This window comes from Arachis hypogaea, chromosome 9, assembly GCF_003086295.3.
Source record: "Arachis hypogaea cultivar Tifrunner chromosome 9, arahy.Tifrunner.gnm2.J5K5, whole genome shotgun sequence".
In the NCBI taxonomy this organism is placed as follows: domain Eukaryota; kingdom Viridiplantae; phylum Streptophyta; class Magnoliopsida; order Fabales; family Fabaceae; genus Arachis; species Arachis hypogaea.
In genome coordinates, this window is record NC_092044.1 from 101575672 (window position 1) to 101647760 (window position 72089).

Sequence of the window (72089 nt, forward strand, 5' to 3'; positions counted from 1 at the left end):
TCAAGAGCAAAATATATTAAAGTGAGATTTCACTCAATTAGAAAATATGTTCAAAAAGGGAATATTGATATTCAATTTGTTAAATCAGAGGAACAACTGACTGATATATTCACAAAATCCTTGGCTGAAGATAGGTTCTGTAAATTAAGAACTAATTTGAGCATTCTCAGTTATGAATCTTTGTTTTAAATATTGCTAATATGATGTTTGAAATTTTTGTCTCATAGGTCGAAATGAGACATTTTTGAACAGATCAAGAGCTTTCAACATAGATCGTTGACTTTGATCTATAATTTTGAATTAATTTCAAGTGGTCGAGCTTTCTTTTCAGATAACAAGTGGTCCTTTATGTTTCCTTAAACACAACCCTTTGGTCATAATATGAGTTTGTTTGTATGTAAGTTAGCCTCATTTTTTTTTGTCATCCATTGAAAATCTGTTTCAAATTTTTGTTTTTTAGGCATTTTAAATTATTATTTAAAATACAACTTTTTCATCTTTAAGTCAAATCCTCTTAAATCAAGTTGTCATAGGATTCTGAACTTCTCTTTTCCTAGGAAGTACTTTAACTTGCTATAATTGTAAAACAAAAACTCTTCATATACCTTGCATGCCTCTTCATCTTTCCATTCTCATTATTTCAATTTTTTTTTGAAAAACTGCAACACCCTGTGTCATTAAGATGAGGGAAAAAACCGCTACCAGAAGAGGCACGTTTACTCATAAAATTTCCAGAATTCCTGAAAGTTCCCGAGCACATTCCCACACTCACGTTCACATACATTCTCATACTACATCTCCATCTCCCTTGCCTCCTCACACTGAACTGATGGCTCGAACTAAGACACTGGCACATCGTCCCTCCTATTTTCAAGCAGCCAAACCATCAAATGCTCTTTCTCGTCCAAGTGCTTCAAAGGTAAAACATCCAATGATCAAAGAAGAGCTTTGTGACCCTCCAAGATCCAAACCCAAGTCTGTTCCTCAATGTTCTTAAAGAGGTAACCCTCGCATCCCTCTTCGTTCAGTCAAAGAACCCCCAAATATTGATCCTTTTGCTTTCAAATCTCACTTTGCAAACATACCTCACTCTCACTTCAACCCTTTTTGTTTTTTCTGCTATGAATTTTGAGTTTTATAAGGGAGTTGTTGTTCATCATCCTCTGTGCCGTACCTATCTTGCTGACTTGCCTGCTTTAGAAAAGAAATGACTTGACTTTGTAAAAAACATAGTGTTTTTGGACTGAAATTATATTTTTAAAATAAAAAAGTCTGTCTACCCTGACCTTGTCCATAAATTCTATACTAACTTGACCTATCACAATGAAAATATTTATTCTTATGTCAAAAGGCGTGAATTAAATCTAAACAGTGAAACTATCAATGAAGACTTAGGGTACTCTGATGTTGGTGTTAATGCATGCACTTCAGCAAAATGAGATGAAGATTTGGGTCTCTTATACCAAGATGCCCTAGCTTTTGCCTGTGAAAATATTTCTCTCATTGATGGTCTTACTCCTACCCATAAGGCTCTAGGTCTTGTTTGTGCACAAATCCATCGCATAGTTAACCACATCATCCTTTCCTCAAAGTGGTTTATATCAAACGATTTCATTTTGTGATACACTGGGGTTGTATGCCATCATTATGGAATTTAAAATTTTCTTTGCTTATTTGATGATGAGGCATATGTATGACTGTATAAAGAGTTATAAAAATGTGTCACTTTCTTATGGTATATTTGTAACCTGTTTCTTTGAATTTTTTGGTGCTGATCTGTCCAATGAAACACTTGAAAATAGAAACTCTTATTTAAAAGGGGATGGTAAAGAGAAACAACAAAAGAAAGGACCTACCAGATCTGAAAGAGTGGTCTTTGATGACGAAGAATAAGAGCTTGATGACATTCCTCCTCAATTCACTACTGGAACATCAGCCTCCACTGGGTACAAATATCTTCTGTACGGAGTTATAAAGGATGTTCTGCAAGAATTTGTGAATTTGTCCAATCATCTCATCTCCACAAGCCAACAAGAGAGAAAACTTGCCGTTCGGAATGAAAATATTTTACGCAAGTCAAGGGATAGAGTTGCAGTTCTTCTAAAGTATATGGAAAACATTCAAGAAGATGACACCATGACAACTAATCAAGAGGAGCCACTGGATACTAAGGATGAAGGCTCGAATGCATAAGGATTCTCATGTTCAAGAATTTTAATTCTGTTGCACTTAGTTTTATGAGACAATTTATTTTTATCTAATGTTCTTTTATTTTCTAGATAATTGTATCCCTTAACTAAACACTTACTTCATTTCTGGATATGTTATCTTTGGAGTCTAACCTAATTTTTGCAGGTCTGAACTGGAAAACACTTCCTTCCTTGATGAGAAAAGAGAGAGTAGTGTAAATAGGATAGATTAAGACATTGAGACATATAAATAGAATAGATTGAGGCATTGAAACATATGATATTTTCTGATTAATATTATACTTTGATGATTAAGTTGCTCTTATTTAATAATAATCACTTATATGTGCTGCTGAAATTCTTGAATGCCAGTATGACACGTGTTTTGTTTGTGAAGAAGCTCACATTAAGGGGGAGTATTTCTTATTAGAGAAAGGGGGAGCAAATCACATTTGAACTGGAATCATCAAAGAGAAGTCTTTAATCTAAATTTGTTATTCATTCCCATTATTTCCATGTTAAATGATGTTTGTCATCAAGGGGGAGATTGTTCAGTTTAGTAAATAATAATAATATTTTTTGTGATGACAAACATAATTGTAAATGGTTTAAAAGCCCAAAAGTGTCTTGATAGTTTATTTGGTATTGTAGGCCCAAATGTTAATGTGCAGTGCAAAAGCAATAAAACCAAGCACCTGAACCTTAGCTACTTAGATCAAGCCTAGTCCAGCCCATTGCCATTCTTGAAAGAAAAGAACATCTTCCTGTTGGTGGTGCTATTCTGCTTCAGGTAAGGCATAAAGAAGAAAGAGAAGTTTACTTTTTTCACTAAGCACAAAAAAGGAAGGAAGGAAAAGTAAATCTTGAAAGCTATGTCAAATCAAAATGAACATAAACAACTTAAACTAAATCAGAGGATAAAGGTATGAAGTTTTCATTAATATGCAAGTCAATTACTTGCTGATTTATTCTTCCCTCTACACAGCCGTTTTGGATAACATGAAAAAAGTGGTGGCTACTTTGTTCTACTGTAAATCAATGGTTGAAAATAAAATTTAGGGCCACTTGATTAAGCTAGAATTTAAACCCATTTGGTATATTAAGCTAGATTTTAATATTATAAAGCTAAATCAAACTCTAAAATTAACAAATTAACTAAAAACTAAACAAATGCAGTAAAATTAGAGAAACAAATTAAGAAAAAACTATAAACAAAAGGATTTTTTTTAATGTGACTTCTAATAAGATTTTCAACTTCAACTATTTCTACTATTCAAACATGCAGTTAAAAATAAAAACCTACCAAATGAAGCTAACAACAAAGAAGAATATGTACAAGAATAATAAAAAGAGGTGAGTTTAGGAAGGTTTTACCATTATGGAGTGTCTTCTATCTAGTGCTTTTATTTATCATTCTTAAGTTAGACGGTTGATGAGGCTCTTGTCAAGGATGCTTGTGCTTGAATTTATCCGTGTATCCCCACTAATGTTTAAACTTGATATGCTCTCTGAGATCCCAAGTCATGTGAACTAAATCATAAAGGGTTGTTAATCAAGCAATGAGCTCCCAAAATTGATGATTAGTGAATTGTATTCCGGGGTCCCAAACCTTGATTGTCCACCCGCCTTGTTGTTGATCTTTAAGCTTCCATTTGAATGAAACAAAATTTGAATTCTCCTTTAAACTCAAATTTCTCGTTTGAAATCCCATGAATTGAGCCTTACACCACTTCTGGAACTCAAGTCTTGAAATATCTTTCATCATGAGCCTTGGTTCTTATTGCTAATCAACATTTAACTCTTTCTTACTCTTCAATCCACAAAAAATTCAAAGTTGACCATCCATTTTTAACAAAGCATATTAATGTGGTCCAAAAATTTTCATAGTAGAAATAATTTTCCACTCAAAAAGTGTGTTGGATGGTTGCTTAGTTAGGGAGATTCCTAAAGGATTTACCAATGTGATTTCTACTCTATTTGACTCTTTTTTAATAACCTCCATCTCTTGATTGTCAACTTTTTTCACATCATCTTCATTGCTCAAGGTGTGTATTAGAAGTTGTGCACATTCCTCCTCAACACCGCTTTCATGCCCAATGAAAGAAAATTTAACAAGCTTATCAACGTCATTAGTTGGTGCAGAATCATCCTCAATGATGGAGTTCATTCCTTGCTTGACTCCAAAAAATCCAACCACTCCATCTAATTCACTGCATGCATATTCCTCTTGTTGCAATTCACTCATCAACTCCTCTTCTGTCAATTGAGGTTCCAAGCTTTGTTTCATGCCACTCTCTTTAGTTGATTCTATTTTCGATCATTTATCCATTGGTCATACAAGAGAAGCAAGGAAGGTATGCTTGCGGCAATGCGGTTCATCAACTCCTTGAGATGATTTAGTTGCTCATCCCTCACTTTGAAGATAGATTAAAGCTCCTTTTATTCTTGGATCAACGGTTGAAAGGCTTCTTCTATCGAGGGTTATAGTAGAAAAGAGGGTTGGTTGTATTGAAAGAAGTCATGGTGCATGGGATGTGGTGTTTTAAGAGGACTATAGGAGTAAGTATGTTGGAATAGTTGTGGTTCAAATGGTGATTGTTCATAAAGCTCAAAGGATAGTGATAAGGTGGATATGGATTTGGATCCCATTGAGGTATTTGGTGGTAGTGGGATGGGATTTGGGAGTACTACGGTTGAGGACAATATTGAGAATGAAAGTTATATGAATATGGTGGTTGAGGTTCATAATCATAGCAAGGACCACCATAGACATTGGGTTGATACGCACTATAGGGAGGATTTTTATTATAGTGGGGTGAAAGAGGTTGATGCCATGGTTCTTGAATATAAGTCTCCTCCATCATTTGATAATTAGTTCCTTAGTGCCAACCATCGTTGAAATTGCGATTTCCTACAATATTTTCAAAATCATACAACTTAAAATCATAAGGATGAGAATTCATAGCAAAAGAACAAATAGAAACAAAGAATATCAAGAAGAAAAAAAGACAAATTACTAAATACTAGCAAAGACAAGAAAACACACTATTCACATATTAACAATAGCCAATAACAAGTACACATTAAAATTTTCCCACAACGGCACAAAAAATTTGACAAGCGCTAAACACTGGTTTAGAATCACAAGTTTAAAACTCAAGATTTATCGTATCTCTAAGATGAAATTCAATGCTCTTCAAAGTTTAGTAAAAGTGTCACAAAATCTAAAACAAATAACTGGGAGTTTAATCCAGGGTCGTTCTCCCTTAGAATCACAATTGAATGCTCAATTATTGGCTATAGGGAAAAGAAGATTTTGATTGTAATTTATGAAAATTTAAATGGCAAAAAACTAAAGAAGCACGCAAGAAATTAAATTAGGATCAATTAGGGCAATTAACTAGAAAATATAAGTAAATTAATTACTAAAAGATCTTGGCAAAGGTTGAGAGTTAAGGATTATTGTCCTTGCTACTAACCACAACATGATAATTACAAAGAACAAACCCCCAATTCGTCAAACTCTACAAATTGAGAAATGTCAATTGGGCTTAATTAATCCTAATTTATAAGTCCTAGCTAACTTACTAATTAAATTAGTAAAAGATTAGCGTTAATAAAAGTAAGATTAGTTATCATGTCTAAATTATCCATCAACTTGAACATTAATGACTCAAGGTCACCCAATTTCTCAATCCAAGTCAAGAATACAAAATCTACTCTATAACTAGTTCAAGTATTTTATCAAATACCTAGAGTGCATAAAAATAAAGCATCATAAATTGCAAGAATTAGCAAAATCTACAACTACCCAATTCAAGAAAATAATAATAATATATCCAATAAGCAACAATAAAACATAAAATATCAAATTCATTAAAGCAAATTAAAATTCAACAAGAGTTCATAAACTAAAATTATAAAAACAAGAAACTAACAAGAAAATGTTAATGAATAAAGGTAGTAGAACAACAAAATGTAAATAAAACTAAACTAAAACAATATTAAAAACTAAAACTAGAGAGAAAATTAAGTAAAACTCTAAGAATTCTAGAAAGAAGTTAGAGATTCTCTCTCTAGAATTCACTAAAACATCATAAAAACTCAAAACCTAAGACTACGTGGTGTTCTTCATTATATTCCTCTTTGAAATACTTCAAAAATCTAATGCTTGGGGACCTTTTTGGGGCCAAATCGCGAGCCCATGTGCTCATTTACCCAAGCACGTGACAGCACTATTGTCTAGGCGAAAAATCTAGTCTGGACAAAATTTCGCTTGGGCAAGACTTCGCATGGGCAACACTTATTTGCTTGGACGAGACCTGAAGTGCTGAACTTTTTGTTTTGTGATTCTTTCCTCTTTTATTCATGTTCCTTGCTTTCTCTTAAACCTAAATTAACCTAAAATATTAACAAACATATCAAGGTACTAAGTGGATGATTATAGATTCAGATATATTCAATTTATGGTAAAAAAATCATACGAATTTGTCATTAATCGCAATTAGAATCAAGAATCACAAATCTAGTCAATTAAGCACAAAAGTAGAGAAAAATTGCTTGAAATTCCTAAAAATATATACAATAATTCACATGAAATTAGACTTCATCATGCTTCTTATAGACATTGATTGGGAGATTAGGTTTATCTCACCACTACGAGACCAGACATATTATTTGCTATTGAAAAACTTAGTCATTATCTTCATTGTCCTACTAAAGCTCATTATCAAGCTGCCATCCGTGTTCTCAAATACCTCAAGTATTCACCAGCCACCTGTCTCTTCCTCTCTGCTTCTTCAGACTTGGTTTCTTTTGATTATTCAAATGCATACTAGACTTCATGCCTAGAAACAAGGTGCTCTATGTCAGGTTACTGCTTTTAGTTGGGGACGTCTCTCATCTTATGAAAAAGCAAGAAATAACCTACTTTGGCAAGATATTTCTCTGAAGCTGAATATCGAACTTTGGACTTGGCCACATGTGAAGCTTAGTGGCTCTCATTCATTCTTGATAATATCCACATGCCCATTTCCAATCCCATTCCTTTATATTGTGATAGCCAATCTACCCGTTATATTGCTGTCAATTCGATGTTCCATGAATACACCAAACACATAGAAGTTGACTGCCATGTGGTGCGAAAAAAGTCAGTTTTGAGATTTATCAAACTCTTACCCATCTCAACCAAAGACCAAAATGCTGATATTCTAACAAAGCCTTTAGCTCCAACTCCTTTCAAGTCATGCTTCACCAAATTGAGCCTCTTTGACATTTACAATACAAATTTGAGGCGTAATATTTGTCCCTGATAAATCTTTTGCTTTGCATTATTAACTAGAACTGCAGTTTGTAATGGTTTAAGATAAAGTAGTTTTAGGGTTAGCTTATAATACAAGTTGTTAATTTTAGGTGTCAAAATTGACAACTTCAAGGAAAATGTCAGTGTATATGTATGATTGTGTAGTAGTTAGTTATAGATAGAAAAATATAAAAGTTGGTTAGGCTCTGCCTTACTCAACACGTGAAGGCATGACTGACTTAGAAAATTCATTTTTTCATCTTGTATATAAATTTTCTCCCATGTTAGAAGAAGTTAACAATTCTATCTGCTCTCAAGATCAGTGTATGAATAATAACTCTCCCTCTTCTGTCTTAATTCTTTATCTCTTCGTTTTCTACACCATATTCAATTAGTTGAGAATAGTTTGAAGGTATGAACTAGGATAGAGTCCATATTATTTTTCTTTCTCTAAATTAACCTAAAACATTAACAAACATATCAAGGTACCAAGTGGAAATTATAGATTTAGACATATTCAATTTATGGCAAAAAATTATACGACTTTGTCATTAATCGCAATTAGAATCAATAATCACAAATCTAGTCAATTAAGCACAAAAGTAGAGAAACATTGCATGAAATCTCTAAAAATATATACAATAATTCACATGAAATCAGACTTCATCATGCATCCTATAAACGATTGATTAGGAGATTAGTTTATCTCACCATTACGAGACCAGACATATCATTTGCTATTGGAAAACTTAGTCATTATCTTCATTGTCCTACCGAAGCTCATTACTAAGCTGCCATCTGTGTTCTCAAATAAGCATTCACCAGTTACTAGTCTCTTCCTCTCAGCTTCTTTAGACTTGGTTCCTTCTGATTACTCAAATGCAGACTGGACTTCATGCCTAGACACAAGGCGCTCTATGTCAGGTTATTGCTTTTATTTGGAGACATCCCTCATTTTATGAAAAAATAAGAAACAATTTACTATGGCAAGATTTTTCTCTGAACCTGAATATCGAGCTTTGGATTTGACCACATGTGAAGCTCAGTGGCTCACATTCATTTTTGCTGATCTCCGCATGCCCATTTTCAACCTCATTCCTTTATATTGTGATAGTCAATATGCCTATTATATTGCTGCCAATCCAGTATTCCACGAACGCACCAAATACATAAAAATTGATTGCCATGTAGTGCAAAAAAAAGTCAGTTTTAAGACTTATCAAACTTTTTTCCAACTTAACCAAAGACCAAAATACTAATATTTCTAACAAAACCTCTAACTCCAATTCCTTTTAAGTCATGCTTCACCAAATTAAGCCTCTTTGATATTTACAATCCAAATTTGAGACGTAATATTTGTCCCTAGTAAGATTTTTACTTTGCATTATTAAATGGAAGTGCAGTTTATAGTAGTTTTAGATAAAGTAGTTTGTAAGGTTAGCTTATAGTATAAGTTATTAACTTAGAAATGTCAGTATACATGTATGATAATGTAGCAGTTAGTTATAGATAAAAAAATATAGAAGTTGGTTAGTCTCTGTCTTACTCAACACGTGAAGGCATGGCTAACTTAGAAAACTCATTTCCTCAACTTGTATATAAATTTTCTCCCGTCTTAGAAGAAGTTAACAATTCTACCTTCTCTCAAGATCTCTCCCTCCTCTGTCTTAATTCTTTATCTCTTCGAATCTCAATCCACATTTTTTACACCACATTTAATTAACTGAGAATAGTTTGAAGGTATGAACTAGGATTAAGTTCTTACGAATTTTTTCTCTAGATTGAGTGAGCAGTTAGAGAAATTTTAAACTAAGTATAACGTAATTGTGAGAAAAGTAGTTAATTTTAAGCTAAGTATAACGTAGTTGTGAGAAAAGTGGTTCGACTCTTATATTAATGTATGTAATAAAAAATTAATTATAATAAAAAAAATTATCATAATTTATAATAAAGATTGAATATAAATTATAGGGAATAAGAGACTAAATCAAAATATATTGTAATATCAATTTTTTTTCTTTTTCTATCTTCTATAAATTTGTGACGAAATAAAACTAAAAATAATCATATGTTTTTGTTGTAAAATAAATAAAAGATATATAAAATAAAGATGTATAAATAGAGACTCTAGTATTAAAATAATTAGCTCAATAATAATTTATATATATATATATAATAATATTATGTGTTGTAATGTGTGTGTATATATATATATATATATATATATAGAAAAGAGTATAAAAAATAAAGAGAGGGAAAATAACATTTGCTTTTATTATTGCTATGTGTATAAAGGGAGAGAGAATAATATTCAGTTGTTGTTGTTGTGTGTAAAAAGCATCTGACCATGCTTAATATTTATACAAGTAAAATAATGCTACTTTCAACTTTTATTTATTACTTCTTGTATTATAAATAGATTCATTCAATTTTGAGAATGAAATCTAAAGTGATCATCCATCTTTATCACAACAGTTTTCATATATTTTACATTAACAATAAAAATTGCTATTAGTCACATTTCTTTAATTCAATCCGCTTCTGAAGTCACTAAAAACTGTGCAAGTCATACTAATCCCTCTATTTAATCTTCTCATTATATTTGAATGTATAGTCAAACGTACTTATGTATAATTTTTTTATCTAGAAATGACCATGTCTTCATCCAATCCTCCTTTGTCTAGTCAATTGTTTTAATTTATATATATTGTCTTCATCCAAATGCACTTATCTCTATTTAACTCTTTTAATTTTCATTTACTTATTTTATTGGCGTTTGTTAGTTCAAGTCAATACATAACTAATATTAACTATCCAGCCATAAAAGCAAAACCAATTAAAGACAAACGAAGAAAATGACATGACCCAAGAACGCGACAGTGAATTAATCACAACCTGATAATATATAAAAGGATGGAGATAATAATGAAAACACGATGATATAAATTCTTATAAAAGAATTTGAAAAATAATTAAAAAATTAGTTTAAATTAAAACAATTTAAAATTATTTTATTTTATATTTTTTTATTATTGTTTATCTTATTTTATATTTTTTAATTATTAAATTAAGTAATTTTAGATCTAATAAATATGTAATTATAGATATTGCATACATAAATATTAAATTAAATAAAATAACTTTGAATTATTATATTATCTCTAGAATTTGAGATTTATATTATTACAAGAAAATATCATTTCTAAAGAGCATATACACAATTCATTAAAATTGCAATTTTTAACAATAATTTAATGTTATAATTCTCAATAGAAATATCATTAGCAAAGAATATTATTTTCATATAAAATGACTATTATATTGAAAATATATATTTATATGAACAGTCATTATCGTAATTATTACCATTAAAAAATGTTATTATATATGAAATAGTTGTTTTCATTATTTTATTTTAAACAACTCCATGCAGCAAGAAAAAAATTTTATAATAATTATAACTCAAAAGATTGATATGTCGAACCAATTTTTTCTATGCCACATGTTTGGAAAAATTAAGAAGGAAAGGAAGATTGATGGCAGAGAAAAGGTATTGCTTTCTAATATATATATAATCACTTAGGCCATATAATTGTAAAGGTAGAAGAATTAGATGCAATTTCTTTCAAAAGTTAACTCATGACCTAACTATATATAGTTAGTTAATACTTAATTAATGAATTAATTAGACAAACAAACCAAAATGTGATTAGGAGAGGGTATGAAATTCAAAGCCTCCATGTGCTTGTAACTTGTAAGGTTCTCGATCGACTTGATCAGAAACTTTTGGTAATAATATAATCTAACTAATATTATATTATATAGAATCGGCGCTGTATAATAATGCATATAATAATGCTGACATGGCATGGCATTAAGATAATTAAAATATTAATTTTATCTCTTAAAACTTACTTGATATTGTGATTTTGATATGAATTATCAATTGATTCTAATAATTTTATATTAGAAAAGTCAGTTTTACAATTAAAATCATGTTATGATTTTTTTTTAGTTTACTTCTTTTATTCTTTATAAAATCTCAATTTTTACTTCTTGAACATAATAAATTAATAATACGTTAATTTCGGATCAAACAAAATCAATAATTATATTAACCAGAAAATACAAGTTAATTAATAACTTAAATTATCATATCGACATGCTTTAGAAATCCATATTGTTGATACAAACTAAAGTTTGACTATAATTAGTAGTTTCGACAACAAAATACTAAATTGGTACAATGTTATGTGTGTCGATACAAAGACATTTTAACTCATTAAATATTGACTAGGACAATTGAAATGAAAAAAATGAAAATATAAAAGTGAAATAAATAGTCGATTCGATAAAAAATGGAATGTAATTAACATGTGTAGAAATAAATTTCATCTTAATAAATAAGGACTAATTTAAATGTAAAGACTATTACTTGATTCTCAAGATGTGGATAATTAATACTGAAGAAAAAGTAAAGCAAGAATATGAATAAAGTTGATAACGAAAAAAGTTAAATAAAATAAGATTTTCTTTTTTTTAATAAATAAGAGAATCAATAGATTGAGAGGGACTTCAATTCAACACTATAAATCCCATGAAAGTTTTGCAAAATTTCGAATCACACTTAGACGCAGTAGATGATAATAATAAAGTGCAAATACATGTAAGTATTACGAGTCAATTTCTCTATTTATCTATTTATTTGTATTTTTTATTGAGTTTTCAACTTAAGTTTGACGTAACAGATGATAATCGAGTACAAATATATGTGAGAGTTATGAGCCAATTTTTTTATTTATATCTTTTTTTTATGTTTTTTATTGAATTTTCAGTTTAATTAAGTTTTCACAAATTGATTGTTATTTTAAATTTTATTCTTAATTTTTTTATTTCCAACATTTTAGCATTGTTCATTTTTTTTCTTTTAATTTCATGTTTAAGTTAGTTTAATCTAAGTTTTTTTATTTATGTTAAACATCTGTTTGTATCAATCTATTTTTATTAATACAAGAACTTTAGTATTTTTTTCACTTTTTGCAAAATTATTTGGACATTGAAATAGATAAGTTTTGGGTTGAGTTAATTTTTTTATGAAGATTTGTGTCTATTTTTTAAATTGAGATAATTAATATTTGTGTAGAGGTCGAACAAAACTCAAGTGAAACACATATATAACTAAGATATAGTCTTAACAATAATGAATCTTTCCTAAACAAAAGCAGTGTAACGACAACTCACTATTTCCACACATGAAACAAAATATATATGAATTCAAGGAGGTCATGATGTATTTCTTTTGGTGTCTTAGGAGGCCATGATGTATGTTATTGTGGGAAACGCGTTTATATTATTCGTTTAATATGTATAATGTAGAGGCCACCAAATATATATATATATATATATATATATATATATATATATATATATATATATATATATATATATATATAATCTAGAATAGTTAGTTTTAGATTATGATTGACAAAGAAATGTTTATATTTTTAAGTCCGAGTCATCTTTCCAACAACCAATTTGAAATTTGAAATAAACAAAAAGAAAGCACAGTTCATAGGAATGACCTAACTTGTTGGTTTCCCTTGCTATATTCATAATTTCATATTATATGATATATTTTTTGTCTTCTTCACAAGAGCCTAATTGTCATAGTAGTAGTCCAAGTCTAATAGATATATATATTAAAATATTCGTATGTGGAGGGATCCAAAAATTTCAAATCAAAGAACACGATTTTTCATTATTGTACTACTAGTATTCCAATAATAATAATGTTCTTCGCCAATAAAACACGTAACTTTCAATTACGATTTAACAGGGAAATGCCAATCATATACACCATTTTGTGCCATTGTACGCATCAATAAAAACCAAATTCTTATCTCAAATATATTGTAAATTCAAAACATGCACATAATGAAGTTCATTTAGAGAAGCTTCTGCGTGCTACTTCTCTTTGCGTGACGTGTTGGTTTATTATTCTCCTTCATTGAAGTATGTTGTCTGCCACTAAATATATTATCAATCCTTAATTAGACTAAATTAAATTAGCATGTTCATATTGCCTTAATTAATTAACAAGTGACATGGAAAATATTGGTTCATTAGGAATGAAACGACGTGGATGCATGGCACTCTGTAATATGTATGACAAAAGAAAAGTTATATATCCTATAAATTTATTGTACCTCTATTATATATATTATACATATACTATACTATAATATTTTACATTATAATTTCTATAAATTTTAAAATAAATTTTATTTGACCCAAACTTTATGAATAAAAACAATACTTCATATTTATCTTTATTTTAAAGTTACTTTTCAATAAGATTATTTTCTCTACTAGTCCAAACTTTCAAGTTTCAATAAAGTATGTTTAGAAAACTTGGTACAATGAAAAGGATAACAAGTTGTTAGTATGACATAAAGAAAGAACAATTAACTTAGATGAACCAAGGAGGCATAGACAAAAAATAAAGGTGCTGCCATATTTGGCTCTTTGCCCTTGAAATTAACATGATATAGATTTAACAAAAACTGGAAGCAAGCAACTTAATTGGTGTTAGATGAGATACACTAATTTCAAGGATATAGCTAGACTCTGGTTAAGAATACAGAAATGGAAATACCTTTTTTTTATTTTTTTTTTTTTTGTCTTGACACACTCAGGAGTATTTAAATCAAATCTGATCCAATTCAAATAAAAAATTATTTAAAATTGTGCTAATTTAAATTTAATTAAATTTTATTTTTTGTAAATAGCATAGATCAAATCGAATTTAAATTCTACTTCTCAAAAATCAAAATCGATCCAATCCAAACCGAACAATCTGTTATAATATTATTATATTATTATTATATTTATAATTTTATTTATAATATTTTAATTTGTTATAATTTTTATATTATTCATATATTATTATTATTTAATAAATATTTTATGTTTAAAATAAAATTTATTTATTTATTTTAACTAATCTATAATTTTATTTCTATTATTATATTATTGTTAATTTTTAAGATATTGTTAAAAATTTATTATATTATTGTGGGTCATTTAAAATTTGATATTAAAATTTGTTATGTATATTTAATTTTAAAAAATTAGATCAAATTCTTAAAATTAGATTGAATTTTTTTAAAAAAAATTATTCAATCTAAATCGTATCACAAATAAAATTAATGTTCAGATAGAATAAATTTTCGTCTCAAAATTAATTTAAACCGCAGTGCCAACACCCCAAAACACACTCACACACACGCACTACATCATTGAGGCATATAAAGCCTCAAAGCCATGATTTGTATTTCAGTGACATTTTTTTTTTGTCCTAGTGACATTGTTTTTCTTTGTATTTCTGGTCATGTTTTTCAACACACCTTTGGGTCCATACTCAAATACTCAAGTTATAAAATATAGGCCCATGACTCAAATACTCGAGTTCTCTGTAAGGAAAAAAGCCACTGAACATATATACGTGTCCAAGAAAAAAAACCTGGAAAATATATAGAGGAATATTCGTTTAGACCAAAAAAGAATGAAAGAAGAATATTGGTTGCAATGGCAATTGGCAAGCAAGGCATTAGCTGAGTCAAGGAGAAATAATTTGTCACAGATTAAAATTCTATTTAAGAGTTTTTTATTATTATAATTTAATGTTATAATTCTCAATAGAAATATCATTAGCAAAGAATATTATTTTCATATAAAATGACTATTATATTGAAAATATATATTTTTGAACAGTTTATCATAATTATTATTACCATTAAAAAAATTATTATATATGAAATAGTTGTTTTCATTATTTTATTTTAAACAACTACATGCAGCAAGAAAATTTTTTATAATTATAACTCAAAAGATTGATATGTCGAACCAATTTTTTCTATGCCACATGTTTGGAAAAATTTAGAAGGAAAGGAAGATTGATGGCAGATAAAAGGTATTCCTTTCTAATATATATATAATCACTTAGGCCATAATTGTAATGGTAGAAGAATTAGATGCAATTTCTTTCAAAAGTTAACTCATGACCTAATCACCATAGTTAGTTAATACTTAATTAATGAATTAATTAGACAAACAACCAAAATGCGATTAGGAGAGGGTATGAAATTCAAAGCCTCCATGTGCTTGTAACTCGTAAGGTTCTCGATCGACTTGATCAGAAACTTTTGGCAATAATATAATCTAACTCTAATATTTTATTGTATATATAGAATCGGCGCTGTATAATAATGCATATAATAATGCTGACATGGCATGGAATGTGCTTGAAGGGTGTATTGACATATGGCTGATGACAAATTATTCTTACTAAATTATGTATTAAGCAGGATCTGAACTCAATGGGATCAGCTTAATAAGAGAACTTTAGCATTTTTACGGAAAACTATATATAATTTATCCTATTATAATTATTAAGTCTTAAGAGTTTTAGATTGTTTTTTATAACATTTTAATAAAAATAAAATGAGAGTCATATAAAAACGTCTAAAATATTTTATTTTTAAAATATTTTTTAGTAAATAAAATTTAATATATATAATCAATTAAACTGTATTATTTTTATTAAAATTAAACCAGACAATTAATTTGACCTAAAAAATAGTGAATTAAATTTTTAATTAGTCTAAATTAATATTATTTTATATAAAGAATTATTATAATACTCTTATTATAAAAAATGACTAAAATACTTTTATTATATATATATATATATATATTAATTTTGAAAATCCTAAATTCTATCCCTTTATTTCTCTGCCGTCATAGAGTTAGAATTTAGAATTCTTAAAATTAATATATATATATATATATATATATATATATATATATATATATATATATAATATGAGTATTTTAGTTATATTTTATAATAGGGATATTGTAGTTATTTGTTGGGTATTTTTGGACTCCCTTCTTATGTGGAGAAAAAGTCCAAATGTTAGTATCCAAACTCATAAATAGTTGAAATAGCTGAGGTGAGTTAGGGTTGAATGAGAGAGATCTCATTTGTAAGAAGAACACCAAACACTAGAGAGAAGAGAAGAGAGAAAGTCATTTTCGCACATATACAAAGCTATCTTTGTAAATTAGTCGCTGCAGATTCGTTAACCATTGGATCAAGCTCAAATTTGGACAGTATGTTCTACACACTTAGTTCTTTGTTTTCACCGTTCGAATCTTCGATTCGATGTCTGTAGCTGGAGATATTTGCCATGCACAGCTGTTCTGTTTTTGTGGTATTTTCATCTTCTTGTTCTTGTTTTGTAAGTTTTGAAGTTTGGGTTGTTTGGCTTGTTATATGCACGTTTTGTGCAGTAATTTGTGACTCTTTTGTACCCTATTTTTCATCATAGTGAAACTATTTTCTGGTCTTGGTGACCCGTGGTTTTTACTTCTCTCATTGAGGAGGTTTTTCACATTAAAATCTTGGTGTGTTAGCTTGTCTCTAATTTATGGTTTATGTGATTTTTCTGCTGTTATTGGGTATTATTGTGCTGGTGTTAATACTTGTTGCGAGTGAATATTGTTGCTCCTCTAATTCTTGTAAGTAGAAAATTGTGTGTTTTATTCCTGTCATTATTTTTTATAAAAAATATTAATTTAGACCGATTCAAAATTTAATTTATTAGTTTTTTTTTGCTAAACTGATTTATTCGATCTAATTTTAATAAAAATAATACAATTTAATCGATTATATATATTAAATTTTCACTATTAAAAAACATCTTAAAAAAAATATTTTTTACATCTTTATCTGAGTGGCTTCAAAAAAAAATTCACTCTTCAAATATAGAATCAAGATAATTAAAATATTGATTTATCTCTTAAAATTCACTTGATACTTTTGTCACAATTATTTCATTTTATATTCTTTCAAATGAATTATCCAAAAGATCTCCAAGTACGTTCAACTTTAATGTAACAACATTTATTTATTATGGATACATTTTGATATATAATAATTAATAAAATTCATTTATAATTTTATGTTATATTTTTTGTATTCTCATTTTTAATCTTTTTTTATTTTTTCTAATTATCTCCAAACGCAAACAACTAAAAAAATTTTAAAATTATGTTATATAGTATCAATAAATAAATAGATAATTTGACCCTTAAATAATACAACATTTTTAAATTTCTATAATATAATTAGTTTAGCTTCCTAAGTATAGCACTTCTCTTAATCTAGTAAGATAATCGAGATAACACTACAAAAAAAAAACGTATTTTTCGACGCTAAAAATCGACGGTTATTTCTGCCGTTGATAATTTTCAATGACTTACTGTCGATATTACTAAAAAAATAATTAAAAATAAAATATTAAAATCGACAGCCTAGTCGTCGATATTAAAATATCATCGTATTATCAACGTACCAGAAGTCGAAAATAAAATTGACGAATATAGCGTTTATTTTATTATTTAAAATATCGATAACTTTGCCGTCGATAAATTTAAACGATCTAGATTACTTTCTAAAGTGAAATGGACGGTATAAATTTAATCTATAAAATAGACGTTACATTTGTTATTTTTTTTAGATTAAAATCAACGAATATGGCGTCGACTTTATTATTTAAAATATCGACAATTTTGCCGTCGATAAATTTAAACGGTCTTGATTGCTTTCTAAAATGGAATGAACGTTATAAATTTAATCTATAAAATAAATGCTATATGTGTTGTTTTTTTTTTAATTAAAATCGACAAGTATGCGTCGATTTTTATCACTAAAGTAAAAAGTAAAAACTCATCTTCTCGCATCCACTCTCCTAAATTGTTCAGAAATGCAAACTCCCCCAAATTGTTCAGAAACGTAAACCACCACCACCACCTCCTTCTCCCTCTGCCGAAGCTTCCAAGGCAGGTTGTGCCCTCGCCGGTGTAACTGCAGGTTCTGGTCCCTTTGGAACCCTTTCTTGCATATCTCGCATACGAAACGGTTCTTCGCCATCAGCGACTTTGGCGATAGAGCTATTACTTCTATCTCTGGATCTGCATGCTTCAATTCATCAAGCTAGGTATTCTTTAATTTCTTACCTGGTCTTGTTGGTTGACTTCGCTTTCTCTTCACTGCTACTGGAATTGAATTAGGGTTTTGGTAACTGGAAGGAGCTGCTCTGATGAAGACATCATCATGATTGATGAAATATGCTATTTATTGCTTGTTTTGAATAAGCTAAGCATGAGATGCATGATACTAGTTAATTATATGCATATTTTTATTAGCCCTATATTTTCCCCTTCATCATGAAACCGAAATTTATAAATTGTAAGATGTCATTGTGCTTGATTTACATGTCTTGAAATGATCCTAGGAAAGTTGATCAACAAAATTATGTGAAATAAGTGGCTTGTTCAAGGCTGGTTCATAAGAAATGGCTCTAACTATTAAACTCACGTTGTAATTGTTAAACTGATTTTAAACTAATCTAATATATCATGGATATTTCTGAACTGAATGCACTTGAAATCAATAAGATTGGATTTTCCTGACTTTCTATGTGTGAGATTGGAGATTTTCAATGTAATCATTTCTAGACTTGATTTGCTTATTGTTAACTCTTGTGTTTTTGGCTTTAACCATTCTTCGGAAGATTGCAACAAAAAGTTTTCCCTTATCTTCTTAAGCTTTAGTAGGATTCAGGTAATTTAGAATTTAGATAGCAAGTCCTCTTGAATTAATTTTTTCTTCTCACATAAGGTGGCTATAGCATACATAATAAGAATGCTTTATTTATTACAATTACAGATGTTAATATTATTTCTGATGCTCCTTTGCAGAAAGCTCTGACCCCTCTATTAGGAAGACTGCAAAAGGATGCTCATTACTTCCTCAGGTATCAACTTCTCTGCACTCTCAGTACCTTTGTAACCATTCTACAATTTTTTCTGAATTTTTAATAAAGTCACTCAAGGTAATTAAACTCATATATATAGCAGAGGAACATTTATCTTAATTAAAGTGTCAACATAATTATTATTTTGACATTAACATATGCTACACAATCTCTTATGAACATCTAACACCAACTTTTTGTTTATTTGCCGGGCTTTATTACTTAACGAGTTTCTCTTTCTCTCTGTAATCTTCTTTCTTCCTGTCCCGTGGGTTTTCTTCTTCATAGGTCGTTAGTCTTGAAGACTAGAGGGGGGCTTCAGTGATTCCCAGATCTGGAAACTTATTCTCTTTTGAATTCTGGTCGCTTAGGGTAATATTTTCAATCTGATTCTACTTCATCGACATATTTCCATTAATTCCATCTTCAACTTTGTTTTTGTAATTCGTTTGCTACGTGATAATTGGATTGTTGGTTTTCTGTGCTGTTAAGGCTTTCTTATTGTTTCTCGTGTGAAAGTTTCTTCTTATTTGTTTTTCTGAGTTGTTACCAGCTGATTTCACATATCCTTTGCTAAGTTTTGTTTTTTTACAGAATATTTGAACTTGTCTTTGGTAGGTGATGTTACTTTGCAATTGGTTTGTTGGGTTTTGGTCATTCAGATTGTGGTTTTTGAGCTAGGGGACCATTTTTGATACAATTGTTGTTTACTAATTAGTCTTATTCTCCATATTCTTATGTTCTTAGTTGGTGAATTTGCTAGACTTGGTTCTGGAAGTTTTAGTATTTTCTTTGTATGTCTTGCTCATTAATCATTAAGTTTAATGATTGAATTTCTGGAATAAGTAATTAGTCCTTGATGTAATTGATTAATAATTTTCTCTCTTTATGTTGGTAATATGGAGGAAACTTGTTTATTCTTTTAATGATTTACGTTATTTCTTTTTGGTTCAGTTGTTTCTTTTCCCTATTTAATAGCTTAGTTCTAAGGTTCTAAGATTCCAAGCGATGTGTTGTTTTTGTGATTTTGTTATCTTGGATCTACTACTTTGTTACATGGAAGCTGCAAATTTTTCTTACCTGTTGTATCTCTTGTTTTGATCTATTTCTAACATCTTCTTTATGAGCACTATTTATTACTACATACATACATGCTGGTTGTATAACTATCTTATATTATGATATCTTGAATAAGTAGCTGAAGCCATGTAGTAGTGTGTTCTGTGTTGGTTATACTAAGCTTGTTTTCATTCACTGCAAGAGGACTACTCTCTTCTATTGATTTTCTAGCCTGTGGCCTGATATGACTCGTGCTCAAATTTCATGCAGGTGGTCTTTAGCATTCCTTTATATATTTCAAAAGCGAATTGAAAGCTTTGAAAGTAAAATCATATATTGAAAGGATTTTATTATTGCTTTGAAACACGATACAAACAACGCATGAATGAATCTTTCACCAATTAAATTGGCAAAGGTCAGAGAAATCTTCACAGTGTTTTCAGTTTCCTTATCTTTTTGTTTTGTTTTTGTTTGAAGCATTAGTTAATTTCAAGTTCCCTCTTTCTTTTTGGTCTGTTTCAAGGCAAAGATATATTTGACATTTGTCTTCTTGAAAGAATTAAGGTCCTATTTTAATGACATGAAAAACTTTCCTTGTCTATAATCTGATCCTATCCTCTTGTTTTTAGTTCTTGTCATAATTCATTCCTGGTTTTATACATCAAGATGCTTTTATTTCATACTTGCTTGTTACTATTGGTCGTTTCTGTTTTCACATTTTCTTAACATATCAATATAGTCAACTCATTGTGTAAGAATGGACTCATGATTGATGTGAGGGGTAAAAATTTGACTTTTAGTTTTACTTTAGATCATATAAACAGACGCATAGTTAGGGTGGTGAAAGGGCTATCCAAGTCTCACTGGGTTATTAAAACAATAACTATCTCCTCCTTAGCCATTAATTCTCAAAGACTTATGTCTTCCTTCTTTGTCAGGGTTGATGAAGCTTAATGATTTGTCCAGAAGGAGCACGCTAAGCTCCAAAGAACTCGTGACATCAGTACTAGCCAATATTATTAAAGGTTTCTTTCCAAGAAACGTTATAAGATACTTTTGGCAGAATTAGCTTCATTGAAAGAATTTGTGAACTTTATCCTGTATATTGGAAAATGGATAGATCAGATACATTTGGGTTTGTTAGTGGCGGAGGTTGTATGTGGATATATCTTTTTTCAGTATAAACTTCTGAAGGTATTTCAATTTTCTAGTAGCTATGCAGTGACCTGCTTTGCTACCTCAACCTTCAATTAGCTGTATTACACGACATCTGGATAATGGATTTAAACAAGAAAGCTGCACAATCTCCTTATGATGCTGAACTTAGGAAAAATGATAACTTCAGTGATACTACATTATGCTTGAATGGCATTGGATTTGGAGAAACCATGACTAATTATAGATGTACAAAGAGCAATTTTGGGCCCAATCCCAATGGCATATGATGATGACTACAACAATTTGGGGTTTAATAAGAAGAAAAATTGTTGAGTGAACAAGTGTTTTTACATTCAAGTTTTTAGAAGACTTTATGTATTGTTTTTAGTGTTGATGTGCCTATATATATTTTTTTGGCAGGGTTGACATAATCTTAAGTATTATCAAAGTTCTAGTGGCATCCATTTACACTTCTTAGACGATTATTTAGACGAGTATGAGTAGGTTATTTAATTATTTTACTTTGAATATTTTGTATTATTAGCGGATTGCAATTTAAACGAATATAAGTCTAAGTTTAGTTATTTATCTTGTCTTGAGTCTTTATGTTAGAGGGTTTTTTATTATTTTGATAAGTTTGTAAATTCATTATCTAATATTTAGTATAAATTTTATTTTTATATTTAAAAGTTTATTTGTCTTGTTATCTAATATTTTGTATAAATTTTATTTTTATATTTAAAAGTTTATTTGTCTTGTTATCTAATATTTTGTATAAATTTTATTTTTATATTTAAAAATTTATTTGTATTAACGGTTTACTATTTTTCAAATAGAAAAAAATAAAACATATAACTATTAAAATCGATGGCAAAGTTGTCGCTTTTAAAATTTAAAATAGACAAATCTAAACAATTAAATCGACGGCAACTGTGTCGATTTTATTCAATCACATATCGACGGCATTGTCGTTGATTTTATTAAACATATTATAGATAAAAGTGTTGTTGATTTTATTGAGTTAAGTATCGACACAAAGGCTGTCGATTTTATTGAATCAATTATCGACAAAGAAGACGTCGATTTTAAATAATAATATCGACAACAATGTTGTCAATTTTATTAAGAATGTAAAATTCTCACACCTATATTACAGACGAAAAGAACGTCGATTTTATTAAATTATTATCGACGGCCATGAAAGCCGTCGATTTTATTAACATTTTGAAAAATCGACAAGCTTTATAGCGACCAACTGCACCGTCTATTTTGCCGTCGAATTTTAATATTATCAACGGCTAAGCCGTCGATTTGGCCGTCGATTTTAATGACGTTCCTTATAGTGTAAAAAAATCATAATCACCTTTTAAAAAAATACTTTTGATATATTTTTGTCATTTATAGAATTTAGATTCACCATAATTTATTATATGAACCAAATAACTATCTATCTACCCAAAAAAAAAATAATAATAATAACTATCTATCTTGACTGATGTTGGTTAATACTGTAATTATTAACTATAGCAAAAACATAAAAAACTAATATTAAAATTTAAATCTATTAAACTACTACAATATCCAAACACTCATTTTATGTCTAGCTACTATTAAACTATTAATTAATTTTGCTTTTAGTTTTTATAAAAATATTTTTTAGTCCAATTTCCAATACAACAACAACAATAATAAAAAAGTCTTATCTTAGGTGAGATTGGCTACATGAATCAAATGATGCCATTGAGCTCTGTCATATATCATGTCTACAGAGAGACCGTTTATATGTAGATCTTGTTTGACCACCTCATAGATGGTCTTCTTAGGCCTTCCTCTACCTTTCACCCCTTGTCCATCTTCCATCTCATCCACTCTCTTGACTGGGTGCTCTATCGGTCTTCTTCTCACGTGTCCAAACCACCTGAGACACGATTCTACCATCTTTTTCACAATGGGTGCTACTCCAACTCTCTCCCTTATATCTTCGTTTCTTGTTTTATCCAATCGCATATGACCACTCATCCATCTCAATATCTTCATCTCTGCCATACTTAGCTTATGTTCGTGCTCCCTTTTGGCCGCCCAACACTCTGTACCATAAAGCATAGCCGATCTTATAGCAGTGCGATATAATTTACCTTTAAGTTTTAAAGGCACTTTTTTTTCACATAAAAAATCAGATGTGCTCCGCCATTTTGCCAACCTGCTTGGATCCTGTGATTTACATCCTGTTTAATCTCTCCAATATCTTGTATGATGCATCCAAGATACTTAAAATTTTTGAATTTTCGTAGGATATTTTCTCCAATCTTCTCCTCTATATTATGGATTTTCCTTTGCAGACCGAACTTACATTTCATATATTTCGTCTTGCTATGGCTTATGCGCAAACCATACACTTCCAGAGCTTCTCTCCATAAGTCTAACTTCTTATTTAGGTCTTCCCTTGACTCTCTCATATGGACGATATCATCGGCAAAAAGCATGCACCATGGCACAAGCCGTTGGATGTGTTCTGTGAGTACTTTCAAGACTAATTTGAAAAGGTATGGACTTAAGGAAGATCCTTGGTGTAATCATATACCAATAGAAAATTCTTCTGTCACACCACCTTGAGTCTTCACACTTGTTGTGGCCCCATCATACATGTCTTTAATTGCAAGAATATATGCGATTCTTACTCTCTTCTTTTCTAAAACCTTCCATAAGATCTCCCTTGGCACCCTATCGTATGATTTTTCCAAATCAATAAACACCATATGTAGATTCTTTTTATTACTATTATACCTCTCCATCATCCTTCTTAACAAGTATATTGCTTTGGTGGTGGATCTGCTTGGCATAAAACCAAATTGGTTCTCTGTTACTTGTGTCTCTTTTCTCAACCTCTATTCTATCACCCTTTCTCATAACTTCATGATATGGCTCATGAGCTTAATCCCTCTATAGTTTCTGCAACTTTGTATATCCCCCTTATTCTTGTAGATAGGTACCAAGGCGCTCTTTCTTCACTCATCAGGCATCTTCTTTGACCTTAAAATCTCATTAAAAAGTTTGGTTAACCAATTGATACCTTTTTCTCCAAGGCCCTTCCAGACTTCAATCTGGATATTATCAGGTCCTACTGCCCTGCCATTTTTCATCTACTTTAGAGCCTCTTTTACCTCAAAGTCTCAAATCCTTTGATAGTAGTCAAAGTTTTGATCTTCTTCCCTTGTGCATAATCGACCAAGGGTCAAAAGAGTCTTATGCCCTTCATTAAATAACTCGTAGAAGTAGCTCTTCCACCTTTCATTAATTTTCTCCCCTTGAGCCAACACCTCTCCGTCTTTATCCTTTATGAACTTAACCTGATCCAAATCTCTCGTTCTCTTTTCACGACTCTTTGCGATTCTATATATATATTTTTCTCGTTCTTTCGTACCTAAAGACTGGTAAAGACCTTCATATGCTCTTGTTATTGCTTCACTAACAATCACTTTTGTCTTTTTCTTAGCAGCCTTATATTTTTTCCAATTATCTGTATTGCAGCAGAAAGACCACTCTTTAAAGCACTTCCTTTTTACCTTTATATTTTCTTGTACAATCGCATTCTACCACCAGGATTCCTTATCTCTTGGTCCTATCCCTTTAGATTCACTAAAACTTTCTTTTACTGTTCTTCTGATAACTTCTGCCATCTTCCTCTACATCTCCTCCGCGCTTCTATTCCCATCCCGATTTGCCTCTTCTCCTACCCGTCTTAGGAAGCTTCTTTGTTCCTCACCTTTCATCTGCCACCATCTCGTCCTTGGGTTCTTCGTATGATGTCTTTTTCTCAACTTTTACTCAATGCAAAAATTGATAAACCACTATTTTATGGTATATTTTGGATTGAATTAAGTGGATTTTGTCAACTATTCTCACACATATTCATATAAATTGCATGGTTTTGTGAATCCTTCTTAATTTGTGGTTAAGAGTGAAAACATGCTTCCTAGGCCTTAAAATGCTAATTTTTTATTCTCTCTTTTTACGATTCGATGTCGTGATGTGTTTGTTAAGTGATTCCAAGGTTTATAGGGCAGGAATGACTTAGAGGATAGAAAAAGAGCATGCAAAAATGGAAGGAACACAAAGAATTAAAGAGTGGAGAAGATGGTCCCGACGCGTACGCATGGCTGACCCATACACGTGACCAGGTGCAGTAGATGAATGGCGCATACGCATGGCCAGTGCATCGTCCAAGCGACACGTACGCGTGATTGGCGCATACACGTGACGAGTGGCACCTGGCTCACTAAAGGAAAAATGCCGGAGGGCAATTTTTGAGCTGATTTTTGGCCCAGTTTTGAGCCCAAACTGAAGATAAGAGGCTAGGAGTTTATGAGAATGGAGGACACACTTCACACTTCATACATCCAATTAGTTTTAGTTTAAGTTTGAATTCTAGAGAGAGCAACTCTCACTTCTCTCTAAGTTTTAGTGTTCTCAATTCAATTTCACTTGAATGCTTTGGTTAGATCTTTATTAATTTCAATTTTAGATTGCTTTAATTTGTTGTTTCCATTCTCCAATTTCATCTAGTGTTCTTGTTATTCTAGTTATTTTGGATCTTGAATTTGGATCTTGTTGAGATTAATTTCTATTAATACATTGAGGAATTTCATGTTCATTGTTGTTATTTGCTTTGTTATTGTTACTTGTATGTAGTGGATAGCTTTAATTTGAATTGTTTCCTCAATTTTATAATGTCTTTTTGTTCTTGCTCACCAAGTATTTGAAAAAATGTCATTTATGGCTATGGAGTAGATTTCTACTCTTGTCTTGGGGGTTGAGCAATTGGAGACTCTGGAATTGTGAAAGTCTTTTGTTGATTGATAATTGGAAGTTGCTAGTTGACTTGAATGCAACCAAAGCTAGTCTTTCATTAGAATTTGACTAGGGTATGTGGATAAGAGTCAGTTGCACCCACTTGACTTTTCTTCATAGTTAGAGGTTAACTAAGTGGGGCAATAGACAATTCTTGTCACAATTGATGATGATAATGAGGATAAGAATTCCAATTCTCACCCCTAGCTAAGGTTTTTACATGTATTGATTGTTATTCACCCTTATTAGCTTAATCTTTTAGCTTCTTTTTTTGATTGTTAGTTGTCATTGCCTTAATTTCTAGTTGTTTACTTTTCTTGCACTCAATGATGAATGGATAATTTATATGCTTTTTGGCATTGTTTTTAGATAGTTTTTTGTAGGATTTAGCTACTTTTAGGGATGTTTTTATTAGTTTTATGCAAAATTCACATTTCTGGACTTTACTATGAGTTTGTGTATTTTTCTGTGATTTCAGATATTTTCTGGCTGAAATTGAGGGACCTGAGCAAAAATCTAATACGAGGTTGAAAAAGGACTACAGATGTTGTTGGATTCTAACCTCCCTACACTTGAAATGGATTTTCTGGAGCTACAAAACTCCAAATGGCGTGCTCTTAATTGCGTTGGAAAGTAGGCATTTAGGGCTTTCCAGCAATATATAATAGTCCATACTTTATTCGAGTTAGAACAATGCAAACTGGCGTTCAACGCCAATTCCATGCTGCATTCTGGAGTAAAACGCCAGAAACACGTCACAAACCAGAGTTAAACGCCAAAAACACGTTACAACTTGGCGTTTAACCCCAAGAGAAGCCTCTGAATGTGTAAAGCTCAAGCTCAATCTAAGCACACACCAAAGTGGGCCCCGGAAGCGAATTTCTGCACTAAGACTTATTTCTGTAAACTCTAGTAACTAGTCTAGTATAAATAGAACTTTTTACTATTGTATTTTCATCTTTGGACGAGCTTTTGGAACATATTTGATTATTGTTAGTCCTTAGACATTAAGAGCTGGCCTCACAGCCATGCCTGGACCTTTATCACTTATGTATTTTCAACGGTGGAGTTTCTACACACCATAGATTAAGGTGTGGAGCTCTGCTGTTCCTCGAGTATTAATGCAATTACTACTGTTTTCTATTCAATTCATGCTTATTCTCATTCTAAGATATTCATTCGCACTTCAACCTGATGAATGTGATGATCCGTGATACTCATCACTATTCTCACTTTTGAACGCGTGCCTGACAAACACTTCCGTTCTACCTGCGAAAGCTAGAGTGTGTATCTCTTGGATTCCTGACCCACGATGCATGGTTGCCTCGCCTGACAACCGAGCCTCCCATTCCATGAGATCAGAGTCTTCGTGGTATAAGCTAGAATCCATTGGCAGCATTCTTGAGATCCAGAAAGTCTAAACCTTATTTGTGGTATTCCGAGTAGGATCTGGGATGGGATGACTGTGACGAGTTTCAAACTCGCGAGTGTTGGGCGTAATGACAGACGCAAAAGGATCAATGGATCCTATTCCGACATGATCGAGAACCGACAGATGATTAGCCGTGCTGTGACAGCGCATTTGGACCATTTTCACTGAGAGGACGGGAAGTAGCCATTGACAATGGTGACACCCAACATACAGCTTGCATAGAAAGGAGTAAGAATGATTGGATAAAAGCAGTAGGAAAGCAGAGATTCAGAAGGAACACAATATCTTCATGCGCTTATCTGGAATTCCCACCAATGAGTTACATAAGTATCTATATCTCTATTTTATGCTTTATTTATCTTTATATTCGAAAACCGTTATAACCATTAGAATCTGCCTGACTGAGATTTACAAGATGACCATAGCTTGCTTCAAGTCGACAATCTCCGTGGGATCGACCCTTACTCACGTAAGGTTTATTACTTGGACGACCCAGTGCACTTGCTGGTTAGTTGTGCGAAGTTGTGAAGAAGAGTGATATTACAATTATGCGTACCAAGTTGTTGGCGCCATTGAGATCATAATTTCGTGCACCACTCAACTCCAAAAATCTCAAGGAAACTCCTAACCAATAATGCACATCTTATGGCAACTCCTAGGAAAAGACGACCCGAGATTCTACTCCCGATTATTGATTTTATTGTTGTGACACACTTTCTAACTTTGACTTGGGGATATTTCGTCTGTTGGGACTATACTTTGCGACGTTGAATTAGAAAATCTCTTTGTTAATTCCTAACCGACACTTATCCACGCATAAAAAATCCATGACAAGCATCCTATGTTGTGTTCTTAAAATCTCTCCCAGGATAAGTTTACAATTAATGCAAAATTTTCGGTCGACTCTCCTCAACAAGAAGAAGTCGATTTGAGAGCTTGTCATGTCACTCTTATAGGTTATAAGATGTTCGTCTCTCTTTTTAAAACATGTATTTACAATGAGAAGATCAAAGGTTGAGGAAAAGTCCAAAATAATTTTACCTCAGCATTGATCACCTCAAAACCATGGCCTCCGTGAATACTTCCATACTGAGACACTTCTCTTCCATCATGGCCATTTAAATCTCCTCCTAAGTCTTATCTCCCAAATGTATGTCTTAGACTAAACTCTCTAGATCCTCCTAAAACCTTATCTTGTGTTGTTCGTCTGAATCCACTTGCGGTGCATAGGCACTAATCACATGAAAAGTACCTCCCTTCACCACAAGTTTGTAGAGATGATCCGATCTCTCACCCTCTTGACATCCACTACATCCTTCTTCCTATTCTTGTGTCACTAAAGGTTTTGCTCATTTATGGCGGTTTTTTTCTTGTTTGTGGAGGTTTCAAATCCCCACAAAAAAGATCGTGACAGTTTCAAAAACCTCCAAAATTTGAGGTGCCACGAGCTCTTTTTTGGCAGTTTTTCACAACCCCCACAATTTCATTCAGTGACGGTTTTCTATACCCTTTTGTGGGGGTTCTATGCTAGTGTTTTGTGACAATTCTTGGTTAATCATTGTGGCGGTTTAGAACCCGCATAAAATAAATTTTTAATTTAAAAAAAAGAGACATTCATGCAGGGTTTCAACCTCTACAAACATGTTAATATTATTCTTAAATAATTAATCTAGATACTAAAATTATATTATTATACTAATCAATTATCATTTAAAAAAAATCTTTAAATAAGACACATTAAAAATTTAGAAGAAAATTAAAATATTACCTATTTGAACAAAATTTAACACAAGAATAATTTAAAATATAAAACAAGACACTTGCGTCTATTAAGTATTAACCAACACATACATGAATATTGTGCATCTGGGTGAAATCCTGTTTTATTCTTCCTAACACTAATTATAAATTCATATTATGCCATCTTCAATTAAATGATTGCTTACCTGATAGGAAGCAAATGGCAACATTGCCATTGGATCAAAGTTGGTATATATAGCTGCGAATACAATATAAAATAAAAGGCTTTGTAAATTTTATAATTGTATACTTGTATCATTAAACAATGAAGATACCAATCAGCAAAATAAAATACTATCCAAGACTAGAAGCAATAACAACAACAATAAGACTCGCCCCACTAAATAGAGTTGGCTATATGGATCAAATGATGCTAGTGTGACCTATTATGAATCATGTCTAAACTCAACATATTAACACTAGAAGTAAAGGACAAAAAAATTTAAGTCTATGTAGAATTAATGAATTATCCTCATATGACTTATCCGAATGTGAAAATCACACAATTCAAGCTTATAAATACAAAAAGGTAAGGTGAAGAGTTTCCGCATACCGTATAAAATAGCTCCAACAAATGTGTCCCAGTATCAGTTGTATCAATAATCTCTGATTCTAGAATCTTTTCAGCAGTCCCAATAGATAACCTTCCACACACGGATCCTATTCCTTCTGCAGTAAATCTTGTTATCGACTAGAAGGATTAACCGGAAAAAAAGATCAATACAAGTAGTATTTACCAAGATTTAAAATAACTAGTAATAGCTCAACTAAATCAATAACTACTTCTAAAAGGTGGCAAACTTTCCTAATACATCAAATCTCAAATTTTAAATGGATAAAAAGTTTCTAGTTTCGCTCAGTTATACTGAGGCTATGATTGTAGGCATGGTGCTATCATCTTTCGACTTTGATAGTGACTCCAAGTTGCTATCGATATCAATTTCTTCTAATAGGGAATTCTCTACAAAAAGAACTTTTGCAACTTACTTTCTATAAAGAAATCAAATTCACAAAAAGATGGTTATTCAACCAGATGCTATATTTTTTTCTCCCTATTCTAGCATATGAATCCAATTTTCCAAGATCAAAACAAGAGCGTTACCTATTATCATCTCAAATATATTAGCATCATTATTAGCACTTCATTATTAGCATCTCAAATAAAGAAGACATGGTTACCTTTTTCAAAAATTCCTGAAGAATCTTTTGTAAAGAACCATCGTTCTTTTTGAGTACCTGAAAGCCTATATATTTCACAAAGCCAATAGATTTTCGGAGTGACTAAAAGTGATAATATCATATGGTTGCCAATTACCAACTTACATTTTCAAAATCAGAACGCGATTTAATAGGATCCACATATTTGCTACAAAAGAAAAATGAAGCACATTATCATCACAACATCATGTAATACAAACTATAGCAGATATCGTAAAAAAACATAAAATTGGAGAAAAGAACTTACTACATATAGTTTTCCTAACAAGAACTTCTCTCAGCAATTTCTTTTTCGGTTTCAAGTTTTTCGTACGCTCTTCTCATCAATAACCTACAAGATTACTAATTGTGTTAAAGAAACAAATTTAAACACAAAGCCGCCACTGTTAGAGCCACAGGAATTAAGATTTAACAGTAATCCTTCTTCATCAACCCAACCAAATAGTTAATTACCAATTATACCTAAATATGATACCTCATTTTAATTAGTCAAATTTACAATTCATAGTTAAGAACTTGACATTTAACATATTTATAATTCACAATCAGAACACTCCAATCATGTACACCTAAACAAAACAGAGGATATTAGGCAATATTAAAAATCTTGGAATCATCATCATTAAGGAGCCACCAAATGAAATTGATTTGCTTTTACAGTGAGATTAGAACTAAACTATATAACTAGCAATTTCTTGTTATTTCCATAATTAAAGTTCAACTTTCCAAAGCCTAAAGGTTCCAAGAAAACATGGACCAAAATTGATGAAGCTACAGCCTGAATTCAGAATATATAAAGAAAAATAGTTATTAGTTCTACACTAATAGATATACCTTAGAAGCACAGCCATCTCCTTTAAACTTGTGTATTTGCTCTGTTTTTCATCTTTATTTGTGAGGGGTCAACAAGCATGTGCTTTTTAGAGTATACACAAATCATATTCCTATAAAAACAAAGATTATTAAGTCAACTACATTTATTAAAATAAATATATGAACATATTTCAAATTTAATATAGACAAGTATAAAAAAAAACCTACCAATACTGAAGGGCTTGCACAAAGGATTAGTAACAACTCTATCTCCTGTTACATAGGTCTGTATAAGAATTGGCAGAATTCAATTATTTCAGCAGTTACACATGACTTTTAAAACAACAAAACAGTAAAAATTATAAAATTATAAAAAATTTATCATGTTTTCAACAAGATGTGGGACTTTTTTTAATTAGCAGTGCAATAACAACAGGATCTACTTCAGTTTGGTGATTTGACATAGACATGAAGATGATATTTTGTCCTAGCAGTAATATTTCAGTCTTAGAATTTCCTCCTACATCTATTAAAATGTTAACAAAGGAAAAATATATAGGAAGCAAATAATCAAATAGATAACTTTACGGCATAAAGTAAGGATATTAAAAATTGTAACCTTCTTAAGTCTTTCTTTCATATTATATCCAATTTGGGATTAGATCGAACCCTAGGCCCTTCCAGTCAATTCCTATAATACAGAATGTGTCATATACAATTCATATAATTAAAACCACAAAATTTAAGTCTCGTACTAAACAAGAACAAATTAGGAATAAATTCTCACCGTAATGACTTGGAACAAGATGAGAATTAGTTTCACGAGATTTGATAGCTTCGAACGCAGCTTCAATCGAAGCTTCCAGAGACTCCAGCTCACTCACCTTTCAGATCTCCTCAGCAGTGCCACCGAGTTCGCGAAGAAATCGCGCTCTTAGTGCTTCAAGCTGCCGGAGCAAAATCAGAACCAACAAAAGAACTCGCCGTGGAAGACGACGTAGAAACGGAATATCTAAGCATTACCTCAATGATCTGAATGGAATCGTTCCTGAAATACTATCCCGAGAGGCGAGAGCTCCACGAATTGAGAGCCTCCACGATCACCTTGTCCTCCATTCATAACTCCAGCAGGCGACGCATTGACGGAGGAGACTTGGCGGCAACGGGGGCAAGGAGATGAATGGCGGTGGCGATGGAATCGAGGTTTTAGGGTTTCAGACGCTCCCTCTCTCTCTCTCTCTCTCTCTCTCTCTCTCTCTCTCTCTCTCTCTCTCTCTCTCTCATAACTCTTTTATTTTTTTATTTTTGGTATGGGCTTGGAAAATATTTGTTTGGGTTGGGCTCTTTATAATTAATTGGGTTGAAAACAAACGGTGGGAGTTTTTGTTAATTCTTTAAAATTGTTACAAATAAAATATATTGTGGAGGTTCTAATAACTCTCACTAAAAAACTTCCACAAACAAATAAGAATTTTGTAGTGTGTTGTGGTCAATGGTCTAAGATAGAAAATCTTGACTCTTAATCCTTGTCATGAGTGAATTTTAGCATTTATAATTTCTTAGTTGTTAGTTTTATTTTCTTGTCCATCAACCTCAAAACCCCAAAAGAAACCCCATAACCAATAATATGCACACTTCCCTGTAATTCCTTTGAGAGACGACCCGAGGTTTCAATACTATCAGTTTTTATTGGTTTACTTAAGTGACAAGCAAATTAAACTTTGATTGAGGGTTATTTGTCCGTTTAGATCTATACTTCAACGAGATTATTTTTGTGAAAATTCTATACCGACGATAATCCTCATATCAAGTTTTTGGCGCCGTTACCGGGGAATTATAAATGTGCGCTTGTTATTGGTTATTGTATATATGATGATATTGTGAATAACTTGATTTTTGGTTTGTTTGCTAGTTTTTGCTAGTTTTAGGATTTTGTTTTCATTAGTTCTTATTAGTTTTTGTTTTTATTTTCTCTTCTCACTATGAATTCTCATCACTTTGACTATGAGTTTAGTTCTAACTATGTTGTAGAAAATGATAATTTCAACGAGGATATGCATCAAAGATGGGACAATCAAAGGTGGGAGGAGCCTCAAGCATATGATCAATCTTTATGGCAACAACCTCCTCCAATGTACTATGAGCATGAACCATATCATGATGCATATCAATCCAATGGATATGGTGGACCTTGTTGTGGTCATCAACCAAAACCACCATATGCCTATGAACCCTATCCTCAACATAGCCGTCAACCATCATACTCACAAGCCTCATACCACCAAACACCTTCCTATAACTCATATCCATCATACCACCAACCTCATTTACCTCACCCTTGTGACTATTATGAGCGAAAACCCTTAGAGCCACCACAATTCCAACATCAATACTCCCAAGAACTACTATTTTCACATACACCACCTCAATACTCTCACCAGTATGAACCACCTTCCTATTATGAACTCTTTCTCCCAAACAATGAACCCTTCTATCCACCCTAAACTCCAATGAATGACACTCTCATTTCATTTCTTCAAGAGCGACGTGAAGCTCAAAGGAAGTGATCATAGTAATTGGGCTTGAAACTTCTCTCTCACAATTCTTATGATTTTAGATCTAAAATTTGATAAGTGACATTGAATTAATCTTAATCTAGATATTAAGAATTGTGTGGTTTTGAATCAGAAATCATACTTCACCTCTTTTCATGAGTAATTGATCAAGGAATTGACAATTGATTAAGTAAAGAGAAATTGAATCACCAAAAAATCGGGATTCAATTACTTACGATTTGCTAGAGATCTAGCTTGCATGATTGAGAAGAAAGTGAGAATCATTAATCACGAAGATTCAACATCTCCAATCCTTAATGTTTTGATTCAAATTACTTTCTCCGTCATTTCATTGCTTTCTAATTCAAGTCACTTAATAACTCTCTTTTAATTCCAGCAATTTTCTACTTCTCTTTAATATTTGTTATTTGATTTTCCATTTTTAATTCTCCATTTTCACTTGATAGCTTTCAGTTTAATTCTTATCATTTACAGCTTCCTCTAATTCTTGTCAATTAATTGTTTTCTTTTAATTTCTAGCATTCATTTAATTACTATCAATTAATTACTCTTATTTTACTGTTTTAATTTACTACTTCATTTACTTATGCTAATTTATTTGCCTTCATTTAATTTCATCAGTGTTGCTTTCATTCTAAATTTTGAATCTCAATCCATGTTTTGAATCATTTAACTAGAATAGTCAATTAATCATGTTACTTGATCCGTAAATCCTCATGGGAACGATTACCTACTCATTGTAGTATTACTTGATATGATTCAGTGCACTTATCGAATTGTGAGGTTGCTATAACTCGCATCAGTGAGCTAGTCGGATACCTGATCGAGTCGCTCCCAAATTTGAAACCAAGCCAATGCTCTGCCTTCTAAGCTGACAGCCACTAAATCTATCTTTGTTCCTCTGGGATGTCATAGATCTGGAAGAACCTCTCCGCCTGAAAAATCCAGTGAATAATATCTTCGGTGCTTAAAAAACGCAGAAAATTGACCTTCATGTGCCACTGCAGAAAATCCTCAAGCCGCTGGGGCGAGTTGGACCTGTATCGCCGTGAGTTGCTCCTGGTAACTATCGAATTTCTCGGCTAAACGGTTAATAGCCGCCTGCATTGATTGCATTCTCGTGTTCTCAGCCATTTTCTCAACAAGAGCACCAATTGATACATAGATGTTACTGCTGGGGAATAAATCAAAATGGAAAATAATTATATATAGTAAAAGCAATAACGGATTCTAAGGTTCAATGCGTAAGGATGGAAATATATCAAGTATAATAAGAAGAAAACCAAAAGACAAAAAAAAACATAGAAAATATATAGAGAGTACAAAAATAAACAGAAAAAAAAGATAACAAAAAGAAGAAGACTTACATTCCATAATACTTTTTGTTTTGCCCCTTTCTCATATTTTTACTCTTTCTCCAATTAATCAGTGATTTTTTGGAATTATGTCTCTTTTCGGTCTTCATTATAACCCATTTTCTAATTGTTTTATCTTTTTTACCCGTATCATAACACTTAATAACAATAATTCAATTTTATTAATAAATATTTTAAATAAAACTAAAATTAATAAAAACATATGCTAAAAATTAGTCTAATTCTGTTTTTTAAATAAATTATTGAAATTCAAGATAAAAATCTAAAAATATGTACTAACAAATAATAATTTAATTTTACTAATAAATATTTTAAATAAAACTAAAATAAATAAAAAATAGTTGCAACTTCTAATATTTTATGTAAAATACCAAAATATCTAAAACTAATACTACTCATTAATAATAAAAAATATTTTATGTAAAATAACAAAATATCTAAAATTAAATACTACTTATTAATAATAAAAGCTGATTACGCGTGACACGTGGAAAACAAAATTACAGATGGCAATGTGTTTTTGTTTTTTTAATAAGTTGACGTTTTGCAACGTCAAAATTGTTGTATCTAAAAAAAATATTAGATAGTCATCAAAATTTATTATTTTTATTATCAATTAACGATTAATATTTAAAAGTATAAAATAAAATATATTATTAAATTATTAGACTAAGTATTTATTTAAGTATTATTAAATTAATAAAAAAATTTATTTTTTATTTTATTTTTTAACATGTTTAATAAATTTTTAGTATTAAGAATAAAGACACTAAAAAATTAAAAAACATTTAAAAAATTATAATTTATATTTTTTTAAAAAAATATTTTTATATAACAAATAAACAAAAAATATTTTTATATTGTTATATTTAAACATAATTAATAAAAAATATTTTTACATAAAATATCTAAATTTAAAATAATTTTTATTTTTCTATAAGATTTAAAAAAAATAACTTAAAATTTTTTTTTATAAGCTCACTTAAATAAATTCTAAAATATTTACATTAAAAAAATTAAATTGATAATTAAGGAACCACCAAAATCAAATAATTTATGATAGTCCCTAACATTTACAAAATAAAATTCATATATATATACAGTGTGCAGTGTCTTAGAATTTTTCATTTGTCTTAGGTTTCACACAAACACTGAACCCAGTTACCCAGCCTCACCCTGACCCTGAGCTCCCTGGGCTCCCTGCCTGCCTCTTCACTCTCCTCTCTCAAGCTCTCTCGCATTTTCAGAGCACCGGCGGCGGCAGCGGGATTCCCTCACACATTCGCGGCGGCGCTCGTCTCTCCTCTCTCACAGCTCTGCCTCTCTGCGGCGGCAAGTCTCCCCACATTCGCGGAGGCGCGCTCGTCTCTCCTCTCTCACGGATCGTCTCTGGTTCTCTCGGTGGCGGCAAGCTCCTCCTCTTGGTAACTGGTACGCTATTTGTTTATTTCATTTATTTTTGTGTTTGTGGGAGGGATGTTTGATAATTGTGTTTGATTATGTATTTGATTACTGATTCTGTTTGATTACTGTTATTCATTTTGTTTGAACATTTTCTTACTGTTATGTTGTAATTGATTTAGCTATTGATGATGTAGTTGGTAGTTACCGTCGCCGAAGATTCAATAAATCAAATATCCACTTTTTCAATTTTTGCTATTATTGTATTATTTTACATGAGTATCTTCCGACATCACATGTGAATCATCACATTATAAAAAGGAAGAGAATGATAATAGAATATTATAGAATAATTAAATAAGTGATAAAATTAGGAAAATAAATACGAACTTGTACTAAGATATCTAGTGAATTAGTGGTACATCATATTCACATTTTAATTTATTTTACCTTGTGTTTTCCTCCGGACACTCTTTTTCTGCTGCTGCTTCTTCTTCTTCCCTTCACAGCCACCATGTGTGGGATTCTTGCAGTGTTAGGTTGTGTTGACAACTCTCAGGCGAAACGTGCTCGCATCATCGAGTTATCTCGCAGGTTCGATTTTCCATCATGCACTCACATTTCTCGAAACTTGTTTCTTTTCATTTTAATTAGTAATAAACTTTAAATATTTTCATTTATTTAACAAAAACATTGAAAATTACAATTTTCTAATTGCGTTAGTGTGCGCGCTTTTGAAAGATTCCCTGATGCTTGGCATTTAGGCGACATAGGAGTTCAGTAAATTTTTAATTATTTTTGTGATTTGGTTCTGATTGATTATAAAATGGAATCGGAGAATGCAGATTAAAGCATAGAGGACCTGATTGGAGTGGATTGCATTGCCATGGAGATTGTTATCTTGCTCATCAAAGGCTTGCTATTGTTGACCCCACTTCAGGGGATCAACCACTTTATAACGAGGACAAGACTGTTGTTGTCACAGTATGCACCAGTCACCTATGATTACATTATTATTATAATTATATATTTGTATCATTTGAATGTTCTTTAGAAGAATGCTTTATTTATTTCTTCTAATTCTGAAAGTCAGATGAATGTGGTAATATGAAGCTTTTAAGTCTACAGTCGATGCCTATTGATAGTAATGTATATTTCTATTTATTTACTCCCAATAATTTTTGGATGAGGTGATATTGCACAAAACATAATACAAATATGCATTGTGTCATATAATCTAATTCTGAAAGACGTTAGTATATATGATTTACGAATAAAGAGGTGTTGTGTGTTATACTATTTACACAAGAGGCTCTAGTAACGTGTACTTTTCTGAGCATGTATAAGAGTTGACATTAAAAATCAGTTGTCCAAAAAATGGAGTTCAAATATACTCATGTGTGCAATCCTTTTTATTGAACTAATTTTGATGATATGTATATTTAGTAAAGTTTCCAAATGTTTTAGCCTTATATATTTTCTTTTCTTGTTGAAACTGTGCCATTAGGTAAATGGGGAGATCTATAACCATAAGGAACTGAGACAGAAATTGAGTTCCCACCAGTTTCGAACTGGAAGCGACTGTGAAGTCATTGCTCATCTTGTAAGTGTTAAGAAATCTTTTATATTTACTGATTATTGATCAACTTCCCCCCATGAGTTATATGTATTATCTGTAAAATGTACTTTTGTTTTGTTTCATCTTTATCATAACATGGTTATCATGTAGTACGAAGAGTATGGAGAAGAATTTATTGATATGCTGGATGGGATGTTCTCCTTTGTGCTTCTTGACACAAGAGATAAAAGCTTCATTGCTGCTCGTGATGCTATAGGCATTACCCCTCTTTACTTGGGATGGGGGCTTGATGGTTTGTGGCTTCCTCTTGTTTTTGATATTTGAGACATTTTTGAATGTTTCACCTTGAGCTTAATGATGTCCCACATCTCAAAGGTTGTGTTTGGTTACTATTCTGAGATAAAGGAAACAAATACACCGGGGATAGAAATAAATTTGTAGAAGGGAACAAAGACAAAAACTTGAAAATCGTCCCTATACCAGGATAAATCTTTAGATAGTGTCTCTACTTCTAAAATAGAGAGACACTAAAAACATGTCTTAGGAATATTTTTAAACTAATTTGTGTATCTTCTAAAAGAAGGGATGTTGGAGACGTATCTCTATCATCCTTCGTCCCTTGGTACGAACCAAATGCTGGTGAGCTATCTATCGTCCAATTTAAGTCAATTTGAAATATTTCCAGAATGGTTTTTAGTGGCTCTAAAAAGTGAAATAAATCACGAGCTGGTTGCCATCTCAGTGTTTCCAGCAGTTGAAACATTTTGAGTGTCTAAACCAATACATACCCTTGTGTTTTAAGTATAATTAATACTACACAACATATTGGTTTTCAAACACAGTTTAATCCTCTCAGTATTTGGCTTGTTTGTTTATGCTTTTGTGTCACATTAATGAATCAAATGTTTTACCTATGGAAGGGATGATTTATTTGCAGGATCGACATGGTTTGCATCTGAAATGAAAGCTTTAAGTGATGATTGTGAGAGATTCATATCTTTTCCGCCAGGGCATATATATTCCAGCAAACAGGGTATAGACATGTTCATGCCTTGTATTCTTGTTCTTTAAATTATAAATTTTTCTTTATATATTATGTAATCCATGAACATTGTTGAAATATGTTGTGCTTGTAGGAGGATTAAGAAGATGGTACAATCCACCATGGTTCACAGAGCAAATTCCATCAACACCCTATGATCCTCAGATCCTACGTCAAGCCTTTGAAAAGGTATGATACTATTTGGTCGTCACAATGTAATTCATTTTCCACTTTGAAATGATTCTTCCTCATTTTAAAATTTCAATTATTCTGCATATATATGCTTAGAGAGTGGTTCAGATACTCTTCAAAACTTTAGATATCCTGGCATGCCGTATTTGTGACTATTGTACGCTTTGTTTAGGAATCTGAAACCATTAGTTTCGATCGGCAAACTACTTAGGTGGAAGAAGCGTGACAGTAAATTTTGGGGGAAAAACAAAGAAATTGAAAAGGGACTGTCAAATTTCTATGTGCTTTCTTAGGAAATGGATGTATTAGTTTGAATAAATTTCTATATGAACTCAACCGGATATTAATTATTTTTCTAATTATTATTATTATTTTATTTAGGCAGATAGAGTTAAATCAAGGTGGAATCGAGTTTCCTCTTTTTTATTTTTTCTTTCTCAGATATACACCTTAAAAGTTTATTCGAGTTCAGATGCACCTGATATAATTACCCTATGAAAAATATATTTGCATTTCATGAATATTACATCACTAATATGTTGAATCCAATGGCTTGGTACCCAAATTATGGGGTTACATATATAGTTTAAGAAGATTTCAAACATTAAATTATTTGATACACTACTAATGTGTGTGCTGCATGGACAATAATTTGAGGAGTCAGGATTGATTTTTCCAATGTGCTTATTTGTGAAGGGAAATAATTCTTTCTTGTTAATTTTACTTGTCGTTGGTATACTATGCTATCATTTAGGCTGTGCTTAAGAGGTTGATGACTGATGTACCTTTTGGCGTTCTTTTGTCGGGAGGACTTGACTCATCGCTTGTCGCTGCTGTGACCAATCGTTTTGTGGCTCAATCTGCAGCTGCACAACAGTGGGGATCGCAGTTGCATACTTTCTGTATTGGTTTAAAGGTTAGAATTCATTCTTCAATATAGGTGAAAATAAGCCTCATTATCCTCCTTTAAAAAAATAAATTGGTGTATTAGATTGTACATGCTTCATCTGAATTTTGTTCACCGTTCAGGGCTCTCCAGATTTGAAATTTGCAAAAGAGGTAGCAGATTATCTTGGTACTCGACATCATGAACTTTATTTCACAGTTCAGGTGGTTGTTTATCATCATTGCTCTATTTTTGAAAAACATTAATCTTGTCCTGGCATTTCAATTTTTTGTTCTTTTTGCTTTTGTACTTTTATTCCATAACAGGAAGGTATAGATGCACTTGAAGAAGTCATTTACCACATTGAAACATATGATGTAACGACTATCAGAGCAAGTACTCCAATGTTCCTTATGTCCAGAAAAATCAAATCCATGGGAGTGAAAATGGTTCTTTCGGGAGAAGGTTCAGATGAAATATTTGGAGGTTACCTATATTTCCATAAAGCACCTAATAAGGAAGAGTTTCATGAAGAAACATGTCGAAAAGTAATAGCAAATTGTTACATCATCATGTTTGATTCAATGCAATTTGAAAATTTAATGCACTTAACCTATTAAATTTTCTTCCTCTTTATTAACCTATTAAATTTTCTTCCTCTTCAGTCCTAGTGTACTTTACCTTTTCATTCATGATTTTGGTTTCCTGATCTCACAGATCAAAGCTCTTCACCTTTATGACTGCCTGAGAGCAAATAAATCAACTTCAGCATGGGGTATAGAGGCACGTGTACCATTCTTGGATAAAGAATTTATCAACACAGCCATGAGTATTGATCCAGAGTGGAAAATGGTATTTTATGTTCAATTTTTTCTGTGTTCCTCTTGGTTTGATTGCCTGCAATGTTGATTGAATTTCTCTTGCTTCAGTTTAACTGTTAAGGTCTTATTCTTTTGATCATTGTTCATCATCATAACTCTTCTGTTGCATCAACTTCTTATCTACTCTTTAAGGTGTTACGGTGTAGCTTACTGGATAAGGCATGTCTTGACACTACTAACGAGAAACCTTTGTGAATTTGATTCAATGGTCATGTGAAGTTAATCTTTTTAGCTAAGTTTTTTAATCACATAATGAGATATATGACCATTTCACAGATACGACCTGATCTCGGAAGGATAGAGAAGTGGGTATTGCGCAATGCATTTGATGACGAAACAAATCCATATTTACCGAAGGTTTGTAAAAGATTTTCGGCTCACACTGATTATTATCATCTCACATGGTGAAGGCTATCTGAAACGTTGTATTGCTTTGCCATTTTTAGCACATTTTGTACAGGCAGAAGGAACAGTTCAGTGATGGTGTAGGGTACAGCTGGATTGATGGCCTGAAGGAGCATGCTAACCAACAAGTAAGCTCTTACTTGCAGCTTCTTGTGTTGCAAACTATCAGTAATTAACTTTTATAGAGTTCCATTGATGCCATCCCATGGTTTCTGCTCTTTTTCACTTTACAAACTGACAGGTCACAGATGGAATGCTGTTGCATGCTAACTATGTTTACCCTGAAAACACTCCCACAACAAAAGAAGCATACCTCTACAGGACAATTTTTGAGAAGCACTTTCCAAAGGTGGGTTTTCTAAGTTTCTTTTTAAAATAAACATCCCCCCATTTCTTTTTTTGTGCTCAAGAAATCTTGTTGAAAATAATGCATGTTAATGAATGCAGTTAACAGTGTGATAATTGATAAGTATTTAGAATAATAGGATGTGATAATATTGTGGAAAATAGTAAAGTTATGGCATTTTTATTATTGTTCTTTAAATTTCCGTCCGAAATAACATAAAGATATGGCTGAAAGGGCAGTTATAAACACTTGAGTAGTTTTTGTTATCGAGCTAGCTTTTGATATAGAGTTAGATTCGCAGTTTTTGAAGACAAATCAAATTGACTTTGCTTACAAACTTATATCTTGCCGAAACCCATCTCTAATTATGTTGCAACCATTTTAACAGAATGCTGCAAGGTCAACCGTTCCAGGAGGTCCTAGTGTTGCGTGCAGCACGGCAAAAGCTGTGGAATGGGATGCCGAATGGTCAAAGAATCCTGACCCTTCTGGCCGTGCTGCTCTTGGTGTTCATGCAGCGGCATATGAGGCTGCAGCGGATGCAAAAACAGCCGAGCCTAAAAACGGGACCCTCTAAGGCCTTTATTCTGACTTCGAAGAACAAAAAAATGCAAAGCTTTGTCTAGTGAGGCTTATTTTCAGGTAGATGAAAAATTAAACTCGAGGAAAAGATTGTGGTTGCTCATTTGTATTTCGCACGGTTAGCACAACATTTTAAGCTGTTTTGACACTAGGGTAGCGTTTGTTTTGAGGTATTGAGACAGAGACTGAGATATGTTTGTTGGTTCAAAGACTGGTATTAAAATTTCTGTCGTTGTCCTCAAAATTTCAGTATTTCAGTATCTCCAAAAAATGGGGACACCGGAGACTAAAACTATTAGAGATGGAAACTGAAACTTTAATAACATTTTATACCTAAAATACTTTCATTTCAATTAATTAATTCTAATTTTACCTTTTGTACAAATTAAATTAGAATTTTATTTTTGTTTCAATTTTTGTCTCTCATCTTGCACCAAATAGAATATTGAAATTTAACTTAATTTCTATCTCTTAGTATTTGTCTCTCAGTCTCAGTTTTTTCGTCTCTGTCTCTCCACCCAACGCTACCTAGCAGAGTAAGATAACCTTTAATGTATACTGTTAGCAATCTTTCTTACATTGTGTTTGAGTAAGAGTCCTTTAACTGGAGTTGCAATGGCAACTCAAATTCATAAATAACAACAATGAAGAGTTCCTGTAAAGTGAACAAAAGATAAGAACTTTGCTCTTTGGTTTGCTATAGTACTTGAGGCTCTGAGGGTACCCTCAAGCTGCCAAGGGCACTTTGATGGCATTCTGTGTCTCAACTCTCAATAGTCTTTCAACTTGGGACATCACGCAAAATAAATAAATAAACTTTCTCAGGACACCTTGCCTTTGAGAAGCACACTATTGATTCTTTTCTATTTTGGTTATTTTAACTTGTTCCTCTTCCAAAAATTAAAAAACAAGACTCAATTCTTTGGAATATCAAATTACTCCTATATGCTATTCTCTTTTTGCAATACTATTTGTTAGATCAATAGATTTCTCAATTTTTTAATCTTAATTGATGTTGTATAGTGTAATTTCAATCCCACACCACACAAGATTTAAGTGGGAAAAAAAAAACATGCAAGAGAAAATTTTGTACGTGCGAAATCACCCTTGCACCCTTTACAAAATCAATTGAGAAAAAAAAAATGAAAAAATTCATTTCTACCTGAAAATTGCTCAAAAACATAAATTTGCTCCAATTTGTAAAAACATAAAAATTTTGTTTTTAAACTAAAATAAGTCATTTGTAACGAATTCGAGTGGAGATTAATTTGATTTGTAGTGGTACATAAACAAATTATGTTGTGACAAATCGTATAATTTAAAAATACGATAAAAATAATTTAATAAATAATATATTTTTTATAAGTAATAAAAAAATTATATTTAATAAATAACTTATATATTTGATCTAAATTTTTATAGTAATATTAAAATAATTATTTAAAAAATATATATAAAAATCAAAACAAAATTTAATCTTTAGAATATTTTACTTTTAAAAAAAATTAGTAATTTATAATATTTTTTAAAAAATTATTTGACATAAAATTACTAAATTTTAAAGATAAAAAACTCTTCTTTCTTTAATAATATTTACAAAAAATTATATTAAAATTTATTTTTTTTAAAAAATATATATTTAATATCTAATTATTTATCACATTTTTAAATCTTTTTAAAATTTAGAGTAATACCCCAAATAGGTCTCAAAGAAATTCACGATCAGACAAATTTGTCCCCCACAAAAATTAACTAAGATTTTGACCTTGAGGTTTTTAGATATACACCAGATACGTCCCCAAGTCAGTTTGTCCCGGTCAAGACTAACGGTGACGTCCTACGTGGAGGTTAATGGGATGACATTTCAGGTTAACTGCGACATGTCTCCTCCAGGACATTTTGGTCCCCATCTACCCTGGACAAAACGACGTCGTATTGGAATCAGGAGCGAAACGACGTCGTTTTGGGGGAGGACAAATTCGTCCCCACTTGGGCATAGCAATGAAACGGCACCGTTTTAATGTGGGAGACCAATTCAATGCATAAGTTTTCTTATATTCAATGGTGTGGTATAATTACTCCATACCCCATTAGCTATCTGCTAGGTTTTACGAAGAAACTCTTCCAATTCTTCAGCAACGTTGTTCATAGTCTTTGCTCTAGTTGATTGTGACAGTGGTTGTGACGGAGCTCGTGAAGGCAGTTGGTTCCATACCCCATTGATCAAGATTAGTCGAAAGTGTTTTTGAATTTCTGATTTTGTGTACATGCATTGTTATGGATAGTTGTAGCGATTAGTGATAGTGGATAAAATAGAAAATTTATTGTAGCTCTTTATTTAGTTGGAATCTCTTTCTAAATTCCTTTTGTGAATAAACAAATAAGAGGTGGTACTGATGTTGATATATGGATTGTTTGTTGGCATTTAGATGTCCGAAGATGTGGTCCCTCTGTTTCATCATGATGGAAGTTTTGTTCGAGATAACAAGGGTGACTTGGTCAACATTAATAGAAATGTGAAAAGGTTCTCCCGATGGACGTCGACCTCATTTGCTTCTTTGACTTACAGAAACTTTTTCTGGAGTTGGGATAACATGACTACAAAGCTATGTGCTGGTATGATCTCACTTTGCAGTCCTGGAATCTGGTCTACACCCTATTCATGTGGATAAAGAAATCAGAAACCTGCAGAAAAATAAGATACAGAATGAAAATACGGATGAATTTTACATTTATTTTGACCGTTCGATATTGGAAGGGGTGGAGGAAATATTATCTGATAGTGATGAGGCTTTGAGAAGGTAGTTGTTAAGGATGCTGGGTTGGACAATGATGCAGACAATGAGAGTAGTTCAAGTGATGATGATGGGTATGAATCTATTGAAGATGAGCCATATAAGCTCCCACCTTCAAGCTATAGTTTTTCTTATTCAAGTGAGAGTGAAAAGTGTGATAGAAAAAGAGTGGACCGAAAGGTGATAAACCACAATTTTATGGTCTATCTTGTATTGAATTTGGTGAATTTTATTAACTTTTTTCCATATTTTTCATTGAAATATCATGGTTTTGTGAATTCTTCCTAATTGTGCTCAATGATTGAAAACATGCTTTTTAGGCTTTTAATTATCTAGATTTTAATCCACTTTGATTCCACTCGATGCCTTGATGTGTTTGTTAGTGATTTCAGGCTTAGGACGCAAGGATTGGATCAAAGAAATGAAGAAAAAGCATATATGATGCAGATTCATGGAAAATAAAGATTTGGTGAACACAAGACCATGTGTACGTGTAAGGAAGAAATTTGCCAGGCCACGCGTACGCGTGACATGACGCGTACACTTGACAAGCAGTACGTGACCAACTTAAAGAAATATGCTAGGAGCAATTTCTGATCTCACCCAAGCCCAAATCCAACTCAATTATGAAATATTTGAGGCCAAATTCAAGAAGGAACAATGGAAGAGCAATTAGGATAGAATAGAAACATGCTTTAGGTCATATTCTAGAGAGAAGCTCTCTCTTCTCTCTAGAATTAGGGTAGATTAGGTCATATTTCTCTTATATTTAGGTTTAATTCTTGCTTTGATTTAGTTCTCCTTGCAATTTATTATTCTTACATCTTTGTTCTTTTAGTTTTACTTATTAATTCCTTTATTTTGTTGCCTTTATGTTCATAACTCTTGTTGATTTGAATTTCCATTAATGCAATTTATGTTTTATGGTTCTTATTATTTAATTGAGTTTTTATTGTTGTTTTCTTGTATTTGGTAGTTTTAGATTTTATATTTCTTGCTATTTTACCATATTTTTCTTTTATGCCTTCCAGGTGTTTGATAAAATGCTTGGTTGAATTTTAGAGTAGATTTTCATACTCTTGGCTTGTGATTGAGGACTTAGGTCCCTTGAGATCATTGATGTCCAGTTTCATTGGTGATTTAGGGTTTTTAGTTGGTTCTCGGACCAATAATGTCCACTTAACTTAACCCTCAGATGTTAGAGAAAAACTAAGTGAAATTAATCCTTTTGTAATCACCATGTTGTGGTCAATGGTCCAAGATAGGAAACCTTGAATTTTAATCCTTGTCATGAGTGATTTTTAGCATTTATAATTTCTTAGTTGTTAGTTTTATTTTCTTGTCCATCAACCTTAAAACCCCAAAAGAAATCCCATATCCAATAATATGCACACTTCCCTGCAATTCCTTTAAGAGACGAGTCGAAGTTTAAATACTCTCGGTTTTTATTGGTTTTCTTAAGTGACAAAAAAATTAAACTTTAATTGAGGGTTATTTATCAGTTTAGATCTATACTTCGACGAGATTATTTTTGTGAAAATTCTATACCAACGATAATCCTCATATCAAGTTTTTGGCGCCGTTGCCGGAAAATTGCAAATGTGCGCTTGTTATTGGTTATTGTATATATGTTGATATTGTGAATAGCTTGATTTTTGGTTTGTTTGCTAGTTTTTGATAGTTTTAGGATTTTGTTTTCATTAGTTCTTATTAGTTTTTGTTTCTATTTTCTATTCTCACTATGAATTCTCATCACTTTGACTATGAGTTTGGTTCTAACTATGTTGTATAAAATGAGAATCTCAACGTGAATATGCATCAAGGATGGGACAATCAAAGGTGGGAGGAGCCTCAAGCATATGATCAACCTTTATGGCAACAACCTCCTCCAATGTACTATGAGCATGAACCATACCATGATGCATATCAATCCAATGGATATTGTGGACCTCGTTGTGGTTATCAACCACAACCACCATATGCCTATGAACCTTATCCTCAACATAGCCCTCAACCATCATACTCACAAGGCTCATACCACCAAACACCTTCCTATAACTCATATCCATCATACCACTGAAGAATCGGATTTCCTATCGGTAAAGAAATATAAAAATATGATTGCGTTGTAAGTATAGCTTCTAAACCAATAGTAAATCCTTTCTTACAAAAATTTATAAACCGAAGTATTCAAATCTCGGGTCGTCTTCTCAAGGAATTGCAGGGAAGTATGATTTATTATTGGTTATGAAAAACAGTATTTTGGGTTTTGAAAAGGTTTTGAATAAGAGAAAATAAATTGTAGGAATTAATAAATTAATAACTAAGAAAAACTCTTGGCAAGGTATGAAAACTGGAAGTCCTATCCTAGTTATCCTTATCAATGGTGATGAGAATTATATTTTTTCTCTCACTCAGTCAACCTCTAACTGTGAAGGTAAGTTAAGTGGACAAATCAATTTAACACCTAAAGTCCTAGTCAACTCCTCAGGAAAGACTAGAGTTATAGGAATCTAAATTAATCAGCAAAGATAACAATTATCAATCACGATGAGTTTGACAACTCAAGAGTTAACAATTAATCAACCAAAGCCAATAGTAAAAAATCTAAATTATAAATAAGGAAAAACAATCATAAGTCTGAAATACCTCGAATTATATTATTTAAAAAAATCCTGACATGAACAGTTCATAAATAAATAAAAGAGAAAAATAAATAAAAGAACATTGAACCTGAGACGAAGAAGAAATATTCCTAATCCTAATAAAAAAACCCTAATCCTAATCCTAAGAGAGAGGAGATAACCTCTCTCTCTAAAAACTACATCTAATCCTAAAACTATGTATATATGTATGATGTATGATGTATCCCCTTCTATGTCGTGTGTCTTGATGAATGGATGGATTCCTCCATTTATAGCCCTTTAATCTGTGTTCTCTGGGCTTGGATTTGGACCAAAAAGGTCCCAGAAGTCGCTGGGGCTGACTTCTGCAAATTCTGCAGATCGCGCACGTCACGCGTCTGCGTGGGTCACGCGGTCGCGTCATCTAGAGTGTTGTTCTTCCACGCGGTCGCGTCAGTCATGCGTCCGCGTCAGTTGTGTTTCGCGAGTCACACGTTCGCGTCATTTATGCGCTCGCGTCGATGCCAATTTATGCAAAGCACGCTTCACGTCGTCCATGCGGACGCGTCGCTGCCAGTTTCTCCAAAAACTCCGTTTTGTGCTTTCCTTCCATTTTTGTATGTTTCCTTTCCATCCTTTAATTCATTCCTGCCCAATAAAACCTGAAAGTACTCAAAAAACAAATCACGACATTGAATGGTAATAAAGGATAATTAAATTTAATATTTTTAAAGCCTAGGAAACATGTTTTCTCATATATCACAAAACAAGAAAGGAATAGTAAAACCATGCAATTTTCATGAATAAGTGGGTGAAGAGTTGATAAAAACACTCAATTTAAGCACAAGATGAATCATAAAATATGGGTTTATCAACCTCCCCACACTTAAACATTAGCATGTCCTCATGCTAAACCCAAGAGTAGAGAGTAAAGGTAAAATGGTGGAATCATATGCAATGCAATCTATTCTAAATGCAACTACCTATAAAATATTTCTACCTACTTGGTTAAAAGTAAATAAATTCTTCAAGACAATATGAATCAAATTTCACTAATTCAAATTACACAATAAAAGACAAGTAAACTTGTAAGAAGATAGCTCATGAAAACAGGGAACATAGAATCAAGCATTGAACCCTCACTGATAGTGTATATGCACTCTAATCTCTCAAGTGTCTAGGGTCAATCACTCTACTCTTCCCTAGTCATGCTTTCTAAACTTTGTTCTTCATTTAACCAATCAACAAATATTTAGTATACCAATGCAAACATCATGAGGTCTTTTTAGGATTGTAATGGGGCTGAGGTAAAGGTAAGGATGTATATATAAGGTTAAGTGAGCTAACAAAGTGAATCCTTGATTAGTCTAAGATTTCACCTAACATACACACTTTATATAATTTTAAAATGCTTTACCTAGCTACCCAAATTTTTTCACTTTGTATTACATGCTCATGTATCAAACTTATTTTTGAATTTTGTCCCATGTGCATTGATTCTTTTTATTTTGTATTTGGGGTAATATTTTTTTTGTATCCCCTTATTTAATTACTTAATAAATTTTTTTTATCAATGCACATGGTAATTTAATTATTTTGATTTCACATGAGCATGCTTCCTAAATTTTCAAATAACTTATTCAATTTAATTCCCTACTTTTTTCTATCATCCCATGTTCCCATAAAATTCTCTACACTTAAATTATACACAATATCTATCTTAAGCTAACCAAGGATTCAACTTGGGATTTTTATTTTATTTTTCTGCATAAGGCTAGTAATGTGGTTATGAAATAGAAAGGGGGTTAAAAGGCTCAAGGGGGCTAACAAGGATGGCATAAAAGGTAGGTTTATTTGGGATAAGCCAGCAAAAATACAATTAATGGCCTCAATCATATGCAAGCATGTAAATATACTAAATAATGGACATATAGAATGGAGCAAAACAAAGATTGCAATCATAGAGAAGAAAACACACAAGAATAAAAATTTATGGTTAAATAATGTAACCATATAAATAAGCTCAAAATCTCACGGATTGTGTGTTCTTTGACTCAAAGACCATGTTCCAAATATAACTTCAAACAGGTTTAACACATAGAAAATTTTAATTTTTAATTTAAATTAGTGAAATTTTTCAAAAATAGGGTCTTTAGAAGAAACTTATTATTTTTCAACCAAGTAGAATATGCATAAAATCAAACAATTATGCAATCAAACATGCAAATGCAACAATGAATAAACAAAGAAAATAGAATATTGGTGTTGAGAAGAGAATAACTAACCCATGGAGATTGGTATCGACCTCCCCACACTTAAAGATTACACCGTCCTCGGTGCATGCTAAGATGTACAAGTGGATGGGTGGCTCCGCAGCTAGCGCTCTTTTTTTTCCTTTCCTTGCCGGTGGTTTGGGAGTAGCTTTCTCTTTACCTTTCTTGGTGGCCATCCTGAAAAGGGAAAAAGAAAGTAATATGTAAAGCTAGGGGTTCGAGCAAGGAAGAGGATGGTATAGGTGATAATCGATGCACGATAAAGAAGGATGTTGTTAACACATGGTCATGACTACATGTGAAAAGTTCATCAATGGAAATATAGCAAGTGCATGTAATGACAATTAAATGAAAGATGTTTATTGGCATGCTAGTAAAGGCATGAGTAGCATAGATCAAGCATTAAATGCCTAATTTGATTATCATCTCTTTCAAACTAAGAATCTGTTTGGATTGACAATTATATTTTAATTAATAAAATATAAAAAGGGTTTTGTGAAAAATAGGAATTAAAGTAGTAGGATAATATAAAAGTAGTGCATGATGCCATACGGGCTTTTTCACAAACACTTAGCATGCATGGTAAATAAGTTATTGAAAGTATTAAATTGAACATGCAAGCAACCCTCCAAAAAGTAATATATAATTGTCAAACAATTCCTTAATAATCCACAAGCAAAATAATGACCCAAATAAATTTCCAACACCAATTAAAAGAAAAAGAAAGAAAAAGAAAAAGAAGGGAAAGAAAAAATTTAGATTTGGGAAAGAAAAAGATAAGATATTTGGCTGATGTGGATAACCTGTGCGCCGCTTGTGACGCGGACGCGTGAGTGACGCGGACGCGTGAGTGACGCGTTCGCGCGGATAACGCTTCTATGAAATGACGTGAACGTGTCATCCACGCGGTCGCGTGGATCGATTTATGCCATTAGCGCGAGGGCAGCCTCGCGGTCGCGTAACTCTCTATTTGAGACTTATATTGCCAACTTTTAGGGTGACACGGTCGCGTGGTGGACGCAATCACGTGGTTGGCCTTGTTTGAAAAAACGGCACGGACGCATGGGGCACGCGTTCGCGTGATAGGGCTTGTGCTTCTAGCACGGTTCCAGTCCCACTCTATCACAACTTGCTGCCATACACCCTTTTTACGTTGATTTTTAGGGCACGCATTCGCGTTGGTGATGCGGACGCGTGGGAGGTATTTTTCCCACATGACGTGGACGCGTCAGCGACGCGGTCGCGTGGGTCAAATTGTGCCAATGGCACGCCTCCAGCCACACTTTCGCGTGACTCTCTGTTTCTTCTTGTTTTCTTCCTAACGCACATATGACGCGTACGCGTCGCGTGCGATTTTTTTTAATGCAGTATGCAGAATGAAATGCTAATATGAATGCTATGCATGATTCCAGGTTCAATCAAAACTCAAAAACAAACAAAACAGACTAAAATTAAAACTGAAAAAGGGACGATCATACCATGGTGGGTTGTCTCCCACCTAGCACTTTTAGTTAAAGTCCTTAAGTTGGACATTTGGTGAGCTCCTTGTCATGGTGGCTTGTGCTTGAACTCGTCTTGAAACTTCCACCAATGCTTGGACTTCCAATAAGCCCTATCAATACCAGGTAAATTTCTCAAGCTTTGATGGAGTTCTTCATAAGCTTTGAGCTCCCAAAGTTGATCTTCATATATTTCCGGATCCCAAATCTTGTTTCTACACCCATCTTCAAGTTGATTATCATGATTCCATCCGGGTGGTTCAGCCTTAGAATTCTCACTGAAGCGTCCAAACAACTTCCTAGACCCATTCAATTGAGCTCTACACCAACCTTTGCGTTTAAACTTAAAGCTTTCAACCATAATGAACCTTGGATTGTGTTACCCACCACTAACCATCTTTCTTTTACTCTTAATGCCACAAAGAGCTCTAAGTTGACCATCAGTCTCCAGTAGCCCATATTCAAGTGGAATTAGAAAGCTAAGGAATATGAATTTTACCCACTTGAATGTTGTGAAGGATGATGGCAACTTAGGGGGACGGGTTTCTAATGAACTTGCAAGCTCCACTCCTTTGTGTTCTTCTTTGACAACTATCACCTCTTTGCATGCTTCTTCAATAACAACCTCTTCCTCTTGGTAGCTTTCTTCCAATTCAATCTCTTCTTCATTGCTCACCAAGGGCATGGGAGGTTGTGCTTCTTCTTCTTTAATCTCCATGTCAAGTCCAATGGGAGAGGATTTAAATGTAGATAAGAATTCATTAATGATTGAATCCATCTCTTGATCGTCTCCTTCAAAGTCTTCAACCATGATATGCCTTGGAGGTTATACACACTCCTCAACATCAAATTCAAACACCTTAGAAGGGGGCTCTGTGACTTGAGTTTCCCATGGAGGTTCCACATCTCCTAAGTCTTCAACCACTTCTTCCTCTTCAATGGCAGGCGTAGCTTCTTCCAATTGTTCCAATACCAAATCGTGCTGCTCACTGTCCACTAGAGTGTCTAACTTCTCCTTCTTGCCACGTTCTTCAGTAGATTCTCCACATGAAGCCATGGGATTCCTTGAATGTCCGAATGTCGAGAAGGTAATCGATTTATCGCTTGATCCAGTTGGCGAAGGGTTGCATGAAATTTTTTCACTGTTTTCTTGAGACAATCCTTTGATTCTTGTTGCGCTCGGCTATCATAAGTAGGATCATAGTGCTCTTGGATTGATGGATATGGAGATGGTGTATATTGAGGTGGTGGTTCTTGGGAGTAATTGGGGTGGAATTGGGGTGGTTATATATATGGTTCATACGGTGCATAGGGTGGTTGGTATGGTGGATATGGGTTAGGGTCATATGGAGGTGAATGGCGGAAAGGGGCTTGTGAGTATGGTGGTCTAAAGTCATGTTGAGGAGGGGGTTCATAGGCATATGGTGGTGGTTGTTGATAATCAAAAGAGTGCTCACCATAGCCATTGCCTTGATATGCATCACAGAATGGTTGTTGATAGTCCATTGGAGGTGGTTGTTGCCATGAGGGTTGATCAAATTCTTGTGGCTCCTCCCATCTTTGATTGTTTCATCCTTGGTGCATGTTGTCATTATAATTTTCTCTTCCTGCAACATAATTGTAACCAGACTCATAGGCAAAGGGGTGATAGTTCATAGTAGTAGGAGAAAATAAAAACAAAAACTAACAAAAAGAAAATATTTTGAAAAAGATATGATTTTTGAAAAAGGATAAGATAAGATTTTGAAAAAGATTTGATTTTGAGAAAAAAGATAAGATAAGAATTTAAAAAAGATATAATTTTTGAAATAAAAAATTTGATTTTTGAAATTTGAAACTAAGATAAGATAAGATAAAAAAAATTTTAAAAATATTTACAATAACCAATAATAAGGCACACGTTTGCAATTTTCCGGCAACGGTGCCATTTTGAAGAATCGGATTTCCTATCGGTAAATAAATATAAAAATATGATTGCGTTGTAAGTATAGCTTCTAAACCAACAGTAAATCCTTTCTTACAAACGTTTGGTTGTCACAAGTAACAAACCCAATAAAATTTATAAACCGAAGTATTCAAACATCGGGTCGTCTTCTCAAGGAATTGTAGGGAAGTATGATTTATTATTGGTTATGAAAAATAGTATTTTGGGTTTTGAAAAGGTTTTGAATAAGAGAAAATAAATTGTAAGAATTAATAAATTAATGATTAAGAAAAACTCTTGGCAATGTATGAAAACTGAAAGTCCTATCCTTGTTATCCTTATCAATGGTGATGAGAATTATATTTTTGCTCCCACTCAGTCAACCTCTAACTATGAAGGTAAGTTAAGTGGACAAATCAATTTAACACCTAAAGTCCTAGTCAACTCCTCAGGAAAGACTAGAGATATAAGAATCTAAATTAATCAGCAAAGATAACAATTATCAATCACGATGAGTTTGACAACTCAAGAGTTACCAATTAATTAATGTAAAACCCGGTTAATTAACGGCTAATTAGCCTATAAATGAGAATTTATTCTAGAAAGCCCAAAATGTGATTTTTGTGGCTAAATATGATAGAGGAGATTGAGACGAGAATTTCGGTACCAATTTTATAGAAATCGGACCAAGATTGGACCGAACGGGCCAAACCGGGCCAACCAGACCCAAAGTGAGCCCTTGGCCCAACATAACTAGATCAAAATCCTAGTTTTCAGCATTCTCTCTGGTGCACGAATTTGCAATCCGCACAACTAACCAGCAAGTGCACTGGGTCGTCCAAGTAATACCTTACGTGAGTAAGGGTCGAATCCCACGGAGATTGTTGGTTTGAAGCAAGCTATGTTTATCTTATTATTCTTAGTTAGGATACTAACAACAGTGTTTTTCAAGTTCAGTGAAGAAAGGAAAAAGGGCATAAAATAAATACTTGTTATGCAGTAATGGAGAATGTGTTGGAGTTTTGGAGATGCTTTGTCTGATTTATTCCTGTAATGTAATATTCCATCCATGGAAAAGTGCAAAGTTCCTCCATGGCAAGCTGTATGTAGGGTCTCACCGTTGTCAATGGCTACTTCCCATCCTCTCAGTGAAAACGTTCCTATGCTCTGTCACAGCACGGCTAATCATCTGTCGGTTCTCAATCAGGTTGGAATAGAATCCATTGATTCTTTTGCGTCTGTCACTAACGCCCAGCCTTCAGGAGTTTGAAGCTCGTCACAGTCATTCAATCCCAGAATCCTACTCGGAATACCACGGACAAGGTTTAGACTTTCCGGATTCTCATGAATGCCGCCATCAATCTAGCTTATACCACGAAGATTCTGATTAAAGAATCTAAGAGAAGCTCATTCAATCTGATGTAGAACGGAGGTGGTTGTCAGGCACACATTCATGGATTGAGGAAGGTGATGAGTGTCACGGATCATCACCTTCTTCATAATTAAGCGCGAATGAACTTCTTGGATAGGAACACACACGTTTGAATGGAGAAATAGAAACAATTGCATTAATTCATCGAGACGCTGCAGAGCTCCTCACCCCCAACAATGGAGTTTAGAGACTCATGCCGTCAAAGTGTATAAAATTCAGATCTGAAAATGTCATGAGGTACAAGAAATGTCTGTAAAAGTTGTTTAAATAGTAAACTAGTAACCTAGGTTTACAGAAAATGAATAAACTAAGATAATTGGTGCAGAAATCCACTTCTGGGGCCCACTTAGTGTGTGCTGGGGCTGAGACTAAAGCTTTCCACGTGTAGAGGCCTTTCTTGGCGTCAAACTCCAGGTTATGACGTGTTTTGGGCGTTCAACTCCGGATCATGACGTTTTTCTGGCGTTTAACTCCAGACAGCAGCATGAACTTGGCGTTTAACGCCAAGTTACGTCGTCTATCCTCGCGCAAAGTATGGACTATTATATATTGCTGGAAAGCCCTGGATGTCTACTTTTCAACGCCGTTGAGAGCGCGTCAATTGGACTCCTGTAGCTCCAGAAAATCCATCTCGAGTGCAGGGAGGTCAGGATCCAACAGCATCAGCAGTCCTTTTTCAGCCTAAGTCAAATTTTTGCTCAGCTCCCTCAATTTCAGCCAGAAAATACCTGAAATCACAGAAAAACACACAAACTCATAGTAAAGTCCAGAAATATGATTTTTGCCTAAAAACTAATAATATTCTACTAAAAATTAATTAAAACATACTAAAATCTACATAAAATTACCCCCAAAAAGCGTATAAAATATCCGCTCATCACAACACCAAACTTAAACTGTTGCTTGTCCTCAAGCAACTAGATAAATAAAATAGGATGAAAAGAAATTAAGAAGCAATAATATCTCAGAGTTTTAAGTGAAGCTCAGATTTTTATTAGATGAGCGGGGCTTGTAGCTTTTTGCCTCTGAATAGTTTTGGCATCTCACTTTATCCTTTGAAATTCAGAATGGTTGGCATCCATAGGAACTCAGAATTCAGATAGTGTTATTGACTCTCCTAGTTTAGTATGTTGATTCTTGAACACAGCTACTTATTGAGTCTTGGCTGTGGCCCTAAGCATTTTGTTTTCCAGTATTACCACCGGATACATAAATGCCACAGACACATAACTGGGTGAACCTTTTCAGATTGTGACTCAGCTTTGCTAAAGTCCCCAATTAGAGGTGTCCAGAGTTCTTAAGCACACTCTTTTTGCTTTGGATCACGACTTTAACCACTCAGTCTCAAGCTTTTCACTTGGACCTGCATGCCACAAGCACATGGTTAGGGACAGCTTGATTTAGCCGCTTAGGCCTGGATTTATTTCCTTGGGCCCTCCTATCCATTGATGCTCAAAGCCTTGGATTCTTTTTACCCCTGCCTTTTGGTTTTAAGGGCTATTGGCTTTTTCTGCTTGCTTTTTATTTTTCTTTCTATTTTATTCCCCTTTTTTTTTTCGCACAAGCTTTTGCTTTTTCACTGCTTTTTCTTGCTTCAAGAATCACTTTCATGATTTTTCAGATCATCAATAACATTTCTCTTGTTCATCATTCTTTCAGGAGCCAACAATTTTAACATTCATAAAATTCAATATCAAAAATATGCACTGTTCAAGCATTCATTCAGAAGACAAAAAGTATTGCCACCACATATAATTAATTAGAATTTTTCTTATTAAGAACTCGAAAAAATATTGCCTCTTTATTCTAAAAATCTACTATTTTATTCATGTTTAATGATGATGAGAAAAATAAATTATAACTTAATTGGAATTAAAATCAAAGTAGAGATACTAATTACTACTACTAATATATAACTTCTAAGGTAAATTTCTAATAAGAACAGTTATCACAGAGTTAAGGCAAAGATTAGAACTCAACGACCTGTGTCTTGGCAAGTGGATGTTCCTCTAGTCTGTGGGGTGCCTTCAAGAATTAATTTCTGACGCTTCAGCTCCTTTAAGTTCACATCCTTGCTCTTCTTGTTCCCTTGGGTGCCATGATCTTGATGAGTTTTAGCTCAGTGATCATGGCAACTCACACCAAACTTAGAGGTTTGCTTGTCCTCAAGCAAAAGAAAGGACAGGAGAGGAATAGAGGGAGAGGCAATTTCAAAATTCAAAAGATATGATGAGTTGAAAAAGATTTGAAAAAGATTTGGATTGGAAAAGAGTTGGGTTTATGAATTGAGATATATTTGATATTTTTGAAAAAGGGATTTTAGAAATTAGTGTTTTTAGAAATTAGGATTAAAAATTTTGGAATTGAAGGATGACATTTTGAAACATGTTTATGCAAGAAATCATGAATTGAAACATAAAAATTTAGAAAAATTAGAAAGAAAAACGAATTTTACCTCCTCCCCACCATCCTGGCGTTAAACGTCCAAACGATGCATGTTTTGGGCGTTTAACGCCCAAATGCTGCTTCTCCTGGGCGTTCAACGCCCAGCTGATGCTTCTTTCTGGCGTTGAACGCCCAGATGGCTACCCTTACTGGCGTTGAACGCCCAGTGGGTGCTTCTTTTGGGCGTTCAACGCCCAAAATGTTTCTTACTGGCTTTTTCACGCCAGTGAGCTTCCAAATTTCCCTGTAACTCTGTGACTTCAACCCATTGCTATTTCACCTTTTGAAGATACTGTAGCATCTACCTGTAAAACTTTAATTTATTAGAAAAATGAATAAAATTAAATTTTGTGATTGGCTGGGTTGCCTCCCAGCAAGCGCTTCTTTAATGTCATTAGCTGGACTATTACTGAGCTTTTAATCAAGTTTCAGTTTTGAGCATTCTTGCTCAAAATTGCCTTCAAGATAATGTTTAACTCTCTGTCCATTAACAATGAACTTTTTGTTAGATTCATTATCCTGAAGCTCTACGTATCCATATGGTGATACACTTGTAATTACATATGGACCTCTCCACCGGGATTTTAATTTCCCGGGGAATAATTTGAGCCTAGAATTAAATAGCAGAACTTTCTGCCCTGGCTCAAAGACTCTGGATGACAATTTCTTATCATGCCATCTTTTTGCTTTTTCCTTGTAAATTTTTGCATTCTCAAAAGCATTGAGTCTAAATTCCTCTAGCTCATTTAACTGGAGCAATCGTCTTTCTCCAGCTAACTTGGCATCAAGGTTCAGGAATCTGGTTGCCCAGTAGGCCTTGTGTTCCAGTTCCACTGGCAAGTGACATGCCTTTCCATACACAAGCTGGTATGGAGAGGTCCCTATGGGGGTCTTGAATGCTGTTCTGTATGCCCACAGAGCATCATCCAAGCTTCTTGCCCAATCCTTTCTACGGTTAATTACAGTCCGTTCCAGGATTCTTTTAAGTTCTCTATTTGAGACTTCAGCTTGCCCATTAGTTTGTGGGTGATATGGAGTAGCTACCCTGTGGTTGACTCCATAACGTACCAGAGCAGAGTAAAGCTGTTTATTACAGAAATTAGTGCTCCCATCACTGATTAACACTCTAGGGATACCAAATCTGCTGAAGATATGTTTCTGGAGGAATTTTAACACTGTTTTAGTGTCATTAGTGGGTGTTGCAATAGCCTCCACCCATTTGGATACATAATCCACTGCCACCAGAATATAAGTGTTTGAGTATGATGGTGGGAAAGGTCCCATGAAGTCAATGCCCCATACATCAAACAACTCAATCTCCAAGATTCCTTGTTGAGGCATGGCATAACTGTGAGGCAGGTTGCCTGATCTTTGGCAACTATCACAATTAAGCACAAACGCTCGGGAATCTTTATAGAGAGTAGGCCAGTAGAAGCCACTTTGGAGGACTCTTGTGGCTGTTCGTTCATTTCCAAAATGTCCTCCATACTGTGATCCATGGCAATGCCAAAGGATCTTCTGTGCTTCTTCTTTAGGCACACATCTACGGATTACTCCGTCTGCACATCTCTTAAAGAGATATGGTTCATCCCAAATATAGTACTTTGCATCTGTGATTAATTTCTTTGATTGCACCCTACTGTACTCTTTGGGTATGAATCTCACTGCCTTGTAGTTTGCAATGTCTGCAAACCATGGCACTTCCTGGATGGCAAACAGTTGCTCATCCGGAAAGGTTTCAGAGATCTCAGTGAGAGGGAGGGATGCCCCTTCCACTGGTTCTATTCGGGACAGGTGATCTGCCACTTGATTCTCTGTCCCTTTTCTGTCTCTTATTTCTATATCAAACTCTTGCAGAAGCAACACCCATCTGATGAGTCTGGGTTTTGAATCCTGCTTTGTGAGTAGATATTTAAGAGCAGCATGATCAGTGTACACAATCACTTTTGATCCTACTAAATAGGATCTGAATTTGTCAATGGCGTAAACCACTGCTAGTAGCTCTTTTTCTGTGGTTGTGTAATTCTTCTGTGCATCATTTAGAACACGGCTGGCATAGTAAATGACGTGCAGAAGCTTGTCATGCCTTTGTCCCAACACTGCACCAATGGCATGGTCACTGGCATCACACATCAGTTCAAATGGTAATGTCCAGTCTGGTGCAGAGATTATTGGTGCTGTAACCAATTTAGCTTTCAGAGTCTCAAATGCCTGCAGACACTCTTTATCAAAGATAAATGGTGTGTCAGCAGCTAGCAGGTTGCTCAGAGGTTTGGCGATTTTTGAAAAATCCTTTATGAACCTCCTATAGAATCCTGCATGCCCCAGAAAGCTTCTGATTGCCTTAACATTAGCAGGTGGTGGTAATTTTTCAATTACTTCTACCTTAGCTTGATCCACCTCTATTCCCTTGTTCGAAATTTTGTGCCCAAGGACAATTCCTTCAGTCACCATAAAGTGACATTTTTCCCAGTTTAAAACCAGGTTAGTCTCTTGGCATCTTTTCAGAACAAGTGCTAAATGGTTAAGGCAGGAGCTGAATGAGTCTCCAAATACTGAAAAGTCATCCATGAAGACTTCCAGGAATTTTTCCACCATATCAGAGAAAATTGAGAGCATGCACCTCTGAAAGGTTGCAGGTGCATTACACAGGCCAAATGGCATCCTTCTGTATGCAAATACTCCAGATGGGCATGTGAATGCCGTTTTCTCCTGATCCTGGGGATCTACTGCAATTTGATTATAACCTGAGTATCCATCCAGGAAGCAGTAGTATTCATGACCTGCTAGTCTTTCTAGCATCTGGTCTATGAATGGTAAAGGAAAATGATCCTTTCTGGTGGCTGTATTGAGCCTTCGATAATCAATGCACATACGCCACCCTGTAACTGTCCTTGTAGGAACCAGTTCATTTTTCTCATTATGAACCACTGTCATGCCTCCTTTCTTAGGGACAACTTGGACAGGGCTTACCCAGGGGCTGTCAGAAATAGGATAAATAATCCCAGCCTCTAGTAATTTAGTGACCTCTTTCTGCACCACTTCTTTCATAGCTGGATTCAGCCGCCTTTGTGGTTGAACCACTGGCTTGGCGTCATCCTCCAGCAAGATTTTGTGCATGCATCTGGCTGGGCTAATGCCCTTAAGATCACTAATGGACCACCCAAGAGCTGTCTTGTGTGTCCTTAGCACTTGAATTAGTGCTTCCTCTTCCTGTGGCTCTAAGGTAGAGCTTATAATTACAGGAAAGGTATCACCTTCTCCCAGAAATGCATATTTCAGCGATGGTGGTAATGGTTTGAGTTCGGGTTTTGGAGGTTTCTCCTCTTCTTGAGGGATTTTCAGAGGTTCTATTATTCTCTCTGATTCCTCCAGATCAGGCTGAACATCTTTAAAGATGTCCTCTAGCTCTGATTCAAGACTCTCAGCCAGATTGACCTCTCTTACCAGAGAGTCAATAATATCAACACTCATGCAGTCATTTGGGGTGTCTGGATGTTGCATGGCTTTAACAACATTCAACTTGAACTCCTCCTCATTGACTCTCAAGGTTACTTCCCCTTTTTGGACATCAATGAGGGTTCAGCCAGTTGCTAGGAAAGGTCTTCCTAGAATGAGAGTTGCACTCTTGTGCTCCTCCATTTCCAGCACTACAAAGTCAGTAGGAAAGGCAAATGGCCCAACCTTGACAATCATGTCTTCAATCACTCCTGATGGGTATTTAATTGAGCCATCAGCAAGTTGAAGGCATATCCTGGTTGGTTTGATTTCTTCAGCTAAACCAAGCTTTCTGATAGTAGATGCAGGTATTAGGTTGATACTTGCCCCAAGATCACATAAAGCTTGCTTGGTACAAACACCTTCTAATGTGCATGGTATCATAAAGCTCCCAGGATCTTTAAGCTTCTCAGGTAAGCTTTTCAGAATGACTGCACTGCATTCTTCAGTGAGGTAAACTTTTTCAGTTTCCCTCCAATCCTTCTTATGACTTAAGATCTCTTTCATGAACTTAGCATAAGAGGGTATTTGCTCAAGTGCTTCTGCAAACGGAATCTTTATTTCAAGAGTCCTGAGATAGTCTGCAAAGCGGGCAAATTGCTTATCCTGTTCCGCTTGGCGGAGTTTTTGAGGATAAGGCATTTTGGCTTTGTATTCCTCAACCTTAGTTGCTGCAGGTTTATTACCTACGGAAGTGGGTTGGGAAGCCTTTTTAGAAGGGTTGTTATCATCACTTGTATGTGACTGATCCCCCACTGGCATTTGAATACCAGGGGTGGAAGCTGGGGTGGCGTTAAACGCCACCTCTTTGCTTGTTACTGGCGTTTGAACGCCAGAACCATGTTCCCTTTGGGCGTTCAACGCCAGATCCATGCTTGTTTCTGGCGTTGAACGCCAGGAATGAGCATGGGCTGGGCGTTCAGCGCCAGCATTATTCCTCTCTGGGCTCTGATTGTCCTCAGAGGGATTTTGATTGGCCATCTGTTCATTTCTTAGCTTCCTGTTGCTTTGAAGTGAGGTATTTAATGTTTTCCCACTTCTTAATTGAACTGCTTGGCATTCTTCTGCTATTTGTTTTGACAGTTGCTTTTCTGTCTGCTTCAATTGCACTTCCATATTCCTGTTAGCCATTCTTGTTTCCTGTAATATTTCCTTGAATTCGGCTAGCTGCTGAGTTAGAAAGTCCAATTGTTGATTAATTTCATTAGCCTAATCCACCGGACTGAGTTCTGCAGTCACTGTTTTAGCTTCTTCTTTCATGGAAGATTCACTGCTTAGGTACAGATGCTGATTTCTGGCAACTGTATCAATGAGCTCTTGAGCTTCTTCAATTGTTTTTCTCATATGTATAGATCCACCAGCTGAGTGGTCTAGAGAAATCTGAGCTTTTTCTGTAAGCCCATAATAGAAGATGTCTAATTGCACCCATTCTGAAAACATTTCAGAGGGGCATTTTCTTAGCATCTCTCTGTATCTCTCCCAGGCATCATAAAGGGATTCATTATCTCCTTGTTTGAAGCCTTGGATGCTTAGCCTTAGCTGTGTCATCCGTTTTGGAGGGAAATAGTGATTCAGGAATTTTTCTGACAGCTGTTTCCATGTTTTTATGCTGTTCTTAGGCTGGTTATTTAACCACCTCTTAGCTTGATCTTTTACAGCAAATGGAAACAGTAATAATCTGTAGACATCCTGATCTACTTCCTTATCATGTACTGTATCAGCAATTTGCAGAAATTGTGCCAGAAATTCTGTAGGTTCTTCATGTGGAAGACCAGAGTACTGGCAGTTTTGCTGCACCATGATAATGAGCTGAGGATTCAGCTCAAAGCTACTAACTCCAATGGAGGGTATGCAGATACTACTCCCATATGAAGCAGTAGTGGGGTTAGCATATGACCCCAGAGTCCTCTTGGACTGTTCATTCCTACTTGCTTCCATATCAGATTACAAGAAATAATTTATATGTTGATTTAAAAAAAATGGAATAAGTAAAAACAAAATATATAAAAAGAAGTTAAAAATATATATATATATATATATATATATATTTTTTAGAAATTTTTTTTTTGAAAAAAATGCAATTAAAATCTAAAAAAAAAAAATTTAAAAAAAAATTTCGAAAAAGTAGTTAGAAAATAAAAAATTTTTTGAATTTTGAATTTTATGATGAAAGAGAAAAACACACAAAAGACACAAGACTTAAAATTTTTAGATCTAGTGCTCCTTGTTTTCGAAAATTTTTGGAGGGAAAACACCAAGGAACACCAAACTTAAAAATTTTAAGATCAAGACACAAGAAAGACTCAAGAACACCTTGAAGATTCACAAGAACACCAAGAACAAAAGAAAGAACACCAAACTTAAAATTTTTAGAAAACCAAGACAAATTTTCGAAAATTAAAGAAAAGTTAACAAGAAAACACCAAACTTAGAGTTTGGCACTGATTAAATCAAGAAAAATTATTTTTGAAAAAGATTTTCAAAAGAACTGGTGCCCAATTGCCAAGAACATAAGCCAACGCTATAACCAACTGAGTTAAAAATGTAATGTATTTTAAAGATGTATTATTTTTGTGGATAAAAGTATAATTTTTGAAAGTTAATGTTTTGAAAAAGCACAAGAAAAACAAGAAAAGACACAAAACAAGAAAAACTCAAGATCAAACAAGAAAAATAACCAAGAACAACTTGAAGATCAATGAAGAACGCAGACACTAAAACGAAAATTTAAAAAAAAAAATAAAAATATAAAATATAAAATTGACACCAAACTTAAGATAAGACACTAGACTCAAAGAGATATTAAAAATCAAAAGAGAAAAATAATATTTTTGAAAAGAAAATAAAAGACTCTGACCCAATTACCAAAATCTTCCTAATCTAAGAAATAAAATAAACCTTTAGTTGTTCAAACTCGAACAATCTCCGGCAACGGCGCCAAAAACTTGGTGCACGAATTTGCAATCCGCACAACTAACCAGCAAGTGCACTGGGTCGTCCAAGTAATACCTTACGTGAGTAAGGGTCGAATCCCACGGAGATTGTTGGTTTGAAGCAAGCTATGTTTATCTTATTATTCTTAGTTAGGATACTAACAACAGTGTTTTTCAAGTTCAGTGAAGAAAGGAAAAAGGGCATAAAATAAATACTTGTTATGCAGTAATGGAGAATGTGTTGGAGTTTTGGAGATGCTTTGTCTGATTTATTCCTGTAATGTAATATGCCATCCATGGAAAAGTGCAAAGTTCCTCCATGGCAAGCTGTATGTAGGGTGTCACCGTTGTCAATGGCTACTTCCCATCCTCTCAGTGAAAACGTTCCTATGCTCTGTCACAGCACGGCTAATCATCTGTCGGTTCTCAATCAGGTTGGAATAGAATCCATTGATTCTTTTGCGTCTGTCACTAACGCCCAGCCTTCAGGAGTTTGAAGCTCGTCACAGTCATTCAATCCCAGAATCCTACTCGGAATACCACGGACAAGGTTTAGACTTTCCGGATTCTCATGAATGCCGCCATCAATCTAGCTTATACCACGAAGATTCTGATTAAAGAATCTAAGAGAAGCTCATTCAATCTGATGTAGAACGGAGGTGGTTGTCAGGCACACGTTCATGGATTGAGGAAGGTGATGAGTGTCACGGATCATCACCTTCTTCATAATTAAGCGCGAATGAACATCTTGGATAGGAACACACACGTTTGAATGGAGAAATAGAAACAATTGCATTAATTCATCGAGACGCTGCAGAGCTCCTCACCCCCAACAATGGAGTTTAGAGACTCATGCCGTCAAAGTGTATAAAATTCAGATCTGAAAATGTCATGAGGTACAAGAAATGTCTGTAAAAGTTGTTTAAATAGTAAACTAGTAACCTAGGTTTACAGAAAATGAATAAACTAAGATAATTGGTGCAGAAATCCACTTCTGGGGCCCACTTGGTGTGTGCTGGGGCTGAGACTAAAGCTTTCCACGTGTAGAGGCCTTTCTTGGCGTCAAACTCCAGGTTATGACGTGTTTTGGGCGTTCAACTCCGGATCATGACGTTTTTCTGGCGTTTAACTCCAGACAGCAGCATGAACTTGGCGTTTAACGCCAAGTTACGTCGTCTATCCTCGCGCAAAGTATGGACTATTATATATTGCTGGAAAGCCCTGGATGTCTACTTTCCAAAGCCGTTGAGAGCGCGTCAATTGGACTCCTGTAGCTCCAGAAAATCCATCTCGAGTGCAGGGAGGTCAGGATCCAACAGCATCAGCAGTCCTTTTTCAGCCTAAGTCAGATTTTTGCTCAGCTCCCTCAATTTCAGCCAGAAAATACCTGAAATCACAGAAAAACACACAAACTCATAGTAAAGTCCAGAAATATGATTTTTGCCTAAAAACTAATAATATTCTACTAAAAATTAATTAAAACATACTAAAATCTACATGAAATTACCCCCAAAAAGCGTATAAAATATCCGCTCATCACTCTCTTCGCACTAAACACACTCACATGCTGAAAATGGAGGCCATGGAGGGAAGAATACTCTCTCAAGTTCTTTCTCTCACTTGATCTTCAAACCACCATAACTTTTGATCTAGAGCTCCGATTGCCGCATCGTTTGCAGCCATGCGTTCACCGTGGAGAGCTCTACAAAACCCATACAATTAATCTTGAGGTAAGCCACGTTTTTTTCTTCAAAATTCCAGCCTTGTTTTCGAGTTTTATGAGCAAAAATGTTGAGATTTTGGGCTCTTTGATGTTATAGGACCCAACTCTCTTGAAGGAGAAGGTTAATCTTGTCTCCTTGGACCTTGGGTGTGGTAAGATTCTCAACCCTAGTGTATTTTGTTGTTCTATGATGTTTGGGTATTGAGATGTTGTGTATGGGTATGATGATTGTGGCTTAGATTGTGTATATGTGAATATTGGAGCTTGATTGGTGATTTTGAAAAAAAAAACTTAAAAAGGGATTTGGTGGTGAAAAATCTGTTCTTGGAGGTGTTGAGGCCTTGAGATCTTGTGGATAAGTGGTTTGGAAGTGCTCCGGTTGAGTTTGGAAAATCGGCTAAGGTATGGTTTCGGTTTCCCGTATTTAATATGTAATGTGGTAGAAAATACTTAGGCTAGAGGCCCTAAGATAGGCATTGAATGGTTGATGTTGTTGAATGATTGAGATATATGATGTGGTCATATATGTGATGATGCTTATTGATGCCTTGGTGGTATGATGTATAAGAAATATGCATGTTGTGATATATGCTTGATGATTGGTTATGGTTGAATTGTGGGTTGAACCATGTTGATGGTGAGTATGATATTGATTGTGTACAATGATGATTTATTGGAATTGGTGTTGTTGAGAATTGGCATGAGGAAGAGTATATGATATGTCAATATGTTTGAGTTTGAGCCACTTGGGTGAAGTGGGTTAAAATGATGAGATAGTGATTTTGTAAATTGTGGTAATGTGTCAATGTGTGAGTTGAGGAGGCTTGATGTTGAATTTGATATATATTGATTGATTTCAAAGAAAAGGGATGAAATTGGCATGTTTTGGTTGGTTTTGAAAAGAGTTGAAAATGGCTTGTTTTGAAAATGGCACTTTGTGATTTTTATGAAAAACATGGTTTTTGGGCATACTTTGACGGGACATAACTTGGACTACGGATCTCTGTTTTGTGCCAAATCTGTTTAGAAATGAAATTGGATCCGGGATGTCCATGCCGTTTGAAGAACGGGTGAAAAACGATTTAAAATGAGGAAGTTATGTCCGTCGGAAGATTGGGGTTTGAATCTGTGAATTCTGCAGCTTTTAACTTAGAAAAATTTTTAGCAGAACGACCCGCTGCGCGTGGGCGCACTTGGCGCGTACGCGCCGTTCTTCCAGAAAGTGCCATCCACGCGTGCGCGTGATGTGCGCGGGCGCGCCGATGGGCTGCACCCAATGCCCAGCTATTTTCCAGAGAGTTGTGCCAGGGTTGTGCTAGTTTTGTGCCTGGGGCACAAGAGTACCCACGCGTATGCGTGGTTGACGCGTGCGCGCCGTATTTTTGAATGTGTGCGTCCGCGTGAAGGGCGCCTACGCGTCGATGAGTTTTTGAGGCCATCCACGCGTGCGCGTGGAGTGCGCGTACGCGTGGCCCTGTTTTCATCCCAAAATTGATTTTTGAGTTTTAAAAGCCAAATCTCATACTTCTAAGCCTCCGATCTCACCACTTATATCTTAAATCATTATGATATGTTTAGCTATGAGAAGAAAGGCTAGTGAATGTGGTAACTTGCGAGTGAAGCAAGGGGAAAATGAATGATCAATGAAGATCAAGCATGATTATGTGAGATGCGGAGGATGGTGGTGGAAGTGCTTGTTATGCCATAGGCCGAAAGGTTGTAATTGTTGATGAAACGGCTGGTTATAGATTTAACCGTGAGCCGGGTGGCTGGTTATGGATTTAACCGTGAGCCGAATGGCTGGAATATTGCCGTGTTACGGCGGGGCCATGATTATGGCTATGTATAAATGCATATATATGCTGTTGAATGAATTGTGAAAGTTGCACTTCCATTACCGGAGATGAGAGTTTCGCTGGGAGAAAGCAGTGGCTAGCCACCACGTGCTCCAGGTTGAGACTTGAAGCTCTGTTGACCCTATGTCGTCAGGGTGGCCGGGCACTGTGAAATTTCCGGACGAGCTCACCCCCAAAAATATTCACCAGTGACGGTGATGGATAAATATTCACCAGTGAGGGTGATGGATATGGATCATGATTATGATCAAGTTATAATGAGCATGACTCAAGTTGGGGAGACATGACAGAGGGACAGTCCAATGGTTTACCGACAGATGATATCATCAGCCACTAGGGACAGGCATTCATCATATGCATACTATATGAATTGTTTGAGATTGCCTATTTGACTGCATGTTACTTGCTAATTGTCTAAATGCCTTACTTGTTCCTAATTGTATATTTCTTGCTTGATATAACTGTGTTTGCTACATTATACTCCTGCTGGTGGTTGGGAGGTCTGAAGGAATTGGAAAGGAAAGTATTAGTTAGACTGAAGAATCTTTAGTCAGATGCCCTTTATGGTTTAGCCTGTTTATAAGCTTTGATATTATCAGGAGGAAGTTCTAGGATTGCCTTTGGCTTTCCTCCATTATTATGTATTATATATGTGGAAGCTGTTACCATGCTGGGGACCTCTGGTTCTCACCCATGCGAATTTTGTGGTTTTCAGATGCAGGACGTGAGGTTTCTCGCTGAGGCATGCTGGAGACTTCTAGATTTGCGAAGATCCTTTGTTCTCGGGGCTATGTTTTGGTTTATATGTTTTGCTTAGATACTTTTATCTCCATTAAATAATACAAACTGTGATGACCCCTCTTATGGGAGATTTTGGAGATTAGGTTTTATGTATTTGTGTCCCTTTGGGTTTCCTTTGGGATTTTCCTTATTTTTATCATATGTATATATTGCTATGCTCGGACCAGTTATCTTCACAGCCAGATCTTGAGTCTTGATATTCCTGTTTTTGACACTCCTTTGTATATATATAATCACGCGTTGGTTATCCTTGTTCGTTACGTTATCGATCGGAGTGTTGCGCTTTCGAGTTGCGATTTTTGTTTACCCCTTTTTTCTACAAAGGCTCCTAGTTATAATCAATCATTCATACTACTATACGTACTAAATTTTTATTTTAGAGGTCGTAATACCTTGCCATCTCTGAATTATGACTTAAGCATAAGACTCTGTATGGTAGGGTGTTACATTATGGTATTAGAGTAGTTCGTTCCTGTAGAGCCTGAGGGATGGACTGACTATGCTTCTGTGCATTCTCTGTGTGTGTGTGTTATGTGCTATTAGTATATCTGCTTGATATAATTGGCATAAACGTTCATGAGTATGCATTTGGGACTTTGAAGCACTAGACTTTCGATATTGAGACTGATCAACTTAATATCGATTGTTTGGTGTGTATAGGAACCAGATGGCGCCTCGTGGACGCGGTAGAGGTAGTGTGAGAGGTCGTACGAATAATCCTAATGACCCGGTGAACTTTATGACTACGTTGGAGAACATGGCTGCTGCTATGCAAGCCACTGCTGAGGCTCTTGGTCAACAGATGAACAACCATGGTAATGATGGAGGTGGAGTTCAGAGCTCGATGACACTGGCAAACTTTTTGAAGGTTAATCCACCTAAGTTCAAGGGAACTGCTAGTCCGACTGAGGCTGATACATGGTTTCAGGCTATAGAGCGAGCACTGCAAGCACAAGTGGTACCTGAAGGACAGTGTGTCGAGTTTGCTACCTATATGCTCACAGGTGAAGCGTCGCATTGGTGGCAAGGTATCCGACGTCTTCTGCAGCAGGGTGATGACTATATCACCTGGAATGTCTTCCAAGAGGAGTTCTATAAGAAGTACTTTCCGACTTCTGCTAGGACGGCTAAGGAACTTGAATTGTTACAGCTGAAGCAGGGTACTATATCCATATCAGAGTATACTGACAAGTTTGAAGAGTTGTTCAGGTTCTCTCGTATGTGCCAAGGGACTCCGGTGGAATATAAGGAATGGAAGTGTGTTATGTATGAAGGAGGACTCCGGAGCGATATTTTCAGTTCGATGGGACCAATGGAGATTAGAACTTTCTCCGAGTTGGTAAACAAGTGTAGGGTTGCTGAAGAGTGTGTGAAAAGGGCAACTGCTGAGAAAGAGAGTCACAAAGGATCATTCCTACAGAACTGAGGGAAGACCTTTGCACCTAGAGGTCCGTCTTTCAAGAGGGGAAGCTCTTTCAGGAGGCACAACAACAACAACTCCCAAGGAAAGAAGTTTGGGAAGCAGCCTCAGAATGATCAAGCTTGTACTAGATGTGGAAGTCACCATCCGGGAGCACCATGTAAGGCTGGATGGGGTTTGTGCTATAATTGTGGAAAGGCGGGGCATAAAGCCGTAAATTGTCCGGAGAAGTAGAAACAAGGTGCTGGAAAGGCACAACAGACTGGTCGGGTGTTCACCACCTCAGCTATAGGTGCCGAGGGATCCGAGACACTTATTCGAGGTAACTGTGAAATGGCGGGTCAAACTTTAAATGCTTTATTTGATTCAGGAGCATCACATTCATTCATTGCATTTGAGAAAGCCCATGAGTTAGGACTGAAGATTGTAACTTTAGGTTATGATCTAAGAGTGTATAATGCTACCCATGAAGCCATGGTAACTAGGCTAGGATTCCCAGAAGTTTCCTTTAGGTTCAATCAGCATGATTTTATTCATAATTTAGTCTGCTTGCCGATGATCGGTCTTGATCTTATCTTGGGATTGGACTGGTTATCTAAGAACCATGTTCTGCTAGATTGTTCTACAAAGTCGGTGTACTTTATGCCGGAAGATACTGAAGGGCCGGTCGTGGTGAATAATTATTACTTGAATTCGATGATGGTGAATTATTCTGGAACCGAATGTCAGGGTATCCTGTTGTTAGCCACGGGTGTTTCGGGTTATGATCAAAGGTTGGAACAGATTCCGGTTGTGTGTGAGTTTCTGGAAGTGTTTTCCGATGATATTGATGAATTTTTACCTAACCGAGAGGTTGAGTTTGCTATTGAATTGGTGCCCGGGGCGGGACCAATCTCAAGTGCTCCTTATAGGATGTCACCGTTAGAGATGAACGAGCGAAAGTCTCAGTTAGAGGATTTGTTGGGAAAGAATTTTATACGACCAAGTGTCTCTTCGTGGGGTGCTCCAGTATTACTGGTAAAGAAGAAGGATGGGAGTATGCAGCTCTGTGTGGATTACAGGCAGCTGAACAAGGTTACAATAAAGAATAAGTACCCATTGCCGAGAATTGATGATCTCATGGATCAGTTACAAGGAGCTGGAGTTTTCTCCAAGATCGATTTGGGATCCGGTTATCACTAGATAAGGGTGAGGGGTGAGGATATCCCTAAGACCGCTTTTAGGACTCGTTATGGTCATTACGAGTACACTGTAATGTCCTTTGGGTTGACGAACGCTCCTGCGGTATTCATGGATTACATGAATAGAGTTTTTCGTCCGTTTCTGGATAAATTCGTTGTTGTCTTCATTGATGACATACTGATTTACTCCAAGACTGAAGAAGAGCATGCGGAACACTTGAGGACCGTGTTGCAGATTCTAAAGGAGAAGAAACTCTATGCAAAACTATTAAAGTGTGAGTTTTGGAAGAGTGAGGTGAAGTTTTTGGGCCATGTGGTGAGTAAGAAAGGAATAGCCGTAGATCCAACTAAGGTGGAGGCTGTGATGGATTGGAAGCAACCAACCACCATAACGGAGATAAGGAGTTTTCTGGGTTTAGCTGGCTATTACCGAAGGTTTATCAAGGGCTTTTCACAGATAGCTTTGCCAATGACAAAGTTAACCCGCAAAGACACTCCGTTTGTTTGGACTCCTGAGTGCGAGGAGAGCTTTCAGACATTGAAGAAAAAGTTGACCACTGCACCTGTGTTAGTGTTACCCGAGCCGAATGAGCCATTTGAAGTGTATTGTGATGCCTCATTGAAGGGTCTAGGGTGCGTGCTGATGCAGCATCGTAATGTGGTGGCGTATGCCTCACGACAGTTGAGACCTCATGAAGTTAGTTACCCTACGCACGAT

At 34.3% G+C, this 72089-nt stretch overlaps 2 protein-coding genes and 2 long non-coding RNA genes across 5 annotated transcripts; 2 read left to right on the plus strand and 2 right to left on the minus strand.

Annotated features, from left to right (window-relative positions):
- Window positions 1–6042: 6042 nt before the first annotated feature.
- LOC140174997 (uncharacterized) lies at window positions 6043–9266 on the minus strand. Its single transcript, XR_011865167.1, has 2 exons — window positions 8497–9266; window positions 6043–8390 (listed from the first exon to the last, which is right to left on the minus strand). It is a non-coding gene; the product is annotated as an uncharacterized lncRNA (long non-coding RNA).
- Window positions 9267–18316: 9050 nt separating this feature from the next.
- Window positions 18317–22174, plus strand: LOC112711342 (uncharacterized). The gene is made up of 5 exons (XR_003157438.3): window positions 18317–18554; window positions 19318–19373; window positions 19662–19745; window positions 20703–20847; window positions 21371–22174. It is a non-coding gene; the product is annotated as an uncharacterized lncRNA (long non-coding RNA).
- On the minus strand, window positions 18522–32983 carry LOC112711343 (uncharacterized). Its single transcript, XM_072203317.1, has 11 exons — window positions 32725–32983; window positions 32489–32648; window positions 32321–32392; window positions 31930–31987; window positions 31723–31832; window positions 31136–31219; window positions 30994–31036; window positions 30850–30906; window positions 30224–30361; window positions 29817–29869; window positions 18522–18653 (listed from the first exon to the last, which is right to left on the minus strand). The coding sequence occupies exons 6-11, from the start codon at window positions 31138–31140 to the stop codon at window positions 18551–18553; spliced, it is 399 nt and encodes a 132-aa protein (XP_072059418.1). The 5' UTR covers window positions 31141–31219; window positions 31723–31832; window positions 31930–31987; window positions 32321–32392; window positions 32489–32648; window positions 32725–32983; the 3' UTR covers window positions 18522–18550.
- Window positions 32984–36778: 3795 nt separating this feature from the next.
- LOC112711344 (asparagine synthetase [glutamine-hydrolyzing] 2) lies at window positions 36779–43629 on the plus strand. Of its 2 annotated transcripts, none has more exons than XM_025763972.3 (15): window positions 36779–37084; window positions 37564–37648; window positions 37900–38038; window positions 38562–38657; window positions 38784–38925; window positions 39571–39666; window positions 39770–39864; window positions 40622–40783; window positions 40897–40977; window positions 41080–41301; window positions 41471–41605; window positions 41911–41991; window positions 42081–42167; window positions 42281–42388; window positions 42774–43629. In XM_025763972.3, the coding sequence occupies exons 2-15, from the start codon at window positions 37569–37571 to the stop codon at window positions 42960–42962; spliced, it is 1713 nt and encodes a 570-aa protein (XP_025619757.1). In that variant the 5' UTR covers window positions 36779–37084; window positions 37564–37568; the 3' UTR covers window positions 42963–43629. The 2 variants fall into 2 exon arrangements, with proteins under 2 accessions (XP_025619757.1, XP_025619758.1); XM_025763973.3 differs by having other exon boundaries at window positions 37588–37648.
- Window positions 43630–72089: the final 28460 nt, after the last annotated feature.

What these genes read in the sequence shown, in the direction of transcription:
- LOC112711343 (XM_072203317.1), bottom strand. An exon ending in TTCAGGAATTTTTGAAAAAG is followed by an intron (nt 30,362 to 30,849) that starts GTAACCATGTCT and finishes TAATCCTTCTAG; the next exon opens with TCGATAACAAGATTTACTGC. An exon ending in TGTTGGAGCTATTTTATACG is followed by an intron (nt 29,870 to 30,223) that starts GTATGCGGAAAC and finishes TTGTATTCGCAG; the next exon opens with CTATATATACCAACTTTGAT.
- LOC112711344 (XM_025763972.3), top strand. Translation starts at nt 37,569, where the DNA reads ATGTGTGGGATTCTTGCAGTGTTAGGTTGTGTTGACAACTCTCAGGCG. An exon ending in ATCATCGAGTTATCTCGCAG is followed by an intron (nt 37,649 to 37,899) that starts GTTCGATTTTCC and finishes CGGAGAATGCAG; the next exon opens with ATTAAAGCATAGAGGACCTG. An exon ending in CTTGGGATGGGGGCTTGATG is followed by an intron (nt 38,926 to 39,570) that starts GTTTGTGGCTTC and finishes ATTTATTTGCAG; the next exon opens with GATCGACATGGTTTGCATCT.